This window comes from Papilio machaon, chromosome 2 (genome assembly GCF_912999745.1).
Source record: "Papilio machaon chromosome 2, ilPapMach1.1, whole genome shotgun sequence".
In the NCBI taxonomy this organism is placed as follows: domain Eukaryota; kingdom Metazoa; phylum Arthropoda; class Insecta; order Lepidoptera; family Papilionidae; genus Papilio; species Papilio machaon.
The window spans coordinates 6994251-7066339 of NC_059987.1; the positions used below are offsets into that span (position 1 = coordinate 6994251).

The 72089-nt window shown below is 33.8% G+C and overlaps 2 protein-coding genes across 2 annotated transcripts in view; one reads left to right on the forward strand and one right to left on the reverse strand.

Annotated features, from left to right (window-relative positions):
• Positions 1 to 934: 934 nt before the first annotated feature.
• Positions 935 to 59439, reverse strand: LOC106714414 (leucine-rich repeat-containing protein 4B). The gene is made up of 3 exons (XM_014507458.2): positions 59165 to 59439; positions 18963 to 19037; positions 935 to 2879 (listed from the first exon to the last, which is right to left on the reverse strand). Exon 3 carries the CDS (start codon positions 2849 to 2851, stop codon positions 1121 to 1123), a length of 1731 nt encoding a protein of 576 aa, XP_014362944.2. The 5' UTR covers positions 2852 to 2879; positions 18963 to 19037; positions 59165 to 59439; the 3' UTR covers positions 935 to 1120.
• Positions 59440 to 67302: 7863 nt separating this feature from the next.
• Positions 67303 to 72089, forward strand: part of LOC106714413 (adenylyl cyclase X E) — a 10721-nt gene continuing 5934 nt past the window's right edge. The window contains exons 1-7 of the mRNA XM_014507457.2: positions 67303 to 67409; positions 68603 to 68785; positions 69186 to 69332; positions 69896 to 70061; positions 70341 to 70543; positions 70747 to 70896; positions 71746 to 71864. Of these exons, the coding sequence (XP_014362943.2) occupies positions 67407 to 67409; positions 68603 to 68785; positions 69186 to 69332; positions 69896 to 70061; positions 70341 to 70543; positions 70747 to 70896; positions 71746 to 71864 (971 nt within the window). The 5' untranslated portion in view covers positions 67303 to 67406. The remainder of the gene's footprint in view (positions 67410 to 68602; positions 68786 to 69185; positions 69333 to 69895; positions 70062 to 70340; positions 70544 to 70746; positions 70897 to 71745; positions 71865 to 72089) is intronic.

Below are 72089 nucleotides of genomic sequence, written 5' to 3' on the forward strand. Positions count from 1 at the left end.
TAAAAATAGCTGATAAATAATATTATATTATATCATTTGTACCCCTTCCCATCAGAGCAGCTGGATAACCTTTTATGTATACATGTACAGTGCTATATACTGTCTATCATTCTAATCCAATAGCACGTATTGATTGTACGAGTACGTATTAGCCACTACGTACATAAGGCAACGTAAATCTTTGAAACTAAAAATGTATTCTTATGTCGCGAGTGTACTGTTGCGCACGCTCCGTACATACGACGTTGATTTATAGACAAGAGTTGTCTATTTGGTTTGTACAGGTATAGCAACTATATGTTAAATGTATAGATTACATACAGGCTGCGAGCGATTGGCTTTGGCGATAAAAGAAAAAAATTTCAACGACGCTTGCCTGTGTACTAATGTGTACGTCATTGTATTGCGTAAGTAGCTTAGCGACTAAAATCACCGGGTTTTGAAGATTTACGTTGCTTTGTATATGAAGGTCTCTAGTATCGTCAGGTTTGATGCTAAATATCTTTAACTGCTATAACAACGCTTCAAATAAAACTAACATATTTCAATTTATTTTCTATATTGCTCATATTTGTACAATGTTTTCGTATTGGTGTTATATTTAAAAGTTTATAGATATTTAACTATTATGTAATTACATGAGTATTATCTCGTTACATTAAATTTATTTTAAAGATTAATATGTAATTTACATTATTGGAATACCCATACTATTTGAGGAACTATAAAATAAACAATATGAAAATCAATCTACATAATTTACAATGCAAAGGTTTAGGATCGTCTAAAGTGAAGCTATCATCCGCAGCGTTATACAATATCTACGAACAACAAAACATATAATTAATAATGGACCTTCAATATTACATGATAAAAGTATAAATACAGTTAACAACTACAACAAGATGAAATTTATACATAGGTTAAAAGTAAAATTATGCATAAATGTTATGTCTTTATCTGCAAAAATTATGTACAAATCTATGTACAAAGCTATCACATATTACAAATTTAATCGTATCACTATATACATTATTGCATTATTACGTCCGTCTATAGATTACTATCAAAGAACGAAGCCAATATATCGTTGCAATTGTCTTTTGTTTTAAAACCTTTGTTAAACGTACACTATGTGTGGCTTCTCTGGAGTTCGGTGGTGTGGTATAGTTTCGTAAGCAAATTGTTGATAAATATGTTCCTCGCTATCCTCCTGGTAATAAGGATTTTTATCAACACTGTGCCAGGGAGGATTCAGCGAATGGAAGTTATTCGTTACGGATGACCCAATCATCAAATATCGATCAACTTCTCTTTTATTCTCCTGTTCTCTACTTCGTGTCGAATAACCTAATCCGTTGCCCAATTTTGATACATCACTATTTAACATTACACTCGTCATCACCTGTTTAGATTTATCACCTTTACATTTCTTTAAAGGTCCCATAAAATATAATCCACCACCAACAAGACTGATTATTATACTCACAGTCATCACAACGACTGCTACTATGACCCAACCATTCGAACATCCGAATTCTGATTCAGGAATTGGCACTAGTAAAATGTCTTTTAAATGCTCCGGTGCAGCACATTTTACTTCTTCGTAGTCTATTTTTAGTATAGTGCTTGCGTTATCAGATCTCTTTATATTCATTTCACATTCTCTTCCCAATTTCCACAGCCACAGTAAGGAGCAATTGCATACGAATGGATTACCGGATATTTCTAGTTCTTGCAATCTATCAATAGGAAAATGTGCAGCTTCTAACGTTTCCAATGCGTTATTTTTCATATAAATATGGGTCAGTTTTGGATTTCCATGGAATAATCTAGGTGGCACTTCTCTCACTTTAATGTTTTCATTCATCCAAATCTTTTGCAAATTGATATTGTCGACGAAAGCTCTGGAATCAATCTTTTCAAGTTCGAAGAGTCGACTCAAATGCAAATGTCTTAAATGGAATAAACTTTGAAAAGACAGTGCCGTCACGTTTTGAAAAAAGTTTCCACTTAAGTATAAATGAGATAAGTTTGATAGTTTCGAAAGAGCAAACGTGGGAATTGAAGTCATGTTATTGTCACTGAGATCTAAGTGGCGCAGCGAAGGCAGGTTTTGAAACCCTAGTTGATCTATACTCTCAATGATATTATTATTAAGATCTATGTGTTTGAGTTCTTTTAAGTATGGGACGCCTTGTTTCGAAACTTGTTGAATCAAATTCTCAGATAGATCTAAAAATTCCAGGTTAATTAGGTACATAAGATTAGATGACGGTATATCCAGAATAGAATTATTTTTCAGTGATAGTATTTTCAAGGATGACAAAGGCTCGAACGTTTCGACTTCAAAACTTACTAATTTGTTGCTTGACAGATCGAGTCTTTCTAAAACTGCTAAGTCTTTAAAACTCTGCACATGGATGTCTGTTATCTGATTGTTAGATAAATCTAAATCAACAAGCCTTTTTAGTCCAACGAATGTGCCGACGTCCAATCGTTTCAGGAAATTATGACTCAAATTAAGGTGAGTCATTTCGATGTTATTTTCAAAATTCTTACTACCTAAATCTTGAATCTTGTTGTAAGAGATATCGAGAACTGTCAATTGCGTGTAAAATGGGAAGGTGTAGAGGAGATTGCTGATTGAATTCTGTGTAAGGTTGATGTGAGTGGCTTCCGGATTGAGCTGGATGGGCACTATTTCGAGGCCGGCATTGGCACAGGAGGCAGCGCGCAGAGCGTCGTCGCAGGAACAACGGGCCGGGCAGAGCGTCCGCGCCTCCGCGCCACACCACCATGCCGCCACTACAAGCCACCAGCGCCATTTTGCTACGCTTTGTGAACCCATACCATCTCATGTATACGCCAACAGTGATCTGCAAAAAGAAAAAATGAACATAGATTTTTTTTGAAGGAATAATCTAAAAAAACATTTCTAAATGCATATGTGCTCATGCACATTTGGCACATAAACTTTCTAGCAAGACGTTTACTATTAACGGCAAGATAAAATCTTATTACTGCAGATAGAATTTAGTTTGTTTTACTGGTAATTTATTTTTGCAATAAAGTGCCGACGCTCCCTGTGGCTACGCCCTATTCTACGATAGCAGAAAACAAAAATATACAACATTATCACGACAAGATCTTAATATAATTTCCACCGAAAACTGCAGATAACAAATGAGCCCTCCGTAATTCGTGGGGTGCGAGACGGAGAACGGAATTGTACGATTCAAATTAACCTGATAAGCAAAGCAGCGTGATATTAAGGTAGCATCAACGAAAAATAATTTATGTTTTATCAATAAATCTTACTAATATTATAAATGCGAATGTTTGGATGGATGGATGAATGTTTGTTTGAAGGTATCTTCGGAACGGCTCAACGGATCTCGATGAAATTTGGTATAGGTGTAGATCACAGACTGGAAGATCACATAGGCTTCTTATTATTATTATTATTAATTCCGCGCGGACGGAGTCGCAGGCGATAGCTAGTAAATAATAAATTGTAATTTAATACTGAGAAAAAAACATGGTATCAACTCGAGAAGTTCACATCGTGTATTACATTTTTCAACGTAAAATTTCTTCTTAGATAGCCAAATTTCGCAGACGGCAGCCACTTCGCATTTTTCTAATCCTTTGATTCTCGGGGGACTTAACCGTTTAACAAAGGCGCCGTCGGTACTTTAAATTAAATGTTGGGCTTAACAATTCGACGGAATGTATAATGAATGGCACCGTAACATCTGTTAACGAAGGCGAATGATCTCGAAAGTTTTCACGCGCGGGAATAACTAATTGCGAAGGTTCGGAATTCAATTTATGGCTTCTAGTACGCCTCCTGGGATATCACGTTATGCTAAAGTATTAATAATGCAAAACAGTGTCACGAAAAGTTTTTGATTCCGAATGTAAATTGAATTAGAAAACGAAGTCGTCTGTTGTCTTTGTCCCTACCTTACATAGCAAGATATTACCATATTGTTAAACAGTTTACAATAATTTTGTTGTTGACTTAATAGAATTATGGTGAGTAAAAAGTACATTAAGAAGGATACATGTTTCGTAACAATATTTGAATGTCGTGAGAAGTATTTCGTGTTTCCGTCTCAGACACGAGAAGTCGGGGCGCGCCTCCCCCGGCAATTCGATATCACCCTACACGAATGGATTACACAAGCCCGCCTGAATTACGGAAACCATACGTACACGCACATTCGATACTCATTAGATATACCCGTATTAAACTGGATTAATGCTGATATACTCCAAATGTATCCTAGATCACGTAAATTGTATCAAAATCTTATAAGACGTTTTAAACTGAATATTAATATTCAAGATAAGCGATACATATACGTCATAATTGTCATGTAAGTAGATTACGCCTTTGAAACTTAAACTTGTACATATTTTTAGGTCTGATAAAATTTAAGAAGTCGATTGTAGCTACAGTTTCTGGTAGCTCTAGTTCTGTTTGTAAGGCTGTGGCTTTTAAGACTATATTTGAAGTAGCCATATGTAAAATTAATTAGAATTTCAGAGTTTCATAAGAATACAATCATTAATTAGCGTAAGTTAACATAGAGTGGAGTTGGCCGCGGCATCGCGTCTGCAATGAAAATAAGCGAAAGGGGCGCGCCCTCCGTTTCCGAGCCTAAACTGCTCGGGCCGGCACTCTTTTGTCTTTTAATTTCCTGTCCGCCAGAGCGCGCTGCTATCGTGAATTTCGCTTTCGTGAGCTTCGTTAACTTGTATCGGCCTTTGTTGTTGCCTATTGAACTTTTCCATTACCGACTTCATCGATTGAAACCGCTAAATTTGTTGGAAAATTAATGTCGTCGAAATCGACTTGGCCTCACTCTCCAAATTAAGCATTGGATCTTATTTTAATTCTCTCGTTCAATCTTTATTTATACTAAGACTTTAAGTTATAGAATAAAAATTCATCTACACAAATAATGTTAGAATCCTAAGAATAATACTTAAATTTTATTGATAAAAACTTCCGTACCCCATTTCTTCGTCGAATGTTGATTGTTTTATTTTAGAAGCACATATTTTGTAGCATAAAAGTGTACGTTTATAATTATTTAACTTCTTCGACAATCAATTTAATGTACCGTTTAAACTCCCTCTAGGGTGTTTAACAATAATTTACTGTTCCAAAGTTTCGAAACGCATTTAGCCAATTTAATTTCAAAGAGCTAATAGCCATATTATTAATAACGGCAAGCAAGATCGGACCATTTAAATTATCGAAACTATCCGCTCAGATCGGTTTAATTGCGGCCGTCGAAGTAATCAGGCGCGGGCCGAACAGTTCCCACTAAAGTTATCACGGTGTTAATACAACTTAAGACATTACTAACACAAAGGGAGCTTTACGAGGGTCCTCGGGACAATAAAACTAGTGTCAATGTCGGGCAACCGCTCTATATCTGCCTCTTCGAGTCGCTATTGCATTTAAATCTTGTGCCTACGATCTCATTTGGTCTGGATATAGCATACGCTTTGCTATTCAATTAAAATACAAATGTACTACTGTTCATTTTCTACATAAACTCTGGGTATAATTGCCAGCCTAAGATAATTTACTATTAATAATGATGATATGTACTAGTACGAAGATAATAAGAATTATGTTACTCATATTAAACTGGGTTATTATAAATATGCGTAAACAGTTTCGGAATTTGAGGTTTTATGGCGATTTCTTGGCTTATTTTCAACGAGCAGTTTACCGTGAATTCCTCCGTGCGAGAAAATTTAGTAATAAATATAGCCTCTGTCGCCTTTGTATCGGTTCTGTAGTTTCGGGGCCTATTCAATGTAAACAAACAATCAATCAAATTGTTCCTCTTCATGATATTAATGTGGATAAACCGCAGCATCTAATGGCGGATATTTTTACTTAAAATTTGACATATAATATACATTTTCCTCTTCGCTAGCATGAAACTTCGTCAAGGTCCTCAAACACGCTAATGTGTTTAACTTATAAAGGAAGCACGTGAAGTAACTCGGCGTCCGTCAAAGTGCGTACGTGCTTCATGGTTTGACGATCGCAAGTAATAGTTTGAATGGCGTCGGGCACTAACGGGCGTAATGAGAAAACTTGGCCGGCAAGCGGAGGAGGCTTCAATGGTCGTGGGGCGAGGCTCATGTTGATCTAACTGCACTTCTAAACTCCCCTTAACTTTTAATTTCGTAGATTACGTTTTATCATCCTCAATAAGATTTGCATAACATTCTTGAAAATACTTTAGATAAAGATTGTATCAAAGAGTCCGTCTTAAAGACAACTTTGTATTATTTGAAGACACGTTGATCGTAAAACAGACGGCCTTTGTGACTAAAAAGATTCGGAATATCCGGCCAATAGACTAAGTACAGATTAAAAAAGAACTCGTTTAAATCGACTAAATTTCTGTCATATCAAATAAACATTTACAATTTTGAATTATAATCGAATCTATTAAGACAACCAATGTAGTACAAAATTAGATAAAACTTGCTCTCTGCTAGATTAATACGGGTCATAGCTTTAATAATAATTCAATAAACGTTGTGACATTTTAATTCCTCGTAGGCCATTTACAGATATATTTTAATAATGGATCAGATTTAAATGGAATAAACGATGATAAAGTGTCCGCACCCTAATCCAAGGTGGCCGACAAATTTTAATATAACGGCAGCGCACCTGCTGATAGTTACGCGCGGCTGCTATTGATTTTGCAATCAATGCCAGATTAGAGAACTCCACCGTCTAACGCTATTATTGCGAATAGATTTATTAATTTCTAAAGTGAAATCTGCTTTAGTTAAGTATGCTTCACAAAACTTTGACAACGACCAAATTCAACGAAGAAAGATGATTGAATGTAACACAATTGAACATATTTTATTAACTAAAACAAGTTGTAATAAGCAGAACGCTTTAGGTACCTGTAATACATAATTTATGATATTTAAAAAATCATCATGAAATATCCTCAAATCCGTAACCAAATTGAGATTAAAAGCTTAGATTTAGATAATGAGCAAACAAACAAAATGAAAACACCTAAACATAGTTGCTTAATTGAAATGGTCTGTAACAACGAAAAGAAAATTAAATTCTTAACAGAGAACCTTGTACAAAGTATCTTCAGTTACCACCCCACAACACGAGCTCGAAGCTTTAAGAATAAAAAGAACTTTATGGCGAACAAACCGTCTACACAATTCCATTTTCTCTTTCATGGTAACGGAGCGAGTCTTAGTGAATCAGCTCGCTCTATGGGCGCCTTTATAAACGCAATAATGAGGAGTGGCAAGCCGGCATTCAACCGTGTGCCCTAACGAGTGCCGTCGTTGAATCGACCATGAAACGGCCGCAAAACTTGACACGCGTTTCGATTATAGGGGTCCGAATACGCATTTTTCACCAAGTTTATTTTCATCCGTCGAATAAAAATTCAAACCTAAGTTACTTATTTAACTAATATAATGGTTTAAAAATGTGAAAACATGCAACTATTCTAAGTACAATAAATTCAATGAAGTAAGAAACTAATAGTATCTTTTTAATTAAATTTAACCTTATAAAATTATAAAATTGTAAGAAATAATAATAAACAATGTTCCAATTAAAATATACATACCGAAAAGTATAGTTAACCGTAAAATACCCCTTCAGGGCGAAGCCATAACGCCAAGGGGCTTTCAATGTACACAAACTTGTTTTCGCTTTGACTTTCATCACGGCCGTGGATTAGGCTTACCTCACCTCGATTGAATACGGCCTATGGGTGAATAGTCAATGAACGAATCTAGACTAAACGTACGATGCATTTCAAAAGCTTGCAAAATCTATTTATAAAGCTTTCTACTCGTGAATGCTTCGTTTTGATCGGTATGAATAACAGTTGTTACTGTTAAAGATCACAGTTTTTAGATTGTGCTTTTTATTTGCATTTTTTTTTTATTTGCTGTTCGAATCGAAATAAATGTTTACTCATATCTCACATGTAAACCCTTTTACCTTCTTTTTTGTTTAGGAATAAAATTGGTTATTCGATAACATTCCCTTTGTGATAAGTTTTAATTTGCACTAAAAAGTGGCCTATATATTACTTGTTTATTTTACTACGTGTTTTATATTTATGAAAGATAATAATACTAAATGAAATTTCTTTTCCTTGTTCAGTCGGCATCAGAGTAACTTTTGCAACAAGTTTACGTTACACATTTTCGATCTTACTTTTCCATCGTTGCGAACTTAGTTCATTACTCGAGCGTAACAACAACTGCCATGAATTATTTTTCAGTTATTAAGTATGCTGTTCATCGTAATGAAATCTGTAATAAAATCAAAAGTTATCGTTCGCATTATCATAAGTCATCAGCATTATTACGCAGTAAGAGGCCGACCTATTTAAAGGTGTCGTCTCAGGTAAGTTGAAACGACTCGCTTGCGTAGCCGATATCGAGCGAATCTCGCACTAAGCCCGCGAAATGGTCTCGGGGCCAAATGAAGACGCCGCGTAACGCCCATCTTACGGTATACTGCAAAATTAGTCAATCCTATCGCGAATATCTCGAACGAATTCGTCTGGGCAGAATAATGAAATAGCTCATTGAGTCGCGCTCTATCGGGTGGTGCCGCGATCGAACCCTAGCGAAAATCCCAAGGATTCCATGTGAGATATTGAGCTCCTTTGGGTATATTAAATGGAGTGGTTTTAGGCAAATGGGCTAAAGCAGTTCTTTAAGGGCGAAAATCCGTGTTTTTCGATAAATAAAGTACACCCATAAAATAAATTAGCTCCGTGTTCTATCTTCATTGTAGTTAGGTACCGTTCATTCGAACGCTTTACTGATAGAAATCAGCAAGCGGACTATTGGAGAGAAAAGATTTCTAAGAAATATTTCTCGTAAGTTATTGGAAGTTTAGGATTTGATTTTAAATTAAAGCAAAAGTAACGAATTTTTAAAAAGTTTTCTTTATTAATTTTAAAAACTTTTCTAAGTTTTTTTTTTATTAAATGTAATTAGGTTAATTGAGACCTATGAATTTTATTAAAAAATATTTTGACGTTAAGTAAAAGAGATAGCATCGTGCATAGCTACTTAGCGTAATGAAAGTAAAATATAATTTTTCATTTTACTTAAAAGCAATGGCAACTACTGCACTAGTAAAATGTCTCGCGTAGTTGAAAAAGGAAAAGCTTTTATACAGTACGTATGCGCTACGAATTAGACACCGGAAGCGAAACATTTCTGCACCTGTTATTTCTAATTTTCATTTTCAACGCTGCCGGTTTAATAGCAAAATTTTCAATTATAACTTTTTCGTCGTGTTAACAAATACATATATTCTTCTTGTTATGTATAATAAACTATTTTCTATTATGTTTTATAAAATTGTAAGATTACCAATTTAAACATGTTCCTTAAGAAAGCAAAGTTTTACGACTGCAATACTGGTCAACTAATTAAGTTAAAACATGCCCATAAAATATAAATCGATATATTATATAATTCCCTGACGATGACAACGATGTACATTGCGGTAATTTAACGTAATATTTTTTTAATAGAGATTTTCAGTATTAAATGCTATCTGCAATATCAAATAAAATTGCCTGATAATACATTTTCTTTCAATTTAAGTTTAGAGGTTCACGAATCGTCCGATACCCGGCGGCGCAAAGCTCACACGCCCACCTGAGGCTTAGTTCACTACCTACTCTGTAAGCGTAACTTGCAACAAAATCCGACGTTTACGTTTCTATTCCATATTGCAGCATACGAGAGATTGCCCGTAACGTATTCCGAGTTTGCATCCGAGACGTGGGGTTGTAGGGACGCAGTGGCGACAGTAATGCCTTTTATGAATGAATGAACGAATGAATGGATGGATTTCAATTCAAACTAACCATGGGTCTCAGCAAAAGTGCAACTCGGCGTGCCGTAATTCTATGAGATTTCGCGCAGACTTTTTAAAACGAAAAAGGGTTTGGTTTACCGACGATAAATTTAGACTAGCAGTTTGCTCATTTGGTGTTCTTATTGCTAAATACAAATTGCTCTTACTTGAAAAGTTCTGTTGTAAGTTTATTAACTGAATTGTTTTCACCGAGTTTTACGATTTAAAAATAGCTTAGATGAGTTAAAACTAAATAGTCCGTTATCATTTCTACTCGTGACTTAGTATTAATTTTATTGTAAATACATACGAACGCTTTCTTTTAATGAAATAAGGAACCTTATTTGTTACGTATGTTCCAGTCCCAAGCAATATGTTTTCATGCAGTAAATTCGAACGTTGTAACCTTCGACAATTGAAGAATAAGTATTCCACGTTCTAAGTAATTTCATTGACTACCATTACTTCAAGAAAAGGATCACGAAATTACGTATTGAAATAGGTTAAACGAAAGTCACATTAATGGAAATTATTTTTACAAAGACATTAACATGTAATTTAATATTTTAAAGGTGCTCACCCGGAAACCAAACTGGTGGAATATTTTATTGATACTTAATAAAAACAATTCAATTATTAATTATTTATTTGATACCAGTTCGTAATGATCGTTAAGATCACTTGCACATAGTAACATAGATTTTTTGGACGTTAAATCAAAAAATGAATTAGGTGTATATTAATTTAATTGATTTCAGTTTCAGAATCGTGAATTATTAAATTCTAACTGTAATTGACTAAATGAAATAACTTTATAACTAATAGTTACCATTCACTTTTAATAAAGAGTTTCTTAATTGTCAATTACGATCTGTATTGTACGTCACGAGCTATCCAATTTCGCGGCGAACGATTAATATTTTAAGCCCATTACGATAATTAAATAGTCTCTTATTCTGAACTCAAACAGTCCGCAATACCTATGGGAGTTTTTCTAATCATTCAATTTGCGAAGAGCCACAGACCTTCGCAAGGTATTTATTAATCAATATGTCTCCAAATTGTTGACAGCGCTCAAAGGCCATATCGAGCTGATTAATTCGATTTACCCTTTGGACGCTGATTGCGATATCAAGACCCCAAACAGCTTTCCACTTACATAACGTGTTAATCAAAACGTTTGCTATCACCTTGGGAAAAGAAAATACGGTGTGAAGATCGAATACCTTCTATTTTTGTGTATTTTTAGCTAGAGGAAAGTTAATTGCTAAATGGTATAAGGCCAGTCCAGTCAGAAAAGCTATGAACACGTTATTATTTCCTTTAATGTAAAGAAATAATTGTTTAAAGCATGAATCATAATTTGAATCTTACTAATTTTATAAATGTTTAGATGGATGGATGTTTGTTTGAAGGTATCTCCCGAACAGCTCAATGGATCTTGATGAAATTTGGCGCAGATGTAGAACTTAGTCTGGAAGAACGCACAGGCTATTTACAAAGATTATTTTTTAATTCCGCGCAAATGGTGTCGCGGGCAAAAGTTTATAGTTCAATAAAATAAATTAAAACACAATTTCAAGCCCTATAAGTGAAATCCCTGACCTTTACCTCGTTAAGTACGGATATCTCCATTTGTTGAATTTAAACTTTACTTCATTAATCACAAAGTCGAATACTTACCACTAAGCAATCAACAAAGGTTTAGATCAAGACGAATATGTTGGTATTTTAATTATGACGTAAACATTTATCATTATATTGACATCACAATAAACGAGCGTATACATAAAAGGCAATGGAAATGTACAAAGTTCAATTCACGCAACTCGTATCACTGGAACGATGTAAAGCAAAAATAAATAAAAAAAGAAAACTGTAACAAGTCTTTGAAATTCTATAGCGGGTACGCATCCTGCCTTCCATTGCCCATTGGAGTAGAAACGATTGTAAAAACGTGAATGCGTCGTAAGTACCGTAACCAAGTCGCTTGCGCTTGCATGCAACCTGTCTTCGAAGCACATCAGCTGCTTCCTTTCATAGGCACCATCGGCCAATAAATACAATGCAAGCTGTGATTTCATACGGCTTTTTAATCCACTTTTAACGTCTGCATTTAAATATTGACTTAATATCAACATTTAAAAAAAAATACAGAAATTTAAAATTTTTTGAAACCTTTTTATGCAATTGTTTGCTTTCATTTCAAAAGAATCGAAAAATGTTCAAATGCATTATGTACACAGTTTATTAAATTTACTAAGACAAGGACGTTCACCCCATTGTAAATATATCGAGGATTTCAGAAGAAACGACCTTTAAACTAAAAATGAAAAATAATTTTTCGCAAAACATTCATCTTTATTAGTATTTAATTTAATTAGTATGGTTCGAATGGTTATTGAGTGACTGTATTATAAAATAGAAGGAGTGGCATAAAGACAATTTAAATACGATAAATTTTATGAAGCGTATCCAAAGATGTCCCACGAGGCTTTCCCAGCTACCACAACAACAGCAGCCCCGTTATCCGATGATGATACTATGTTATACGAGTCGACAACCCTGTATCGAATGTCAGACGACGCTTGGTTTGCCTCGTTTGATATAAAAAGTCGACGCTTTAATACTAAATCGTTGAATACTCTGTTCGTGGGAACTTGGTACATAAATATGTAATGTGTTATTTTGTATAAAATCAAATTGTATTTTTTCAAGTAATAATAAGCAATAAGTAAATAAATAATCACTCTACTTTAAAGATAGAACAAAGTTTTGTTGACATACCACTTTAACACACCACTGCCGCTATCAAGCACTCGAACGTTCGTATGAATGTTAGCAGACCATTTTACACATAATCCAATTCCTAAATTCATTCGTAATCTAAGCGTAATTTTTCAACGTAATAAAAACAAAACTAAGATTACGAAAATCGACTAGAAAAAATGTGGTGTGTAAAGTGGTTAAAAAACCACCGAGAGATCCGTTCGGATCAAATGTAGATTAAACGAAATCTATAACGTTCCCACCGTTTCGCTTCACCGCTCGTGAATATAACATTACAAAACTTCCACAATAATCTATCTCAACAACTAATACAACAATTATAACATTCGTCACGACCTCTCCATCGAATCAGTCCAGTAAAGTAACATGCGGCGATATTATTCCAAACATTGTTACGAATTGGATTCACAATCTTAAATGAATCAAAATAAAAACATTTGATTTCTAGTTACGTAATATTATAAACACCCAACAATACAAACTCTGTATTAGTAGAAGATTAAAAAAAATAATAAATAACGTCTGAATTCTACTAAAGCAAATTAATTATCAAGATTTAACTTGAAAACTTTTGTATTTTTTTATAATGAGAGCTGTATCTAACTTCCGCAAGATTCTTAGGAACGCCATTGTCACGATCTACCGTACCTTTTGTTTGTTTCTCATTTATAAATTCAAAGAACAGGATACAGCGTACGTAGTGGGTACATTTTCCCGGGCTGTGTTCTCTTTAGACTAACATATTCTGACGTACTTTATGCGGTACCGCTATACCGCTAGGTGAACAGTGTATTTACAAAACATTATTCGTTCGGAGCTCAACAACGCAAAACATTCTCATACCACGTTCGAGTAGACCCTATAATCGAGTTCAGCGGCGCAAATGTTCGCCGCGAGTTCGTATCTACACATGATGTAACGATATAACAAAGAAACTATATCGTACGCGAGACCAAGGTACAAATAGTCCGCCCCATTCGAATTCACGACGAGTCAACGTATTTGTAATTCAACACGGAGTCCCCGTGCGGCTACGTATTGTTTCATCTACGACCGCTTAAGGGGAAGCTCTTTGTTCTTCGAAACATTTATAAGTCGCAAATCATTTATTAGTATCGCGTGGCGCTAAAAATTAGTAGACCGCGATATTGCACGACATTATTCCACGTTCACCCTTCGCCCTTCTTGAACAGGTATTTTGGTGTTAACATTTTCGTGCTCACATTGCGCAGGCGCATTTGACATCACGGCTCATATGTATGCAACGCTCGCCTCAGACTAGTTAAAGTGAATGCACGTTATTTGCATTCCAACAATCGCGAAACAAAGACGAATAATGAGAATAAAACTGGAAGTATCACCGATCGCCGTTTAACTTTAAATTGAAGTCCTAAGCGTAGTCTAGACGCGAACACAATTCTGCATCAAATGTGCTCAATTTGTTACTCTTTTATTTTCTTTAGCTGTCGACTACACATAACGTGTTGTTGGATAATCCAATAAAGCTAATTAGAAAATGGTAAAGTTGTAAACGTTCAAGTGCTAGTGTTTATTTGGGATATTAAATAAATAATTAACTTAGGTTGCAATATTGTAAAAGTAGTTTTTACTTTGTCCTTAGGCAGAGTTTTTTTTTATATTGAAAAAGTTAGCGCTTGACAACGATCGCAACCAATGAGGTGATGATGTGGTCTAAAGATGGTACGCGCTAGCTTTGTAGATGCCTATTCAGTCTACTCTTGAAGGCCCCCACATCGTACTTCGTACCCACACAGTATGTCGTATACGTAAACCAATTTATGGAGGAGTGTAATTCCAAGCAGTACGGGACGGTAAACCGCTGTTAAGATGACGTACGTGGGCTATGGACGAGGAGATGCTCTTCATTAGGGCACCGGGGTGGCGGTGCGGCGGTGTGAGGCGGGCGAGGCTGAGCGATGGCTTTATGGGACAATTTGCATTTACACGAGCCGAAGCACAGATTACGCCCGCACTTATCCGCCTGCCGAAATGACGCGCTCACCTCCCCGCAGCGAATGCGACCGAACAAGCCTTTGTTTATATTTCCGACGAATTTTTCACCCGCCATTTATTTTGACGGGCCATTTCTAAAACATGATGGCTCTTAAAACAGAAACACTGTGGTGTTTTATTTTATATTCGCTTGATAATTTTATCTGACCGGTTGCCTTATATCGTAGAGGTTTGGCTTGATTTACTGCTACCAATTTATTGGAAACTAGTTGTTTCGTGAAATGAGTTCTTTAGTGATATTTACACTACAATGCAAAATTAAAGCTATTAAAGAAAACATCACAGTTTCAGTAAATGTAAAATGAATAATCCTGTTTTATTTAGTGTATATGTTTGTCAGCAAAATTAAAAAAAAATCATATACATTATTATCATACTTTGAAATAAATGTCGCACAAAATAAAACACCTTATTCAATTCGACAAAAATAGATGAAAGGGTTGAATGAAGTAATATACAGGCGAGTTAGCCACGTATAACTGAATGGGCCATTTATAAATCCCTGCTGACCCACTTTTAGATAACCACCTTTGAATCGCTGTGACAAAAGCATGTCGATCGAGGAACATAATGTCTGACCGGCCATCGGAGCCTCAATTTAGAGCCCGCATGAGCCTATCGAAATCAGAACATAAAACAACGAAAGAATCTTGATATGACTGATTTTTCGTTTTTTTATAAAGAGTTTATTAACAAGTACAAATTAATAATTTAAAAAAAGATTCTGTGACCCCTTTACCTATCATTTTTCAGTTAATATGTACAAAATCCCTGTAAAAATTATCATATGCCATGAATCAACTCGTAATATTTACATGATAATAGTATTAGTTGTTATTATTTGTTTCATGCCAAATTCTTCTATGAAATCAAACCATTAATTTGTTAAGTTAAAGAAAAGAGAAAAAAAATATGCCATATCCGATATTTCGTGATGTCATGTATAAATTCATTGTCGAGTACAGGATCGGCTATTTGCCGCGCTGTCGCCACTGAATATAGGTGCACGACACGATATTCTTAATCAGGGGAACTGCTACGTGATACAAACAAAATTAAATTTGTATTTTAATAAACGTGAGATCCATTTATGTAAACTACTATGCAGTAAAATATAATGTAACGGATTTAAAAAGTAATAGCACACTATAGGCAATCTTAATGTAATTTCTTTATAGGATTTAAGTACAGAAAAATTAAAATTCATCTCAATGCTCATGCGCAGTTAAACAATGAAAGAATGATGTAACAGATATGTTAATAGTACTATAATGTTTTGAATTAATTACAAACATGTTGTAACGATGTTATTGAACATGTTACACATCTGCCGCATTACATTATATTTAAAAGCGAATGTAATTAAAAATAAACAAGCGTAAGAGATGAAGAATGAATTTATTTTTGAAAAAACATAACGACTAAAAAAAAGACGCAGGCACGTTGCTCTCAACATTGTTAAACACACATCGTTCAAATATGTCCCTTTAAATTATACGAAGGGGAGATGCTGTGAGGAATGATCGGTCATATATCGTCTTTAAAACGAGTTGACAATACGAGCGATGTAGCAAGAACAATCAAACGAGATCCATCTTAAATGGGGGCTATTTATTTCCTTAAAACCATTAATAAATTACGTTTAACATTCATCGATCACAATAATAGTTTTGTTAACAAAAAGATAAGTTTTTGTATACGGTACTTGGATTTATTTGAATTCAACTAAATATTATATTGAGTTTTAGGACATAAGTTTACGAACGCACGCCTTAAGTTTTATTGTATGCGAGGATACGGCTATTTGAAGAGGTGATTTACAATGTGAGAGACCGTGAAATACGACCTAACAAAGAATCATCAATGTAAGATACAAAACATCTTCTATGGACTACTTTAATATTTATAAATACAAGTAAGCTTTAGTACAGTCATAAACATCTCAGTGCGCATTCAGACTGTAACCACTTAAGCAAACTGTTAGTTAATATTCGTACTAAATCTACACTAATCATCAGTCTTATCAGGCAATTATGAACCGTAAATATAGTAAAAGTTGTTGAAACCATAACACAAACTTTTACATTAAAACATAGAAATTATACGAACCCTAGAAGATTTGTTACCCTACTAAATTCGAAATTTACAAAAACAATAAAATCCAAATTATTAATTACATTTTAATTTACAAAAGCTACACCCATTTCAAGTCTGTATTAGAAGTGTGACACCACATTTTTATCTTAGGGGGCGTAAAATATGTCAAAGTTAATACCAGACCGCTCAAAATGTACACGCGTAACAAATTCGACGAAGTGGATTTACAGAGGGCAATATAAACATAGCTGCACAAAAGAAATAATTAAATATTTTGTACATTGTCACAGTTCTTGTGAAAAGCTTAAGAGTAAATGAATTCGAGAAATGTTTTCACATGTGTCGAATGCAATAAATAAAGACGCTATTAGCGTCAAAGACATCAAAGACTTGTACATTCAATATACTGCGCGTAGCATTTAACCTTAATTTGATTCATTATCAAAACTCGTTTTATAATTTATTTTAAATTTACTTTCGCCCGCGACTCTCGCGAATAATTTTTTAATTCGACGTTCTTTCAGACTATGATCTACATCTGTGTCAAATTTCATCGAGATCCATTGAGCCGTTCCGGAGATACCTTCAAACAAACATCCATCCATTCATCCAAACATTCGCATTTATAATATTAGTAAGATAACTGTTAATTTTATTATTATAAACCTAAAAAAATATAATCTCTAGTGTAAATATTACAACGTTAGAAAGAGTAGTATCTCAATAACTTTTACAATTTATTCGATTGTTTTGTTTTATACTTTATATTCACACAAGTGTCAGACGGTTACAAATCGACAAAAAATGCAACTGTTAAACTGTAAGCAACCTGCAACTGTCAACCGTAATTACGTTGAAGGTATTGACGCCTAGAGAATGCAGTCGCGCAATCTACCAAGATTGGTTACGCTTACCATCTCAGTCTATACCAGCACCGTATCCTTTACAAATCGGATTCATGTAATGAGTGTTAACCAAGCCTAATGTATAACAAGTTGTTATATATAATACCTAAGTTCAATTATCGATTAAATGTTAAATAACATTATAGTAATTAGGGCGCAGTTTTATTAATCGATAACGCAGTAGTTGTACAGAATGCCTAGTGAGTGACATTTCTTGTTTTCACATACGAGAACCATTTTCATTGCTCGTTAGCGGCCGCATGCGTTGGGCGATAGTCCTTAGTTTTCCTTACCGCGCATTGTACTCGCCCACCTAGTCCCCCCACGATGCTTGTATTACATGGAGCAATCATTCCCATTAGTCGTTAGCCCGTATTCGGGGACTTCCCATATGCTGCATAACGACCAAGTTATCAAGTAATGTAATTGCGCCCTTATAAAATCTGGTCTAGGCGTGTTTTTGTTGAGTTGTCCGTCTTTCTCAGTTTTATGATTGATTTATTTAATAAAAACAACACGTAAATAAACAAAAGGAAATAATTGTGTACACAATAACAAAGGTGGCAAAAAAAAATGTAGAGAAAGCGTGCAACCAAATAGTTGGTAGTTGTTGCGCGGAACAGTTTTTCAATCTGGCAACAAATGGCTGTACGTTTACGGAGGTTACGGCGCACAGAACATTGTACAAATGACTGGAGCGCAGGTGTTGCTTTATTGAAAAAACAGATACAAATTACCACTTCTTCTACCACCTTAGATAGATGCTCATTTATATTAGACGATAAAATAACAAGGCAGCATAGTACTTGAGTATTAAATGGTTGTTTGGATTAAGGACCCTAATTCATACAGCATTTTTAAAGTAAAATATTAAAATATTGTGAGAGATTAATTAATTTAATAGATAATAATATTGATATAATATCATATTTGTAAAAAGGATACAGATTAAGTACAATATTAAGAAAAATGAATCATTTCTGAATATTTAAACTGTTTACTATTGTATTTTTGTATTCAATATATTTTTACATGTATTCCGTACTTCTAAGTCTAACCTAAAACTAGATTGTATATTTCTAGAGAACGGTCAGTGTGTGTCGTACAAATATTGGCATCGGCTTTGAACCAATTTCGGTACAGGGGTCCTATGAGCCGGGGATAGTACCCACACTGCGGGCGTTATATGCAAACTTAATTTCACTCACCTAAGATGTGGCCAGTTATTCGATGTTATAACATTCCGTTACGTAATGTCATAGGTGTTACACAGCTTTCATATCCTGGAACAAATAAAAACGAATTAAGGAAAGTCTTACATTTAAGAGACCTGTTATTATATTAAGCAATGTGATATTAATAAAATTTGTAACTGCGTAAAAGTACTATGCTTTATTTGTAATGGACTTAACCCATCTTTATTACCTCTTTGGATAACCGTTACCACCATTATTTAGTGCCGATAAAGACAATCTACACTTAAAGACCTATAAAGTAGACCTTAATAAACAAGCAAAATCTCTTTTATACATCAAAGGAATTTACTTCATCATTGTATAAAAAATTAAACGCGAGAATGAATTCCCGTTAGACAATTCTCGTAATATCAAATATTTCAAAATGAAAACTGGATGCACCAGTTGTGCGGAAGGAAATAAAATATTTTATATTAAAACAAAATTGCGATTTCAGTGAGGTAAAGTCAAACGGCGCCCGCATCGCACGAATGTTGCACGATAAAACTTCGGCGACGGATCACGTCGAATCATGAAACAAAGAGCTGAGGGAAATCGAAGTGAGGCGAAGCAAAGGCTGCACAGGTGTGCCGGCCGATTCGCGCCTCCTCTAATCAACCGGAAATGTTTGCTCGGACGACCCGACGGTTCTAACACATACTCCTAACAACACAGACCGGTCCACACGCCGACACCCATCCATTCAACCGAATGTCACCCGCGACGGAATTTAAACGACCTCGCAACCGGTCAATACCAACTGTACTACGACAGACCTGTCTATTTAACCGCTTGACTCCCCACACAAAAGGCTTTCCATCTGGACGTTGGCTTTAGCTCTTTTACATTGTCGAAGCTCGCCTCGTCTCACGATAAGACAAAAAAGAAACAACGGGCCGCGATAAAACGAGAATGAGTAAGTACTCCCTCATTCAATTTAACAATCTCCGAAGTTACATCACGGGCTCGAGTTAATGTAGTCGGTCAAACAAAGCGTCGGGTCTTTAAGCTTATCTAGGAGAGAGCGAGTCGTGTTGCGTGCGACGCGGCGTCGGCGGCGTCGGCGGCGGCGGGCGAGGTGCAAAACACGCGCCGATGTGCAGATAGCGCGCTCAGCATTCTTTTGTTTCACCGAGGGATGAGCGCCGCTCGTTAGTTCTCAGATCTGTGTAAACCTTTTGACACCTCGCTAAAGGGTTCATTTCGTCTGATTAATGTTGTAATTCCTTCAGTTGCGCGAACAAAAAAGACACTCGGAGCATTTATACTGTGACGGCTCGTGAGCGGAAGAAAAATGAGAAGAATTTATCTTAGCTGTTTATCGTAACCGAGCGGACGACGAGTTGCTGTTAGTATAAAGGAAACGTAGTTAAAGTTGAGAATAAATGTGGACTAGAGTAATCCTCAAATTCCACATTTATATTTTTCCACTCGTTCGAACGAAAGCAACACGTTTTAGTGAGATAACATATATTACTTATCACTGTTCGTAGCTGATGGAGATAGGTAACACGAAAGATCGCGTGAAGCGTTGCCACGGGAGGATGCTTAATGCAAAACCCGACAGACAACAACACGCTTTCTCATTAAAAGATAATAAAATTTTCCAACTATTGTTATATAGGTTTCTTAATTCAACAACAACAGATTGTATAATATAATAAAAATAATATTAAAACTACAAAAAACAAAGTTGGCAAATCGACAACATCTAAGCACTTCATAGCTTTGATTCTAGGAAAATTACCGAAGAAAAATTAATACTGTATTAATTTCTGGTATTTTTACTGTCCTGTTTTAACATAACAAAATGTAAAAATTTTGTAATGTAACACCTAACATTTGTTATATAAAAATATATGTAAAAAAATATCTTTCTGAATAATTAAACTTGTTATACGTCAAGTAACCACTCGGGAGTGTGTTTCAAGTGGGTATACTTGTTAAAATTTTTATTTAATATTAATGAAAATTACTGAGACACTTGCCACAAAAGCGGCCGTCATCGAGCTAACAATCTGGCTCATTACTGAGAATGCCTTTGCGTAATTAGAAAAAAAAATATTTAATTCCCGGTATGACTAAGTAAATGCGTTAACGAGGTAACTCTCCAGATGAATATAACAAAGTTATAAGCAACTAGTTTAGGTAAAGCGCTTTCGAGCGGTGCCGTCTCCGGGTTCTTAATTTTCTTTGCAAGCTCTTTTAAATTTTCCATCGCTTTTAAGATTTGCTACTTCAAAACGCTTCGCCCGTAACGAATTATGTAGTTGCTATGCAGTTTTCTTTGTAGCTAGCTCTCTATCACTTAATGAAAGAAATTTATTAAATGAATGACATACATTTTAAAGATAAAGTAAATATACTTTGTGAGAAGATTATGGTGCATGACCTAGTATGTAGTAACCTAGATATATAGTTTGAAGATATACAAATGCTTTATGGTATCAATTTATATAAAAAAAGATTGCTAATATTATAAATGCGAACGTTTGGATGGATGAATGGATGGATGTTTGTTTGAAGGTATCTCCAGAACGGCTCAGCTGGAAGAACACATAGGCTACTTATTATGTTTTTTTTTAATTCCACGCGGACGGAGTCGCGGGCGATAGCTAGTTTACTATATATATTCATAGTATCATTCATATACTGTATTAAGCGGCTTTACTTAGAGATCAGATAATAACAAAATATGATGGTAATAATGTTTAAAATCCTTATAAAATTTAACTACAATAGGCCATTGAAATGATTATCGCTTCGGTCTGTTTATGTTAATATTTGTATCGGTCTTGTGGTAAACTTTTATAGCACTATATTTTCAACGATTTGTCCTTACTAAAATTATAGCTATAGTGTGAGACGTAGGCCGGCAACTAAACGTAGGCGGTTTTATTTACAAAGGTAAATATCCAATGCACTTGTAAAGAAACTGGTTTCAGTGTATCGATCGGAGCGTTTCAAAGATATATAAATAGTTTAGCCGTCGTGTTCTTTAGTGAATCGGCAGGTTAATATGTAAATGAGATAAGCTCATTCGTATCTATCAATTCATTTCACGTTTGTATCGCAGTCATTCGCAACGGATTCGATATCATTATCTCTTATGCTTTATGACTTAGCTGTGGACAATTAATCATTAGTAATGTGAGATAAAACCGACATTTCCTGAATCATTATGTCCGCATGACTTGTAACATAATGATGTAATTTCCCTGTTAAGTTGTTCAATTAAGTGTCTAATAGTTGATACACGTTCAGACATCTCGGTTCCAACTATGTATTGCTATCAGTGATGTGTCTAATTTTCTACATAAATCATTGCGGAGATAAAACAGATGTACTTTCGACGAACTCGTTGCGTGTCTATTTAATTACGTGTCCATTCGATTTATCTAACTTAACTTAGTTAGAACTTTAATTAATATAGTAAAATTTCGTTTATTAGTATAGGAAATTATTAAAAAATCGTTCATAACACGTTAACTCGCTTACATCTCAATCAGAGAGGATTTTGTAAGATTTCATCTGCAACACGATCTAAATTCAGAAGTGTATATATTTTTTTAGTAATTTTACATTCAATATGCACCGTTGAAGTAATAGAATACTTAAAAGCTATTAGTATCTTATTTCTTATTAGAGGGATAAAGTGTAAAGACCTTTTTCAATTATTTTTAATATATAATAGGCATAACGATGTTTTCCACTTAACACTGTCATTGTATTATCCTCGTCAAATACAACGGCATTCTATTTTATTAAAAAAAAAGTGGAGATATACTTTCAGAATAAGTCAAACTGTCAAAACATCAGAATTAATTCTAAGAAAACGCTCGTACAAGCCGCCTCAGAGCACTCGACGTCTGCCATGTTAATAACTACTTGTGAAACATCAACGCAATATAATTATATAGGTGCGTTCTTAATAAAAAGAACTGCGGACCTCAGTCACATACATTTAATAAAACAAATTTCAACAATCTTTCTATAATTATTAGGATGTGCTGTTTACTGAAATATTTTGACATTGATGAAAATTCATTAAGAAACGAGAATAGAAACATTATCAATTACATTTTCTGTAACGATTTCTACTTTCACAATTGTCCAGTATTATTTTCACAACATAAAGGTAAATTGTGAATAAGTGAAGTTACAAACGCTTATCTCTTGACGCACAATATGCACAGTAGAGCAGTAATAACGATGTAATGTGATGTAGACAAGTGATATAGCTCGACGCGACGCGGCCGGCCCACCCCGCGTCGACACGCGAGGGGTGACGTTCTGTAATGGCGAGTAGACAAGTTCTAGCATATTCTGAGAATTATATTTCAAAAGTGACCGTAAAATTAAAATTCACTGTTCAAAGTAGTTGAACAAAAACTTTATTAAAAATACAGACGAATTGATAATCTTCTTCTTTTTAAAATCGTGTGAAAAGACTGAGTTACTGCACTTAAAAACAATCTCTTCGATAAATTTAAAAACGTAGTAAACTAATATAATGTTACTAAGTCTGATACATAGTAATTCTTATCAGACATTCACTTAATACGATTTTCCAAATTTTGTTTTCCTTCTTTACATACATCATTATGTATTCGATATCACCCAAATGGTCGTACAAATATTATATTATTAATTATAACAGCCGGGCGACGGCATGCGATGTGAACTGCGGGTGAAAAAATGCAAAATACACATTTAATTTCAACCCCTGTGTGCAGGGGCGGGGGAGCCCTACTAATTAATTAGATAGCCACCTGCTCGGTAACACCCTATTCTGGTCTGGTTGTTAAAAAAAACTTGTTATAATTTGCGAACATAACAGGGTTATAGGGGCGTATTGTGATCAATGAAAACTTAACCAAACGAGTTATAAATGTTCATTTCATTTTAATTTTAGGGTTATACTTTTTACAATTACAGACAATGACTTTAATTGTACTATTAATAATTTAAGCGGGTAAACTAAGTGGCAATATTCAATTGTATAGGTACATTGTATTTCTTCTCTACAAGAGTATCTACAATTCGAATTGGTATACTTTTTTTTACTTAGGTTCACAAAGGTGCAAATGAAAATAATTTACGACTGCTTCTTTAAAGAGCTTAGACTAACCTTATTGAGTCAATGAATGGTACACGACAATAGTTGAATACGGAATCAAAGAAACGAGCTTTTAAATGATAATGGAAATTTCCTATTTCAATTATTAGATTGTATTTAAATTACCGAATAAAAGTTAGATGTCGCAAGTTCGCAATAAAGCTTATTTGCGCCGAAGCATCCACTTCGCTGCTCTCGAGGTTTATTTCCAAGAAAAATTACCGCAGCGCCACCGCGCCGTCAGCCGGCGAATTTGTAAGTAATATTTATGAGAGCGCGAGCCCGAATAATGATATGTATATTATTTGGGTCTCGGATCTGGGAAGTGGAGTGCCCCGGGAGCTGAGTGTGGCGTTTGTCAATGCCCAAGCAAGTGGGCGGCCGATTCAATACTATTATTAGTTTACTTTTTTATTTGAATATTTAGTGTGTTTGGAATTTAGTGGCCAGTGTAACGCATTCATTCGGATAATTTTATTATTATTATCCGTTTGTTTTGTAAACATTGCGTGAATTTGTATATTGTTTTGGTTCTATATCTTCTTTTCAGAAGAAGTGATAGAAAGTTTTCTTACTGCATGTAGTCTCAGGTTATTACCCAATCTCCCTTCTTTGTTACAATAAAATTTGAAAAAACTGTTTCAGCTATTGCAAAAGTTTCAAAAGAACACTACCCCTTACTACTACGAATTTGGATAAAGTAAAACTGCTACATAATATCAAGAACAAATGAGTCAATAAACACGTAAAATATTATCCGCATGACAATATTAAAAGCATTGCATCTGTTTCATAATCCCCGGCAGTCATTGACCGGATCATAACCTAAAATCTTCAGTAAGTCAGAGCAACGCCAAGTGAAAAACGACCTCCATTAAGGAAGTGAATACATTTAAAATAATCGGCTTAGTCGTCCGACGTTGACGTATATTCGTACTTATCTCACGGAGATACCGGCACAGATATCCACCGACTAATCCCTAACACAAACATCTGAAAAAGACCCGGCGCGCCTCGTAAGGTCCGTTCGAGTAATTGAATGGGCGGCGAGCATCGCCGCGTATTGAACAAAAGTATCTAATAATTTATGCCTATAATCTGACGCCGACGCCCTCAGTCCACCTTTATTCGTTTTTTGGAATCGGTACAAACATTCCCCCTTTGTTGGATACAGATATTAACTTGACAATAGCGGCGACAGTCACAATAACCATGCGAGTTCTTTACACAATTCTTTATTCGCTGTTGAGGCCGCGAGCGATATTTGTACAGTGCTGGATTAACGTGCCACATAAACCGGAATGCTTTAGACACTCAAAATGTAAAGTTATGAAGATTAAATCGTAAACTTGTCTCGGGATATAAAAATAGGCGCATAGTGACATATACAGCCGTAGCGGTGTCGGTGAATGTACCTAATCAGGAAGTTCTCATTAATTTTTTTAAGGGCTAACTTTGAAGCGAGGCATCGCCGTGTTTACTTTAACAACAGAGACAACTTTTAATGGATTTACAATTCGATGAGCATAAAAATAAAACATGAAATGTTGTTGGCTGAGGATCGGTTTTAGAGCTTAGATAAGATGAACTTTTAATTAAAGGATGCCTTCATTAATGGTAAAAATAAACTGGGTTATCTGAAAAGAGGCTTTATATCTTCGTATAATCTTAACTAATGGAAAGTTCATTGGTTTTGATTATGTACTATATCTCTTTGACATAATAATAGAAAGGAAGACATTATATCGTAGTGAAATTTATAAATTGTCACAAATCCTAAAGTAAGGAAAGACATTTATGAATTTAACATGTACACTTTATATGTAATATTTATTTTGATAATTTTGGTACACATAATTATGGTACCAAAGACAATTCTTCAAAATCAACGTCTATAGAGAATAATTGCTATAATGTATCGCTTGGTCTCCTTAATACAAAAGTTACCTCAAAAGCATATTGTTGCTTATTCTCCACGTAATTTACTTCCTTATTCTTCCCACACGACCCTCAAGGGGCAGACTAGGGTGATGGAGTTATTACACTCTTACCATATAATACAAAATACGTAAAAATACTCAGTGGTAAAGTAATTATTAATCAGTAAATGTGTTGAAAAAAAGAACTGAAGTGTATTTTATGGTATTCAATAATAATAATAATGTTTATTTGATTCAGATTACAAAGATTCATATTTTTATACTAGGGTTAATAAGGGCTTAAAAAATCAATGTTAATAAACAATTCATGACCGGAGATATTTAAATGACTATATAAAACAAAGATTTCAGAAGAATAATAGATGTGAATGAGCCTTTAATTACATTCACAATTAGATGACAATCTCTCAAACTAACTTTAAATTTGTGATACAACTCTCACTTTGACCACCATATGTACTGACAGTATTTAAACATTCAAACAGATGTTTCGACGTTCCATAATAATTTACCACGTTAAGCTAATAAAGTGGTAGATTTAATCAACATTGTTTAATTACGAATGTATTATAGATCTACCTTTAACATCGGTAATAAATCTACTGGAATAAAAAAGGTTCGCGTTAATTCTAAGCCCTTTAATTAACAACACCGTTAACACTCTGGAATTTCTGGAATACCAACACGGCGTACTGAATTGAGGATTCGCTGAGTATTTCCTAGTTGTTTAATCAAACAAGACTTATTGATAGAGAGTACGTTGAAAATTTAAACTGAACTAAAACAATTAACACCCATAACTTTTTTTAATTATAAGGTTGTTGGGTTATTAAAATAATGTAAAGGTGAGCTCTGGTGACACTTACAAGCATAGAGTGGCTTCAACATGGAAGCACTGCGCTATGAATTATTATGGGAGAAACAGTAAGTAAATTTGAAGTAGCGCTTTAAAGCGTTGGACGCTGAGAGCGTTAAAGATAGAAGTGCTCAGATAAATACAATGACGTTACTCAAGATGATGACAAGCATTCGTGGGAATTAAAATATTACCAGGAGTTTTAAGCGGAAACTTGTTTACTCATCGTAACCTTTGTTTTTCTAACTTCGCGTTCTTCAAGTTCAAGTGAGAGTAAGGTTAGAATTTTACATTTCGTATAATCATGACATATGGAAGTAAATGTTAACGTTAATTTTAATAAAATTGAGATAATTTTCTATATTTTTTTTTTTTGTAGTTTTTTGAATGTTACTTAAAGTTAAAGGATGCCATTAACATGGAAAAGGGATTAAAATATTATAAGGAGAATCGAAGACGTTATGTTTTTAAAAATCCTTCGTTTAAAATACAACTCATCGGTATTCTTAGGTCATAGTTAATTTGGAAACGACAGCTTAGTGACATTCCCGCGCATTAACCGTTACGTTTGGTCGGCGTGTGCACATGCAGCGGCGTTTAAAGCCCTCTTCCGCGCCGACTCTGACGAATTAAGTTATTAACGCTTTAGAACAGCTGTTTGACACAAATCAAAGTATCACCGAGCACTCAGAAAACACGCTCCCCGCGACTCATTTACTGCCGTTTTATGAGTCCCTTTCATATTCAACTCAACTCACTTTCGAGCTTTTCGGAACGATTGTTACTAGTTTACAAAATAAATTAATGCAGGCGACTCGTAAACGTGTTTATTTTACGCCGCCGAGTCCTGGCCGTGTCCACGGTTATTGCTCTTTGATGCGAGGAAACGTTATGGTTTTACGAACCTTTGATGTATCCTCGTCCTTAAGCAGTGACGCGTTATGAATGCATTTATTTAATTGCCCGCTTAAACTAAAATTATTTCATTAAGTGCTTCCTTAAATTGTTTTTTTTTTTTCTTGAAGTCCTCAATATTACATATTTTAAATAAGCTGAAATTAGTGGTGGGAGATTATATAGGTACATGATAATTTTAGTTGAATAGTGAGTTATCAACCACAACCTTATCTTTGGAAGACCACATACTAATTAAGCTATTGACGCTTGAATCGATAATAATAGCTCGATTGCCACAATCTGGTATTTATCAGTTATCAGGAAGCGTATCACCGTATCACATAAACGTATAGCTTATTTACTTAAAATATAACAATATATTTATCACTCACGTGCTGTTTTTATTTTTCGTGTAATACTAGGAATAAGCCTACCTTAGGGATGACTAGGCTATAGTCAACCACGCTGGCCCAGTGCGGGTTGGTTGACTTCACACATATTTTTGAATTTATTTTTAGATATGTGTGCAGGTTGCATCACGCAGATTTCGTTCACAGTAAGAACGTCGGATTAATGTACATATGTAAATTGAAAATCGAAAAGCACATTGGTACATGGCGAGATTCGAACTCAGGACCTGCAGATTGCAAGTCAAGTGCTTAACCCCTGAGCCACCGACGCTCTGCACTCACCCCTAACTTGGTGTAGGCTCCGAGCCCCTCAGTAGGGACATATAGTGAGCTGATGATGATGAATAGGAACAAGGAAGGTCTTTGTTATCGGATGCAACATGCCTGTACTGTGAAGTTTCAAAAAGTGTTGTTAATTTTAAATGCTAAACACTTTCTTTATGTACAACAATGATCCCACTGAGCGGTTTAATTCGGCAAGTAATATCATTTGCCTACGACCCTGCGGCCCGACCGACTTGTCATCGCGAAGTGTTACACACAGTTAAGCGGACGGTTATAAATTATTTACAGTTAGCACGTGAACGCCGAGTATTTGTCACCCGAGGACCAAGGTGGGGTATTAAGATATTGCTGCGTATTCCTGCGGGTCTCATTACAGGGCGGGGCCAGCACCCGATTCCTGTAATATTTCATCTTAACCTTGGAGTAAGAACCCACTTTACGAAATAAGTTTGCAAAACATAGACTCAATGCTTCTTTCTTTTTTTAATTCCTGTAAGCTTTTTAGCAAACTCATCAAGGATTAATGTTTTTGCTTTTAATTTCATTAGAAGTAACGCACCGTGGGAAAGTCTCGAGGAGTCATTCGCTAAAAAGGTTGTTTTGATGGTACTTACATTAAGGTAATTGGTGTACGGCTGCGAAACATTTTTATGGCCCATCGGGTCGGCCGTTTGAGGCTGCTCTAGGCCAATCATCGTCAGTCTTAGCCGCGGCCCGAAATTAATATGGGTTGTTGTTAATGGAACGAATCTTACTACCCACGAGTAAAATTGTTCCGAAAATTTACGATACAAAAATACGTTGTACCTACATATATTTCTAAACTTATTCTTTTTACTTCCACGATATAAAATTTTATGTTGATTGTATATGTTCGGTTAAATTAAAATAACTTATTGTATATCAAATAACTACTAGATTATATCAGGTTGCGGAGCATTTATAATCCAAACTTAATACAGTTCAATGGATGCCCAAATACATATATTATTCATCTAAGTTACTTTTTACGTAAACGTATATATTTTTAACTGATAGAGATCCTTTTAATACTTCGTGTAAAAATAACATTCGCATTTTAAAATGTGCCAATGGCGCCATATCATACATTAATGAACTTTTTATGAGATATTACAGTTAATAATAATTATTAACGTCGCTCGCTTTAACTATCAAACTAACTTTAGCGTGTAACAAAAATCTGAATAGTCATCGTACCCCCGCGCGCAGCGTTCGCGCCCGCACCCGACGTAGAGCAGTTCAATTTATTCTCACAATGCTTTTTAATATAATAAAGTCATCACAGCCTACTGGATGGGGGTAATAATTTTCATTATAAAAGTATTAAAGAGATTCTGTTGATGCTATCTCGAGCATGAGTCGCGAGTGCGAGAGGAAATGGAGACGCGACATTATTAAAAAAGCACATGTGGCCCGAGATGGGTATCGCAGCGTGCGTTAATTACTTTTGACACGCAGCATATGATTCAATTATCGTATGATTTATACGGAGCGATGGGCCTGACAGGGAGGCTGTAGTCTCGACGGTTTATTTAAGCGTTAACTAGCGCATTAATTTCAACGCCGGTTTGCTTTACCGGCATGTGGCAGGCAAATTCTCACAGAGACGGTTGTCCAAAGTTTCATCCGAATGTCTTTTACGTCAGCAATATGTGTGGTCCCGGCACTTATTTTGTAACATTTCAAAAGAACAGAATGACTCATATCGCTTCTAATAATTACATCCTAATAAGTAGCGTAGTAAAAGCTTATACCATACTTACTTCAAGTAAAAAAACGCTGCCTCACTCAAAAGAACAATAGCAATAAGTTTGCCTCAAGACTTACGAATATATTCTATGAGGTTATCGTACTTCACCATTCAAACTGGGGCATAATCTTGTCGGCCATTGTCTATTATCCTTTTGATTACACCAATGTACAAAATTTATTGAGTCATAAAAACCGCCGTCCTTTGAACTCTATTTTCGTAGAAATATTAAACCATAAATTTGTACTCTATCGCTAACCGCATCTAAGAAGCCGGCATTATTTACATAGAAAAAGAAAAACATTTTTAATTGCTCAAGTCGACCATCCTGAAGTAACATAATTCACGAGTCCGCTTTCACACTAACTCCGACCTGTTTCATATTCCTCGGGTGCGGAGAACTAGTTGGTAATAAATATCAATTACAAGTAAAATTGTAATGATAACATCGCGACAAAAATTCTATCCATTAAGAAGCTGCTACGATGAGCGTCGCCGCTTACATTTAAAAACAGTCTTTACCATACACGGTAAATCTTCTGTGACGCGCAACGCTCTTAAAGGTTTATTTATCGTCGCTCGTTTCGAGTGAACCGTTTAATAAATATTATCACACTTTAAGTCGTCAACAAACGTGAGAAGATAGCCGTTGACCCGGTTCGTGATATTTGTCTCATTTTGGGGATTAAAAGTTATTGATGTCGACGTCGATGTCTTCTGTTTGTTGAATCTGTGCTTATTGTAAATAGGGAGGTCGACTCAATGATCTCTCGCTTTACACGCCACGCCATCTTATGATAATTAAATCGCTCCTTGCTCCGCGCCGACTTCGAGTATACTCGTACGACAATGGAGGTTTTAATGCCCGCGTAAAATGGATCACAAATATTCTTTATATGTGTAAGTAGTATTAACGATTTACAATTCCAAAAAGTGAAGGTTTATGTAGCACCAACACTTTTTCGATCTCATTTTTATTTTTCTCACAATTTTCTTACTACTTACAGGGTTTTTATAGGTGTTTAATTAATTAATTAGGTGTTTACTAAGTATGTATATATTTAAACATAAATATACAAATATACTCGTATTGAACCAGACATATTGGATTTCTTTTTAAACTACATACTACTTTTACTACACGAAACCTCGTATAATTTGAAGTCTCTGGTCATTATATGGTTAAAGAAGTTTAATATTTTTTAGTTGAACCTTTTAAATGAACCTGGTAACATTAATGTAGGTACTTAGCATTTATTCCATTTTATTTTTTTCCTACATTCCGTAATACGAGATAGGAATCGTGCTCTCATAAAAGCCAAGCTTTATAAAGAGATTTAAATGGAATACGAACATTGTAGCTACACAACAATGAACTAACAAAGTCATTTGGTATAGAGCAACGTCTTGGCGGGGTTCCCACATTTGCCACCACATGGCTTGCATTTGAACACATCTATACAGTAGTATACTTTCAATAAATCCGGATTACTTCGTCACTGATATATCATGTAAGGATAGAAAAATAGAAACATGATTTTTAAATTCAAATATATTCTTTAATTTAATTTAAATAGGGTATAAAGTCGTGTGGAGTGTGTTTGCGATAGGATAATACTGTTCATAAGCTTGGAGGAAGTGCGTGTTGTTGCAGCTTATATTTCGACGTAGCCCGCTGCGACATTCGAGGCACCCGTCCGCTTTTTTGTGATAGACCAAGCGAGTGCCATAAATAATAGCTAGGGGTGCCTGAACTATGCGAGCATTGTAATAAATTCGATGCTCTTTCTCGTACGAAAGAATCGGGCCATCCTCGATTGAATTATGGGGATGCATTAAGCCACCGAACGCGATCGGAATCCAAATTTTTTTGGCCGTTACAGTAAGTTTGCTCTACGAAATTCTATACAACGTAGTCTAAATAGAAATTAATTGTAGGGAAAAAATACAAATAGGTACTTTAAAGTTGATCGCAACTCATTGTTAGCTCGATTTCTAATAAATCCGTCAATTTTTGAAATATACAAATTAAATGCTTAAGTGAATCAAATTTATTTGGAACTAGTATTCGCGCGCGACTCCGTCTGCGCGGAATTAAAGAAAAATGTTATAAGTAGCCTACGTTCTTCCAGATCAATCCAAATTTCATCAAGATCCATTCAGCCGTTCCGGATATACCTTCAAACAAACATCCATCCAACCATCCATTTAAACATTCACATTTATAATATTAGTAAGATTAAATTAAAAGTGTACTGAAAGAGCCGTCAACTATCATTGAACCAACATGATATTACGTTCTAAATAAAATGAACAAACAAGCAAACGATTTATTGCAACACTCATTTCCTGAGAGGATTTATTATTTAAACATTACTATTAAAATTTGTATACAAAACAATTAATTCCATTTCCTCGTTACAAACGTTCATCCTGCACAGAGTAGCGTATCATGTTACACAGTGCATTCCCTCCATTCGTCAGAGATAACATGCAGATGGTACATCCGTATTGCTTTTCTCTTAAAACAGACTACTTTTAAACCAAAAAAGAACGTCGATATTTCCTTCCTTTGTTAAACAAAAGAGTCTATCCTGTTAGGTTCTGTTGGAAAGCTGAAGTAAGATCGATTAGCGGCCGCTGTGGACGACGCGCCAGAAACGAGTTTGCGTACAACGTTAAAAAGACATTCTTTTTGAGAACAATAACGTAGACTCATTCAACAGATAATATTACTGTACTACAATAAAGACAGATACAGCATAATAATAAATAGAAAACCAATTTTACCTAACCCCTTGTAAACTAAACTGCTTGGCCGTTTATGAAGTGCATAATGTCATCCGATTTATATTCTTCTCCTAAGTGGATGGGTTGTTTCATTTAATAAAGCTTGTAATTACACATGTGTAGAAAATAATAATATTATAATAAACAATAATTTCATACCACAGACACATATTGTCCGAACAGGAACTAACTCTTGTTTTTTGGAACATTAATTCTGTACAGAATTTCTAAATCAAGAAAACAAGTTTCGTGGAAAGATTAAAGGTCCTTTATTTTCCCACCTGTCACCGTCCGGCACCGCACAGCAAGGAGTATAAGGTTACCTTTGGAGACGACGCGGAGCTGCCTTGCTGCAGAGCGGCCGTTCGCGTCATGAGTACCTCTCAAATTACCCCCGGATAAGTCAATCATTGGACACGTCCACGTTTGCCCGAAATAAACCACTGTTCGAATGTTGCGTGTGGCGCTCCCGACATAATGCGTTGCGACAGCCGACATGTTTTGTGCGAGAAAATAAAATTGATGGCACACACAGGGACCGCTTCAGACTTAAATAGCTCACTATTCCTTGTTGCAGCTAAACGCTTATGTCTATTTTATAACTGGCATCACTCCCCACAAGAGCGCCTCTTTTGTTTTCGTTTCAGTTTTAGTCGTAACGTATTAGTTTTTGCGACGGGAATTCATGTCAGTCGGAAAGAGCCCTGTCACAAACGGGCGACGTTTAAACGGTTGCCCTTTATTAAAAGGATTGTCGCTTCGAATTGTTTAACAGTTAAACTGTCGAAAAGGAAGTAATTGGACAAGTGTTGGCGCAGTCGAAACCGGCGGCGGGCTCCAATTTCCTGCTCCGACTACGGTCTTCGACGAGCAAATAGCTCTTTGCAAATCAAACAAGGGACCGTCTGGCGAGTCCACATATCAACTTCGTATTGTTTCCCTCTCATCATTTGAAGCTAACCAGAGGCGTTTTCGATTATCCGACCTCCGTAGAACAAAGCCTGTGACCGCAGAACCGAGTCAATTACATAGTTCAACAACTCAGACCTTATAACTTTCATGAGCCGCAACTGGAATACAGAGAAGGGTATTCGTTTTCAATACAGTGCGAGTGCGATACGAAATACTAATCCCGCGGGAGCAAACAAAAAGAGAGGCTTCGGACGCGTGTGTTTACTCGGTCGAGTGCACTCGCGCATGTTCATTAGCTGCTGTAGCTAGCGGGGCGCGGACAGAGAACGCTTGCTCAGCTCTCATGTGGCCATTTCGAACAAGGGGTTAATAGTTGAACTATCTGGAACTACTTGACACATTTCCTTTCCTGTCTCGCCATGATTAAATACTCTGTTTTATGCGTTGTATCTGTGAAATACTGAATCTGTTTTCTTATAAAATATTCCAAAAAATATCACCAAATGTACCTCATGTATTACGTACTTATTTACAATATTTAAATGACTTTTGTACGTTTTCAATTGAACACCCTGTACTTACATGGGAGTTTACAAAAGCTCATGTTTAATTAATTAAACTAACAATGAAACTCCCGGAGCATAAAATCCGGAAACATTCGTAGGCGAACGTTATTGTTGAAGCATATTAGATAAGGGCAGTTTATCTAAACATCGGAATAAGAATGCGTCGGACAGGGCAGAGTGAACGTAGCAGAATTGAGGGGGACGCACCCGAGCATGACTATTTCGACTGATGGCTTTATGCCGAAGCTTTTTTCTATGTCAGATACAAACAATCCACCCTTTCGGACCGAATGAATTGCTTAATTTTTCTACGTTACGCACAGACACACGACCGGGAAATGAAATATATTAATCGTTGAAATGAATACATTTGGCTAGATTATGACTTTTATTTTACGAATTATATAAGCAATTATAGATTAGAAAATTATTCAATTGTATTAGAATTATTTTAAGTTCATATTTAATGAACGTTAAATACAATTAAAAAAAATCTTAACACAATCATAAAAATCCTGTTAGCGTCGTTATAAAACTGTATCTTTCCATTTAAGAATAGAACCATTTAAGTGTGTTAATGGATGTCGGAATAGTTTCGTATTTTATTTATTACTTTCGATATTTGAAGCATTTATTATATGTGATAATAGTTGAATGTAATTAAATAACATTTTCAATTAAAATAAAAAAGGTACTTTGTAAAGCTAACATTTTAAACAAAGACGCTGGGAAGCTATGAAATATCAAGCCTCTGATGTCACCAATCTTCAGCAAAACTAATTAAATCCACTTCTGTTTATTACATCTAATCAAGCACACTACACTGACACACTAATATTCCTAGAATTCAAACATGACATTTTCTTTTTCGGTTCTCATTTTTCACATACTTAATTTATGCACATATTACACAACTAAAACAAGATCCAAATACAAATAAAAAATAGTAATAGTTTATTCTAAATTTAATATACGATACATCGATTAAAAACCGATATCAGAGCCGGAGCGGTGTTGTCCGTTTGTTCGTACTTTAGAAATAAACACATTAAATTTTATTAAAGCGGATATTGCCATTCAAAATGACTCCGGCAACATTTTATTCGTACGTAAAAGCATTCCCTTTCGCTCTACTGATTATTAATGAGATGAAATTGTTATTAACGACTATAGATGCAGAGAATAAAAATACCTATTAGGAATGTTAAACTGCCGTAACCGATTGAAACCCGGTGCGGATTCGGGCCTTCTATTGTGCATCTAATAATAAAAGTGTTTGTTTGGGTTGAGGATTTTTTTTCCACCATTGTAGAGAAATATAATAATTTAACGTTTACCTGCGCGAATCATCCATCATGCGTCATAACGAGAAATTATTATTCTCCTTTATTACTACTCGTAGAATAGCTCTCCCAATATAAAATAGAGGCTGACGTCTTTATTTGCAAACATTGTGAGCATTGAATTAATGGTAGTCATAAATAGAGATGATTTTAACTGTCGAAATCACAAAAGGCACGTCCGAACCTTAATACATTTTTCTAAATGCTAAGAACTTAATAATCAAACTATAAAATACATCTCAAAGTTATACAGAATTCTACTTTTGAGTTCAATAGGAATAAATTCACAGCTGTCAACTTTTTTTTATTTCAGAAAACGAGCAGAATGTATCATCGTAAACAATTTAATTCTAAAAAGATTAAATTAAGATAATAAATGTTAATTTTCAATTTAGTACGAATTTGTTTCATTGGCTGGAGAAAATAAATTTTTATTGAATAGTAAAATTAAAGGTAAGTATTAATTTAAATCTTTGTTATATCGTGTATGATGTTCGTTCTTAATGATATACAGATTTGGCATTGTAATATTGTAGATTGCGTAGTGCGGCACGACAAAGTAAATGCACGTAGTGGCGGAGACATCGGAAATATATATTTTGCATTAAAACAATACATATTGTTTTCTTGCGAATATTAAGTAGGAATCATTGTGTAAAGAAAAAGTAGAAATAACATTTATTCTTAAAATAAATTTACATACAACTATGATAATAATAACCATACGTTACAACTGTGACATAAAGTAAAACACTTTACACGTAATTTTAAACAAGAAAAATAAACAAAGCTTGTTGTGTACTACTTAAAACAATAACATAACTCACGCCCGTAACCTAAAGGGGTAGGCAGAGACCACGGACCTCCACTTAGAGCGATCCTAATACACCTTTCTCGCTTCTTCTACATTGATAAATCTACTTATACATGAACGTCGGTTTCTGGTGCTCTTAATACCAAAATAAATTACAAAATTCTCTTTTATAATAAAATAAAGCGTTATAATAAAAATGTATTTACCTATATTAAGCTAAAGAAAATGCTAAAGTTCCGTAGCTTTCATGAAAAATTTAGACGATACAATCTTCAAGAGTAGAAACACGAGCCACGTAGGCAATGCGCCAAGATACATTATAATTTAGGTAAAGTTTCGTTCTCTGATAATTTAAATTATTCAATTCGATGCACACATGTACGTAGATTAGTGTAGTCGATGCATCAGTATTGAAACAAATGTGCATATCATTAGCCTCACAAAAGGGGCCAGGCGAGCGGGTGTGTGGTCCCAATCCGATTCAACGGATATTTCTCTTTTTTTTTTTTCATCCAACACAAACACTTTTTATTCGTAATAATTAATGACTTACAATCCAAATGCTTGTAAAACGTTTAAGCCATTTAGATCATTAGTGGAGTCCTCAAGTTTTGTAACGAAGCACATAATTAATTTTAAACTATTAACTAAATTACAGTCAATTGCTTATACGTCTACATCATTATTAGAATACATAACGCACGTGTGGTAGGATTATAATAAATAACGTACTAAATAAAGCCATAACGCATTGAATTTAGTAAAGCATCCGATCCGATGAATTTGATAAAAATTTCTTAAAACAAAACGTTCCTGCAAAAAAAAAAAAACAGATTTATGGAAATGTGCCTAGTATTAGTAAGGCTAGGCCTAAGAGAGTTTATTTTTATATTAAGATAGAAAATGTACTCATATGAATAACTTCATCATTGTTACAAAATGAACAATAGAAAGGCTGTTCGTATAAAATGCCCATTGTTTGTTCATTCATACAATACATACAAGTATTTGATATAAAGTAACATGGTCATTATCATAATAATGGTTAGTATTTAGTATAGTAAGCCTTGTCATTTTTATAATGTGATGATAAAGGAAAATTTAAATTCAATGTATACCTAATTAGATGATTAAAAAACCAACTTAATGCTTGACTGCGTTATGATCAAATATTATAAACAAATATTAATATATGACTATATCCCCTGCTCTGTTTATCGCATGATTCCAGAGTTCATTATATAAATGAGCACACCTCTTCCGGTCTTTCCTAGAACTACAAAATATATAGAATAATATAGGACATATTCTTTTGAAATTTGAACTAAATAAACTTGCAACTATGTAATCATAAGAATTACTGTGGTCCATTTTACAAGTACAACAGTAAAAAATTACTATTGACTTAATATAGAAATCGAACATTTTATCTATATACCTATATATAAAAGAAAGTTGTGTTAGTTACACCATTTATAACTCAAGAACGGCTGAATCGATTTGACTGAAAATTGGTGGGCAGGTAGCTTAGAACCAGGAAACGGACATAGGATAATTTTTACCCCGTTTTCTATTTTTTTTATTCCGCGCGGACGGAGTCGCGGGAAAAAGCTAGTACGTAATAAAATATGTAGGTATTTTACTATGTTTTATTTCAGAACATTTCAAATACTACACGCTAATGTCTTATTGAATAGTATTCCACTAACGTATACACGTAACGACCTTTTAAAATGTACTCATTATGCAAAACCATCAACCAAACTATTGGAAAGTTTACAACGTTGGAGCGCACACGACTGGAAACATAAGGTATCTTTAAACAACTCAACAACGGACTTACCATTACAAGCAACAAAGTATGCTAATGCTAGTATAATGGACGAAGAAACAATACACTCAGTGATAGGTAATAGAATTCATAAGTAATATTATGCGGGGCACATCAATCAAGCGAGACATAGACTATGATCGTATCTGAAATGAAACTCATCATTTATAGATCTGTGTCTGAAGCCGAATATTATTAATAGATTTCTATCTGATCATCAAGTGAATCTGTTAACGGTATCGTCAGTCGTTTTGTAAGTCCGACCGTATCGGTAGCTCGACAAATTATATCTTTTGATGTACCAATGATACATGTTGAGCAAGAAATACCTTTAGCTCCAATTGGAAAAAAGTATATTACGACATAGACCTTCTGCAGTCAATTAATCTTGTACAGATCGAAATCGTTTAGAATATTTTTTTATAAAACATTTTGAAGTGAATGATGATTTTACTAAACCAATTTCCTTTTACCCCTTTTTGGATCAATTACTGATAAACATTTAAATTCAAAAACTCGCTTCAAACTGCTTCGAATTTAAACGGGCTAATTAGTCGTAATAAATGAATTGAATGGAAATTTCTTAGTTAAACTTAATTGCTTTCCAATAATGACTTAAAGATTTCGACATAATTAATTCACAGTAGCTTCTGAATCGCCATTTAAAATGAGAAACATGAGTGCGAAAATCTAAAGACAGAATTTGCGAATAAATTCGCCTTAAATTTGAAGTTATAACTTGAAAGTACATTAACAATTAATTATTTCTAACTTTTTAATAAACTACCAAACATTAAAACAAATGAATTTACTGTAATATCAAAATCTAATTTCTATCAAAACTTGTAATTAATCGTAATTACAAGTTTTGATAGAAATTTTTTAAATTTGTTTAAATATCCGAAATATTCTCATATTTTGACATCCAATTTAATACGACAACCCTGGTAACATGAGCTACCTGAATGGTATAAATTTCAAAAACACTCAAACTTTAACGTCTCATTAACGGCTAATAATTTCTTGAGTGACGACTTCGAAATATCAATTCTCTGTACATTTCTACATACATTCTAGTAGATATAAGATTAGTACTGACAACGACGATAACTTAAAAACTTTTTTCTTGTGGAGCGATAATCGTACTGGCGAGTGGACGACCGACAGATACGATCCGGCGATAATAAAAACCTAGCCAGCATCATTATAGTAATACCGACCTGAGTTACTCTTACTTAACAAGATTGTGGGCTTCATTGCTAGATAATGATTGTATTTTATTACGGGTGTATGTCGAACAAAAATGTTTCGTGTTTCTTATTCTGTCGAGCAAACGGCCTCTACCAATACACACAACGAAATCTTTGTCGATTTAACGGCGTGAAGCGAAAGCTTTGTTAATTGTGTTTAGTCATTATTTGCTATTGTGTAACAACAAATATTAATTTTACGAGCATTGTCGTAATTAATGAACCCTCGAATAAACTTAGCGAATATCGTGAATAAGTTATTATTTTACATCAGATGTTTACATCTACTTAACTTCTTTACTTAATTACTTAGTCAGAAAACGTTGTACGAGTATAAGTGATTACATAATAAGAAGACTGTTAAAATTGGGTACTTATTCAGTTAAACCGGAATAATCAAACCTTTTCTGTGTACTCAAAATAAACTATTTTATATTTAGTCGAATTTCGCATTTATACGAGTTTAGATATACTGACAGAAAAGTTAGTCGATCCGTATTGCAGCTGGGGAACGGGCAAGAACTCATGTGTCTCTCGAGAATGCTCAGGTCATGCGTGTCATGTTTAACTTTTCTTAACTTGGCTCGGGCGCGCAATCGTCAATACAACTGGGACTTGTGTTAGTAAACGTACTGTTCCATTTGTAATTCAACGTTTTTAAAAAGTTTCGGATAAAATTGAAGTCGCATCTAAATTTTATAAGTAAAATCTTTTGGAAATACTGGACGTATATGATTGAAAAATAGATGGACAATCAGAAAATACTCTTTATTAAGTTGAAATTATCTTCAAACAATGCCATGCAGTCATATCATTTTCCTGAATTCAAAGAAGTATAGTATTACTTACTATATCATCATCTCCTTGGCCTTATCCCACTCACGTTATTTAGTATACGTAGCACCACTATTTTATTATCGATGCTGCCAATACATGTGTTACTAAAACACGTTGCGGATTTATCAATTCTAGTGGTCGCTATTTGGTCGAAATTCGACCATAATTCATAATCAAAGTATTTATTTATTATAATAGCTTTATGTATTTCTCCACATTAACTCAAATAGAATCGTAAATGAGTTGAATGTTTTCGCTTCACGTATTAATATATTAATATGATGATAAATTATTATAGGTCGCATGACCAATTGCTCTAGGCAAATAATTTCATTCGGTAAGCTGGTACTCACGATATGTTTTAAGTAACTAGAGAGGGAGTAAAACGAATACCAGAGTAGATGAACAAACCTCAACAACGCAAACAAAGGGGACTTTATATTTGCCTCTTGTAACGAACCCTACAGTGAATAATTCGGATATCCCAATTCGTTGTAAAGTAAGTTTGAAAATTAAATTAAAATCTATATTGACTAATAAAATCCTACATAAACACGTGAGGAAAGTATGTTTACGGTACAGCCCTTTTTTAATCCCGACTTAACTGAGAAGTAACTCTTTTAAGGCGTGCTCAAATAACGTATGTTTAATCAGTGATTAACATAACACCTCGGCCCATCATTCAGGTGCGTTCATATTAATAGGTTTACATAGTCAAGTGCTCTTAGCTGAGCGTTCTCAAACAAGTCTGGTGGACGCGTACACAAATATATTCAGCAGGTGTCCCAACTATTTACATACAATTTCCAGAGGCATACACGATAACTCCCGCTTTAGTATTAGTATCCGGTGTGATTGCTTTCATAAACACTCTCTATACAAACCGAGCGGTGTTAATGTTAAATTTATTTAAATTCAATACTATATTTAAATATGATTTAAAGACGTTCTAAAGTTTAATCGTTTCTTAATAACTAATTTATAATACATTATTTTGAAATAAAGCGGACCGTTCATTAAACATTTTACGGTATATTTTACATAAAAACAAGTTTTTTTTTTAATTTGACATTAAATAGGTGTAGATATAAAAACAACCATTTGTTTTTAAATTAACATGATTTAAAACTTACATACAACATATCGAATTATACAAAAATAATGAAATGTTCAGTTTGTTTAACAGGTATTTGTTTCGAATTATTACTTTCCTTCGGGGTTTTCGAAGCTTCTTTCCTAGTATTGATTTTCGATATTACGTAGTACAATTCCTAAATTTTCTCTTAAAGAAGATTCTTATAAGCACTAGACTTAAGACATCTTAAACCGGAAAAGCTACAAGGCGCTTGAACTGGCCACTTCGTAATTTATGTACAATTTTGATATTTGCACTGTGGTATTAACCTTTCAAAGTGGACTTCGCTAAACAGGAAATGTTGTGCAAACAAAGCGCATTAGTGAATTGTAGGCCACCCTCAGGCCGCGGGGCTGTGACGCCCACACTCGTGACGAACACTGCTTACTGCATCGTCAGGGTTATGATATAGTGCATGCGGAAGAGGTAGCGGAAGCGAGTTTCTAAATTGAAAAGAAAAACAATGATCGCTATTATGTATTTTATCTATCAACAAATAAAATAATTGAATTAATTAGAGACACATTTTAATCCAAGTTTTATTGTGGGTATGATAGCGATTACCATCTAGATGTTGTGATTCTCATCTGATCATTGTAACTATTTCCACAGTATTTTAATACTATTCAGAATCTAAAGTTTGTTTTTAATGTTAGCATTAAATAAAAACCAAATAATTATTATCTACAAAATTAGAAAAGTCGTTAGACGATAAATAAAATTTGCAAACGCGTTATTTATAAGCGTATCCTTTAATACTATGTTCACAGGCTATGTACTTAATTTCATAGCCGCCGATACCTCGCGATGCGCTGAGAATGTCAATGGAAGGCCGAATGACAAATGAAATTTATAGGCAATAAAGGCGAAGCTATTTTTTTCTTTGAGATTTTTCTAATAATTTACGTTATTCGCGAATGAACTATGCAGTATATCAAAAATTCTTTTATTAATGAAATATTTATGTAGGATAAAAAAGCTTAACAAATATTTAACTTGACTGAGATAAAAAATTATTAATTAAATATTAGTTTATATTAAATATTATTTACGTGTATTTATATGAAACTAAATTTTCCCGCGACTCCGTCCACGAGGAATTAAAAATACGTAATATGTAGACAAGGTTTCATCAAGATCCGTAGAGCTGTTTCGCGAATACATCCATCCATCCATCTATCTAATCATTCGCATATATAATATTAGGAAGATTACACATTTAAAGTGCTTTTGTAGTTAAAAAATTAAAATACTTGATTAATGTTCACTTACACTGTTTATTGCATTTTTCAATAAATTTTTATTTGTATAACACATTTTTATACTCATTCTTCGTTGTTGTAACTTATCAGAACAGAGATTAATTTCAAATTCAAGCTCATATTTATCGGCGATGCAATTACACAAACAAATCTCCGTACATTCCGTATGTATCGTTACTTAGTGCTTTTATACGGCTTAATCGTGATTTACGAGTTTGCTTTGTACTTATCTAAGATAAATTGGCATCGCAGAGATACTAGAATATCTGGAATTACCAGTACATGTCTTGTTTATAGGATATTGATAATTGAATTGCAAAGGCGTTAATATACAATGATTTATGTTTTTACATTATGTACCTAACCATGATGATGTGGCTTTGTTTTAACTCATTTGTTTTTACATTCGAATATAATTGTTTCGGCTGCGTGAAGCCAGGTAGCACCTTGAATGGCACTACCCGCCGCCGCCTGGGACAAGCTCCCAATTGGGTGACCGGTGCGATTAAACAAAGCGAGAATCTCGTATTGCACCTCGCGGCACGCAACTCGATCCTCACCTTGCGCCGGTAACACCGGTCCAGGATCCGCAGAGAAGTAGCAAAAGCGACTACTACGGACCAACAAACGGCAAACGTCGCCAGAGAAAAACACTTTAGTAAAAGCGAAATTCCTCGGGGTGAGTTAAGCGCGTGTGGTCTCGACAGAGGCTGAGTTGCGACTGAGAGATATCGCCGTAAGGCGCCATATTTATAGCCCGCTAAAGCCGAGGAAGGGGCTCTCGGTTAGCGCTCGGACCACAACGTTCTTAGACTAACCCTTTGGTTAATATTTATTCAATTCATATAAATAATATGCATACACAGTTACAGGAAAATACAATAAGTACATATCAATACATAATAGACACACAGAAGGATAAAATACAATAACAAACTACAAACATATAAAATTATCCTTATTTTAAACACATCTAGATTACATAACTAATATCATTAAATCTAGACGTATGGGAGAGCATGAATAATAGTATTACACTGATACATATAAGGGCAAGTGACAAGCATACATAAAATTAATACGGTACGACAACTTACATTATTTCCTTATCAACATTTTAACCTATCCAAAAACACAAATACACATTATCAATAATATATAGGTTAACCATGCAACATTCAAAACTGACTCGATACATAATTAACATTGAAGTTACCATTACAACATACTCACATCTAAGAGTAGACAACTGGCGATACATTCGTACACAGATTGCGTTACACACACGATATACTAGCGCGGGTACTGTGACGACCATTTTACATTACAGGACACTTTGGCTTTATACGACACATATTCACATATTAATTTCACTATATTACGCATTATAATATTTATCAAAACATCTGGTCCCGTGTTTCTTGCACATTGCAAGCCATTATAAAATTAGTGCCATAAACTTTATTCTTTTATGGCTTCCACGGCGCGGCTGTTACTTTGCTCTATTGTTCAATTTCGAGAAACGAAGAATTCGTTTCCATAACATTTTAAAACCAAAAAATTAACTATCGGAAAGCCGGCAATAAAATAGATGATGTTGCCTGCACTTTCGTCTTTCAAATATTCGTTTCGATTGTTCATTTCGAACTATCCAATAATAAAAATTCGTTTTTGGTAATCCTTTAAAAATGAGCCCAATAATGTTCTTTATGCAACTTGCCGCCTCGATTCTTAAAATAGCGAAATTACTTTTTCGTCGCCAACAATAATGTAGACTAAAAGAATTTTTAATTAGTTAGAGAATTCTCAAATTACATCGTTCAAACAGCATCTCAGTGTATGTACTTACGATAACAGCGGGCAATTTACCTGTCGGCAAAAAATAGCAAATTAATTATCATACACAAGTGAACGACACAAAATTTATTTTTCCTTATTCAAATAAAAGATAGACCATTTCGTAATGTTATCACAACGCTGTCAAAAGATTTCATTACCGAGTTATAAGGTGTATTTGTTAAGGGAACGACTTTTATTGTGCTGTAAATATTTTAGACGGCGATAAGCAGCCCTTCACAGATAAAGCAAATTGATCGGGACGTAGAGAGTGGAGTTCAGAAAGGTTTATGCGTTACGTGGGTGGGTTTAATTGAAACCGCTAGATTGCGACACCGATCGTGTATTAATATTTAAAAAGTCATAGTCAAGTCAGATAAGAGATCATAAATCATTTCACGCGTATCCAAATGTTCGAAGCTCCATTATAAATATTAACTTTCACTGTAATATGATCTTATATGATGGATTTATATTGGATCTACGTAAGGAATAATTTAGTATCTGTGTCAGTTACCGTACAATATAGTGCTTTGTTTATATTAAACATACAGCTAATAGAAGTTAACTGATATTTGTTTTTTATGACAGCAAATTCCAAGCTTGTACAGCTTCAAATTTATTTGTTATCACTTTGTTTCTTTGAACCTAATTTATCTATGTAACATATACTCGTACAATCAGTAAAAAATATTTGCTTATTTTCTTATGTGTGTTATTATTAATTTAATTATTTATATTTACAACGTATAATATCAAAGACAGACTATGATAACGTACCGTATTATGACACAACGCTCTCATTAATATGTAGATGTAGCGATACTCGTACAATATGTATGTTGACATATGATCCGTCTAAACATCTAAGAACAAACAGCGTCAAGTATGTAATATTGTATTTAACATATTACACAAGCGTAAAGCTGCAATATCAATATAATTACATTCGAGTAAGTGAAACGGAACGTAATTTCGTTGGATTTCAGTCGCCGTCAGTCTTATTGGAACGTAGCCGAAAGCTATGCCTTCTAAATACTCGTAAGATCGTGCATATACCGGCTTTTGTATTAATCCGTGTAATCAAAGTAGGGACATTTAACATTTAAAAGCAATTTGCTACAGAACAATTCAATGAGGAAGAGACTACGCCTTCAAATATTATTAAAGTCAGAATATAAAACACACATACAAAAATATATAATATAAACGGAACGAATGGTTTTTGTAAATTGACGTAACGATTCTTTTCGAGTCTAGATTTGGCATGGATTACCTAACTTACGTTTTAAAAGCTTAAAAAAGTTTTTCATAAATTTAATATTACACAAATATGTACCATAAAATCATATTATATTCGTTTGATTATAGAATGTAATAAAAGATAAACATTATGAATTCCCCTTTTCATAATCGAGTAGGGTTGTGCTTTAGACGTCTTTTTATTAGGATTTAATTAAGTGTTTGTCGGAAGCTCGGAGCATTAGGCGCTCGTGCACAAGGGGGTTAAGTAATCGCGGGAACTTGCACGTATCGTTCCGTCATAGAAGACCGTATTAAATGCGCCTTAACCCTAATAGTACAATATCGAGCATCTTATGTTTTATTCAGTTCTAAGATTAACAATGGGCTCCTAACACGTGCTGGGACTTTTTGGTAAATTAATGGTAAATAACAAGAAAATCAGTTCATCAATCATATTTCAAAAGTATAATATGTGTAAAATGAAAACGAATACATACTAGTTTCCTGAATGGACTTCCTCTTACCATAGGTACTAAACTTCTTCATTGAAAACGCCATAAAACAAGAATAGAAAACAAATGCAAATCCAAGAAATAACATGAACATCGTTAACTAAAATGTAAGTGTGAACAAAACTTTACTTAAACTTTTTTGTAAGATAAAGGGTGCAAATTAGCAGCGGGAACACCGAGGTGATGATCGACACCCATGGACATCTGCAATACCAGAGGAACTGCAGTTTCGTAGCCGGTCTTTGAGGAGGAACTTAGTGAAATGAGAATTTATTTTAAACGTAAACTTTTAGTATTAAGATACCTTATCAAGTATAACACCAACATAAACAGATGGCACCCCTAACTAAGAGTAGGCTCCGCGTTTCTCATTAGGATGCAGGTATAGTGATTTGATGATGATGAAAATGATCAAGTAAAGTATATTTGTAATATTTTGTATTTTATTATAATAAATATGTAATCAAATGTTTATTAATTGTAAAATAATAAGTAACAAAATTATTAAAAAGCATATTTTTTCACTTCAAAAACTAATTAGGTTACGCTTTAAGAATCAAGATATCATTAAGTTTATTTTTAATATTCAAACTTGATAACTATTATTACGAGTACAATTTTCTAATATCTTTTCCCTATACGCAGCGCAGCCGAGCACGAATTAAAAATAATGACTGTCGGTTAACATTTTTCTGGAAGCGGGCTTTACAAAAAGGCGAGTGTGAGTGGTGCGGTGGGCACGAATCGATGGCCGTTTGACGGGCAGCTGCAGAATAAAGTTATGAGCATTTTTATTCCACGACTCTACGGCCCCGATCGGCCGAGTGCACCTGCCCTCACCGGCCACAGCGATTGACACCTTTCCCATTATGAAACAAACCTTCGTGGATATGCTGCACAAAAAATACAACAATGGAATGCAAGCAGCCCTTATTATTGGCCCTTTTACAATATGAACCTTTCATCTTAACATCTTTATACAATCTCTGCCATTAGCCAAGGCGTGTGGGCAGTGGGCTCGAAGCTAAATAAAACTATTGTTAGACTTAACAAAACATCCAAGTGAACATCTTCATGAAATGACATCTCAGTCCCGGACCCATTGTTATGTGCCTCGTGTACTTCGCCGGAACAATATTTCCGAACGAAATTTATTGCCAATTCCACATAATGTTTACCGAAAAGTGAGCGAATGGTAGGCGAGTGAATCACTTATTGTAATAATATAAAGGAGGCCAGATTGAAAGCGTCCGATGAAAGCCGACTTGGCTAGAAGCAGCACCGTTTGATGGTAATGATTTATGATAACGGAACGATGTAATTTTAGCGCGTTAATGTTAGAAAGATAAATGCGAGGGTCGTTTTTGTCAATTGTGCAAAACAAAAAATAACGGTTTTTTAAACAACATAAACAGTGGCAATCTAAATATTTCTTGATTGACCAGAAATAATAAGGTTTGAAAAAAAAGTTGCGTGCGTTTCCAGTTCCATAACTGGTGTTGACCGCAGGCGCGAATAAAAACCGTCAACCGCAGAAATACCGAGCGAACCGCACGCCCGTCGGAGATGCAGTCATCTCGCTACATTTTATTCTATATTTAGTCAAACAAAACTGGATTAGCAATCGTGCAAGGTGCAAGTAGTCCATCGCCGAGCCACGCGCCTGCGACACTTTACACTACTTATTGGAACTATAAAAAGTTGAACAATGTTTGAGCGACTTCGCCGTAAAATTGTTGCAAATATATTCAAAAAATTCGTGTTATTTGTATTTTAAACGATTTACGCTTACTATTGACTCGTTAATAGAAAGACCGTTATTAAATGTAGCCACCGAATCTTATTCTGCTAACGACAGAGCATTAATGATAGCCGGCTAATTCGCTATATTCGGAGGCGAAACTGAGCCTTCCCGTTATGAGATTTGTCTTGAAAACCTACTTCGTTAACCGCCGCTCCTGTAATGACTCGCTTAATTCGAGATAATTACGCTCCCAGCGAAAGCAAACGTAGGCCACAGGAATTTATCGGATCTCGCCAAGCGAAACATTCTAAAACATGCTAAAGCTTTTTGAACCGTCTTCTTTCTCGAAAGTTACAAAGTGTATACGATTACATTTAATAAGTTGTGGGTAAATAAATTTGAAGCCATAAATACAGGCATTTCATTCGTATTTAAATGTATGCCCTAATTTGTATGCGGCGTGTGTGCGGTCCCTTCCCATCACGAACTTTCAATATCCGTCCGAATTAATAAATAACAACTTTATTATACTGTATCACGTGCGCATCATTCGTCCTATCTAAAATCGTTTAGTTTTAAAAAAGAATGAGTCAAGTTAATATTCGCGATCCCCGATTCGGTCCGACTTTAGAAACATTCTCAGAGCCATTTTAATATTCAACGGCAAACAAAGGCCACTTTTTTTCGGAACTTCCTCTTCAGATGCTTACTTATTGTCGTTTCGGAGTGTCGCTTAGACATTCTGTCAGTTGGTTTGAAATAATTCAAATTAAATATACCTCCCGCACGGCGCGGCTGTGGCTTCGTGAATGTTAAGAGGCGCCCGACGCTGCACACTCCCTCGCCGGAATTGGAAATGAGTGCGGTTGATGTTTTGTTTTAATAAACCCACATATTTGCCTTCAAAGTAAAAGCTTTTTATTTGATTTGTACCCGGGCAAGCGAGTTCCCTTTAAGCGACCATTAGGGTTGCGACTTTGATACGTCTAGGGAAATCTCGACAATATTCCATGAACATAAAGAATATGTCCTATTCTTTGACATTTTTGTACGTGAAAATTCATAACTAACACAGTTACGTAAATTCTGCTTTGAACTTCCACATTACCTAGTCCTGATACAAAGAAACAGTAAACTTTATTCAATTGTATAGTGCGTAGAATTGATTTTCCTGCACAATGAAGAAGGAATAATGCTTTATTCGATTAAATAATCTAGAAAAAAGAAATACTTGTCATCATACACATCTATACGTAATAGTAGTTTTAAAGACTGATGTATAGACAGATATGTCAAGTCTACCATAACTCCTTGTAGCAAAGGCAGCTAATAAAACATAATTAACCTACACAATATATTACACACGCAAACACGCGACAATCAGATAATACACGGCACAGGCATTGAAAATTATGTACATTGTCTGTTACTATTATAGTACCTGTTAGAATTATTACGTCTAGACGAGCAGGAACGTCGCAAGAACAAAACGAAAGCAAAGCTCTACGGATGCCACTGAGCTCGCAGTCCAGCCTATTGTTAGAGATACATGTCACAATAAAGTAAACGCTTGCTGTGACTATTTGACGTACGAAAGTGGTAAAGTAAACCTGATACGTTTTTAGCACATTCAGTGCGACCAAATTGCCCTTCAAGTTCAATTTAACACGTGAAAATCGCAGTGACTCCTAACGAAAATATATTAGGAAGTTATCATTCATCCTTTTTTAAGAATAACAAAATTTAAAGCTTCAATTGCTTGCAAAGCGCTCTGATATTATTTTTATGTATACTAGGATTAATTTGAGGACGATATTTTTAAAAATTCATAAGCTTGATCGTATCAACTTTAAAGTCTATAATTTGTACATAAGCATATCGCTTTAAATATTATTTTATCAAAGTTTAAAATTGCAAGTATCACGGTGTCGACCACGCTTGTTCGTGACAGAAGAGAATTATTTTTTGCTACAACCGCACAATCACACGCTTTGCAAGCGGAAAATCCACAGTCGCCTCTTTGCTAACATTTATTTTAATCTAATACACTTTCCCGACATTAGATAAAACAATACTTAAAGCTATGATAATTGCTCTATAACGATGCCTCCAATGCCTCCTTTAAATTGAAATCATATTAATTTTGATTGGATTTAGTTAAATGGTTTATCTCTTATTTAACTATTTTTTTAGTTACATACTGTTGTTAATTGTCAGTGAGCAAAAAAAAGTATTTTATAATTATTTAAATGCAATAATCATACTATTGCTCTTTCGGTAATACGTTAACTTAATTTAATGTACAATTTATATTAGGTTTGATCGTTTATTACTCATTAAGAAACAAAGGCCAACGATTTTCAATATCAGTTGTGTATCCTGAGGTGTGGCCCCAATATTGATCAAACGTCTTGCGGCGAGGTTCGTAATTAAATAATTATATGGAATTTATGCCGCTATGTGTCTGACGGAGAGGGGTTTTAATTAAGACGTATTGTTCAACGAGCCGTAGCGTGACTTCTAAAAACTTCGCCTTCACCGTTTCGAATCCTTCCATTACGGATGTAGATTGAAGATCCTGTTTAAATCGTGCGGCAAGATTTTCATAAAAAAAAAAAACTAGTTAGTCACTTTTGTAGACTATTTAAAACTCTTTCATCGGTTCCTTTCATTTTAATACCTAAATAAGAAAGAAACGATAAAAATAAATAAGATTAAAAGACAAATTATCTCGAAATTTATGTTGTAATTGGGTTATTTTTAATTTAAAATGAAATGGTATATCTCATGGCAAAACCAGAAAGCTATCATTGAATTGTCATAAACTATTGAATTGGAATAACAAAACCCAAAATAAACTCGTAAGTAAACGAGCCACGTCTCAAGACGTCACACTAGACAGAAAAATAAACTCAGCAAGTATTATTAACAGAATACTTTTACAACCTCGTGAAAAATCAAACTCTTTAAAAAAAAATGTCATGGGAAAAAGTTAAAAACACACCTGCCCGAACACAAAGCTGGGATATTGTTTTAAATATCCCTCGCGGGTGATTACAGCTAACCCAGACTTCAAATTCCGATACGTTTTTGCGTTGATAAAAACTGATATTCCATTCGGCCGCGCTCCGTATATTGAGTTAATGTCGGTCGTGATTGTGCTTCTATCTCTTTCACTTGCTAGTGTTAGAATGAGATAGAGTTGTGCTCGGGGTAGGTTGGAATCGCATTTTATGGTAAGTCGGGTCGGCAGGTGCAGCGCGCACCTGCGTCTCGGTCGGACACCGCGAGATGCGAGGCGGGATTGTCAGGACAACGAACCTGTACCGCAACCACTATCTAGGAATAATATTACAACTATCACGATACACAGTAAAGCAATTGAATTTCAAGATACACACGGACTGGAAGAATGAAAAACCTAGCCATTGATAAACAAAATAAGATATCATAAAAATTAGATTTAACTCTAGAAACACTCCCGCCTGTATTCGAAATATAAAAAAAATATTGTCTCCACTCCCCTTATGAATGCTTAGATTATTTTTTCATTATTCCGAAAATAAATAAAAACGAGAAATATATATTCGTATCGAAATTTTAAATATATTCAATCAATATAGATAAACAAACAATTGAATGACACATTTTCCAAATGACGATCCATTACCAGGAGAAAATTGCAAGCTTACATCTCATTAAAATTGAAATTAAATTTTCATATTAATGAATCAATCAAGGACACAATCCCTTTAAATCCATCAGTTAAATGGATTAAGTAGCAATTCGCTTTGGTTATAGTGTGAGAGCCATCAGTAACCTTACTTTAATTTACAAAACCTATTCACAGTACAGCTACTAATTATGTAGTAAAATATCAATTACTTGTAGTGATGAGATTCACTTCGATATTAGAATTTACTTAGTCTGCTTGATTCTCAGCAGTCTTAGACCCTTTTTCCACTAGCGACACTACTAGCGCATTTGCTATATTTCTATCATTTAAGCTACAGCTGTTAAAACTATCCCTATGTACAATTTCCACCAGAGCAGCTAAGACTATGATAGAAATGGAAGTTGTGCAGATAGTCACTTAGTGAAAAACGGGTCTTAATAGAGACAGCGCATCAACGTATGTTATGTTCCAAATGCAAGATAAATTAGCTAATGATGTGTGCGGTGGAGTGCTGGAGAAGCAGTTTGTCTTAACTGTTACTAGTTCTGGAACGTTGATCGAAGTAATGAAATCACAGTGCTCAAGCTAGTGCTCACTTAGCAAACTAACACTTGAATTTTGTAACTGATTGCTAAGTGCTAAAGCATACATTATATTATTTATAATTTACATTATATGGCGTCGAATTTAATTTAATTTGAATCAAGTTACTTTCTTAATAGGATTGAAAATTAAAAACGGTAATTCTGCAATTCAGTTGTTAATTTCGTAATAAAAAATGACATAAAAAGTAAAAAACAGAAGTAAAAATTGCCAAAGACGTTACTTTTATTATGAACATACAAAATATTTTTTTAAAACATTTAATTTATAATTTATCATATCACCTACGATATATTTTGCGATCAAGACATACTCTTACGTCATTTTCAATACGTTATACACATTCTATCGGTAAGGCAGCATTCCATATCAGGCATCTAGCAATTGAGGGTCAAAGGGATTGTTTAAATACCCGGAGCCTCATTGAACTGGTTTTCTCATAGATACGGCTATTAAATACGCTATGTAACTTACAAAGGGTGATTACTGTATTGGTATATTATATTTACAAAATCTCAAATGTCTATGTACGTGCTACTAAATACGTAAGTACGTGCTTTAATATGTGTCAGTAATATACACCTTGCATTGAGTCACTTGTGAACATCATTATTGAAGGTAAAGCGAAATTTGAGCACCGATTTCTAACGTCATAAAAAATAGCTTAACTCTTTTTACAAATAAAAATTCAGTTTGTAGAGTTAGCAAGTGCAATTACTTAGTAATTAAATTAATTTAAACAAACAATTGTTGTAATTTAGTATTTGAGGTTACGTAAACAACCATTGGCACACTCCGCGCATGTAATTTATTTAGGTTCGTGTTAAATGCTCCAGTAAATCTTTGTTTAAAGCGGATTTAAGTGCCATATACGTAGTCTTCCGGTCGTTAAGCAAATACTTTAAATTTATTACAATTATATAATAATTAATAAATAACACGGACGAATCCGGATCATGAAATAGTCTATCTGGAATATCCGGCGATCGGAAGAGGCGAATTCTGTTCGGATATTGAATATTGATCGCACACCCTTAACCCTGATGTATCGGCGGTCGTTACCGGCTTTCTAGGGACGATAAAGGGACGTTTGCCGATTATTCAATTGTTCTCGCCTAAAACACACCACCGCTGCGTCAGAAAAAATCTGAAGAACTGACACTAGATTTGAATTGTCTCTTATGTGTGTCCGCTCATGTTATCGACATCGTATTATTTTTGACGACAAAATTACGGGTAACTTTTCGGTATGAGCAACATTCTGAACGTGGCATGTAAAGACTTCTCTGAAATTTCGGCATACATATTTCAAAGCTGCGAGTAATTAAGATTATTTAGTGTATGATATCGTTGTCAGTTGTTATGCTCAGACGAAGGTGTATCTTAAAATAAACACGGTTTTACAACTATATTATGAACAAAGTTTCCTTTGATTCAACGCTAATGAGCTTTAAATATACTTACGTTGTACGTGCTAAATTTTCATTGTGTAGTGATAAGTTGGATACTTAATAGCTCTTATGTATACGGGAATAAATATTATTCCTTAAGTGGTATTTAACTTTTAAGTAGCTTATATACTGGTAAATTATAATAGTTTTTATGTAAGTACATATGTAAGCTTTATATAATTTAAATTTTGAAAATTAATTTATGTAAACAGATTAATTCTACTGTAAACTTAATAAACATATTAACCTGTAATAAATAAAACATTTTTAAAATTAGAAACCGCACAAGAGATTAAAAAGATGAAATGTTATTTGCTTAAGCTAATTTTATGGCATTGTTACGTGGGCCCGTTCTTTTTAAAAATGCTACATTTCAAGTGAATCATTTAATACAATTCAGTGCGCTGTTAACGAATAATAAATGCACGTAGTTAACATCGATTAAAGTGCAGTGAACTAATTCGTTAACGTTCTGTGTAAAGATCAGTGGAAAAAATCTAATTTTTACCGTGGGAACTTTTGTTGTGAGCACCAGCAACGCTTTGTGTGGTTTGGACGCAGACTAAATTATTATAACACGTATAGACAGCTTACAGCTCCGAAGCCCGTGAAGCGAATAGACCTGAGATAGGGTCACCATCAGATCTTCGTATTCAATATAGAAACTGATGGTCTACATGTTTCCATTTCTACTGTTTCATTTTACGTTTAGACAAATTAGTTGACTCATTCAAGATATAATCGTCTTTATGAGTATAGAAACCTACTCAGTAATTTAAGTTTAGCTCTTTTTGACAAATCTAATCTTCATAATAACGACTAGTTAAGTAGAGTTTTGGTTGCATAAAAATAGTTTTGTGCAAGTCAAACGTTACAAAAACGTATTAATATATTATGTGCAACTAATATTAAAATTTAGAATAAATAATAAATTTTGCATTATCATATTTGTGAAATATGCCATACATATGGGAACAAATAAAAATAATTAATATTAAACGCTAAATGATATTTGTAAAAGTAACAATAGCAGCCCTAATGCGACGGTGGGTGCAAATAACTTATTCATACGATCCGTACCCACGTCCGTATGAACGCACATTCATTATATGCCAATATAATAGACGTACTAAGTTTTTCTTTCACCCTATATATTTACAACGAGCGGTAGCAGTATTTATAATTCAATTCTCAATTTCAGTGGCTACTAATTTCATTCTTCTTTACATGTTCTGTGTAGCGAAAAATTATAGTCTTATTATGCTAAATATGGTTGAAGTGGGTGACTCATTTGCTTTGGTTTTTTACAAAGATAATTTCCGAGTATAATAGTAGACTGTATACTGTTTATTTGTTTACAGTGGATTCACTTTGGTATAATTATTTCTTGATTAACATAAGTAATACTTAGTTGAACCCAGCCTCAGTATTGGAATAGCGAATCCCTCTATGCTTTGTGTTCCGAAATCTATCAAAATAACATTTAAATATATCTAAGTAAGTATGATTCTGAGTAAAGAACGACCCCAACTAAATTATTCCAATACTTTGTATATACGAATTAAAAAAGAAGCAGCATCACCCAGCTTACGAGTGCGACTGACGTCTATAAAAAAATACACCGGTCGTGTATCTTAACGTCCAGTTAATGTGCTGCAAATGTGATTATTTACAGTAGAAATAACCTCAAAATAAATTTAATCCGTCTTTATCAAATCTGATAAAACCAAAATTAATTTGTTTTTTGGCATTTAAGATTAGTAATATTCTAGATGTATTTTCAGTTTATTTTAACAATAACTTTTTCATAATTTGGTTATTAAATATAATAAACTATTTTTACGTAAGTTTATTGAAAAAACGTAGTGGTTGGTTACAGAATATCAATTTAACAACTATACATCTACAGTTAGCTTGGGCATGGTGTGATTTTTCTGTATTTTTTACGTTATACTATAGATGTCTCGAAGTCGATATGTCTAAAATCTAGTTTCTCTATACTGACGCTTAGAATCCCTGCAATCGTCTACTCTTACATCAACAAAAACTGTCAAATATTTTACAAGTTATTACTGTCTTTGATTGTATCGATATGAAATATAAATTTTAATTCGATCGTATTTTGATCGTAACACTTTTAGTGGACATAAACATAAAATATAATATTGAAGCGTCAAGAGGCAACTGGCTATTAAATTTTAATTTCCTCACTAATTATATGAAAAAGACCTTTTCGTGTTCTTTTAGTGGTTACAAAATATCTGTTCGTTTATAAAAAGCGATATTATTTTAAAATATCGATATCATCGACTGCTTTCTAGTGCCGTATAATGTTACAAAATACACAATTAATTGGTAAGCAATTAGAAACTCTTTAGTGAATATTCATTTTAATACCAACCAAATAATAGGTAATACCAACTTGACAATAATTGTCAATTTTTCTCCAATGAGATAACTTTTAGCAACATCTCCATAAATAGCACGGAATACGTTCAATAACTTTAAAATGGAATATTTGTATAATATAAAATAAAAATAAAAAGTTTTGAGTTGAGCGGTGAACTTCTAACGCCTTTTGTCGAATGAGGATTACACGGGAACTGCGTTAGGTCAGCTGCTGGCAGCTACCGATAATGGAATAAAATCGTGATTCTTTCTTCATCTCGAACATTATAAGGTATTACTTTTGCCAATAAGCTTTTAACTGTCCTCGTTTTTAAGAAAATCTTGACTTTTAGATTGTAAGGTTAACTCCTATTCATAAAATCCTTTTAAATATTCCATAACAGTTACAATTTGGAAAAAATAATCATGCTTAGTGTTTTTTTTTTTTAAAAACATGAGCCTGCAGCAGCCGAATGTCAAAAGATAGTCAAATGACGGATTGGTACCCACGACCTCATATTTCGCGATCCTTACCTTTAACCATAGAGTTACAGCGATACATTTTTTTTATAAAATTAAAATGTCCCTAGACTTACGTAAAAAATTTACATATTAAATTAATGACAAGTACTCGTTAATCCTCTTTGAGTTAGGAAAAATATACAACATCATGTTCGCAAATTATTTTGCTAATAACTTAAAACATTAAAACTCCCAATATTGTTGTACTAATTTAATTACGCATTAAGTACATTTTATTAAATTATTTAAAAAATCATTTAATAATATTAAATTGTCAACATGATCTGTATCTATTAATTAATAGTAAATAAACTTTGACGATCTAAGATATTACGAACGGTCACACAAATCAATCTAGATGCGGTCAGATCAGATCGTACTCGGGTCTCGGGGCGGTCCGGTTGGATCAATTTTCTGTTTACAGCCGCTGGCTATCAAAGAACACCGCTCTGAATCAACTAATTGGTGGTAATAGTAGACCGGACCAACTACAACCAACTATTAAATTTAAAGCGAAATAGTCTACAAAATTTCTATAACCGATTGTTTGTTTCAAAAGTGTACAGACCGTGAGAAACGTTAAGCTCTGTATCAAGGTTCGAAACATTTTTTGTCTGTTTTTTTAGCCAAAATATATCTTTAAAAGTTATTTTTCAATCATGTCTGTAAAAGTACTTATAAGCTTAAAAATAATGTGATTAAAAAGTCCACAGGTCTTCAGTAATATTTAGTACCTATATTAATTATTCAATTTTACAAGAATACAAAATTAATTTTCTTACTAATTAATCACAAAAATTGTACATTCAATACTATAACATAAAATAGAACAAGTGTCTAAAGTATTAAATAGGGCACGTGTTCGTAAAAAAGAGATAATACGGAGCACTTCTAACGATTTTTTGCTCGAAAAACTCTTATGAAAGAAACTCGACACAGTAATTTATAAAACAAGACGTCGCCCGGAGTACGAGATGATTGTTCCAACACGGTTCAATGGACGCGTTACTCGTTAACGTATAACGAAAAATGATATACTGAAAATAAATGACGTACTAAGTTTTTCATAAGACTTTCGAGAACTTTACTTCAGAGCTAACTCTAATTTTACACCACTTTCATTCAATGAATGCGACCAAATTTTTTGTATAATTTAATTAAGTCAACTGTCATTTTTTATATTGTTCTAATTCGGAACTGAAACAAATATGAACTTTGAAATCTTAAAGTGTAAAACACTTATACATAACATTATTATATTAAAATATAAAGATACATTACATAACATTTTCATTACAATTAATTACATAAATCGCAAAATGCATCAAAAATAAATAACATATAACATGAAAAAATTTCACTTTAAGATAAAGCAACACAGAATTACTATTACAGTGTAGCTTATTGCCGAGTCGTTAGCATAATTAAATAATGTTCAAATAGAAACAAATTCCAATGCGTTTTTGTTTTCAACATAGAATTCCAGCGCATAGGATATTGCGGTCCAGATTGCTGTCTTCAAAGTTCCTTAATGTTGTATCGTCATATAAAGACGAATTCTCATGCCGAGTAATATCCGTAAAGTGGAAATTCCATACGCTACACTTCACTGGACACGCTCACTGACCGGGAATCTAATGTTTCAACGTAAAAACGATATACCAATAAACATTTCACCCGTCAAACAACCCGTATGTTGGGCTCAATAATGTCAGATAAATCAAACGCCTCGCATCTAACATTTTCTATTTGAATAATAATATCCAAGCTTTCCCGATATCGGATGTCGTGGCATCTATACTAATTTATGAATAAACGGACTGAATTCTTAAACAGTCGGAAACGGCAGTACGTAAAGTTTTCCCTCGAACTCCGTTACAAACGGCAAAGACAAATACCACTTAGCGACAACCAGGAAAGTGACTTGTGAAGTTAAATAAAAAAACTCAAAGTTTTTCTGTCATACTTTAAAATTCATGAACAACAATCGTTTAAATGTTTAATGTATTGTAATTGTTTATTTTCGAACACGTGAACACTTTATCGAAGGAAGCGGGCAACGATAACATTACTAAATTGACCTTTACCACACAAACAAAAGATAGTAGTCTTAGTGTCTACGTACTACATGACGGATTTGTTTCATTCTAGTGATGTATTTTATTTATCCCACTACGTACCTTTTAAGCTCGTAGAAATAACGGCAGTTTTCTAAAGTCCATCAACTTAAATTAAAAGTAAATATATTGTAAATTGTAATTAGCCAGTGACATAAAACTGGCGATTAGTTTAAAATATTAAGTCCACACTGCAGCACAGGCACAGTCAGATCCAGTTCATAGCACTCAACACGCGTGTAGTTCCGTATTAATTATTTTCTATTTATGATAATCACGGTATCGGACGTAAGATACGATCCGGGACGGGGCGACGGGACACATGCGCTCCGCTCGCGCTCCAGGCGTATACTGACGATCTCCGGCGTTAAGCTTTTCTAAATATACACCCCCCAACATTTTCCCGCGCACCCTTCGAGCGCAACGCGTGTTCCATGCAATTTTCTATAAATTTTCGCATAAGCTCCAAAGCCATCCTGTCAAAAGCTGTTTTTGCCTGAGCTCATTCGGGAGCTGCTTTGGGTGCATTGTTGTTATTGAATTAAGCGACCTTAACCGAAACTCGTTAAACTTTTTGCTAGCACAAATAATAGTATTTTGATAATATTATGAAAGCTTTTTCCCTTTTATTTAATTTGATTTAATATTATTTTCTTTTCATATATGTTTTGACAAGCCAAAATAAAGAAAACCTTATTTTCTGCAGAAATAGTTCTTAATAACATTCGTTTATTAAAATAATTGTATTAAAAGAAATATTATTGTAATATAAGAATTAATGAATAATTGTTTTTTAATTATTATTTATGTTCATAATTAATCACTTTGTCTCTGCGGACTTATTTGTTACCCAATTTGATGATCGTTTCCTACAATCATATACGGCAACTAAAAAGATTGCAGCTGCTTATATCCTTTCCCTAAAAAAGAATAAAGAACGTGATAGACATTGGTTGGCTTCCGGTTATCTTTCAACAAGGGTAATGCCGAACAAAATACTTTGCCTGACAGCTCCTTCTTTTCGTTACACCAAAGTTTGCGATTTATAATCGTTAAGTCAAATGTAAGGGTCTATTTTACAATGTTCAAATAAAGTGCTGGATAACTGACTAATAAATAAAATAACTTACACATTATACTTTGTGTCAAAATAGTTTGCGTTTCATACATTATTTGGAGATGGTGAAATGCCAACGACAACTTTGCTTGACAAGCTGCAGTTTATTCAGGACTTAGGTACTTTTACATTGTGAAACAGGCTCTAAATAATAACACATTATTGACATTTTATTTAACGTTATAACTATATACATATCTCCCAATACAAAATAGTTGATGACAATCACAGAGTTTTCCGAACAATACGGACAGTGATTTAGTATTTGACAGAGGCAATTTATTGTAAAACATTTGCCTGTTGCCTCACTTCAAGTTTACACACCTGGTGTCAGCCGGGCGCATAAATAACTCTTCTAAACTGTATTACAACTAGCATAAATGTTAGTTTCCTTCGTACCCAATTAATTTTTTTTTCGAAAGTACATAGACTTTATTGTAAATCAAATTATATAGCACAAAATTTCAGTACTTTCAGAATTTAAAAATTCTCTCATAATTATTAAAAATATATGATTGTTAATTGACATTTTTTGCGCTTCATCGTGATAAACTAGTCGAACTTTTGTCGCTAGCAATACCTTTACCTCCATATTAGAATTTAAAAGGAACTTACTGTTGTTATCAGCAAAGGGTATACTTGCCTTAAACATAAAGTTAATGAGTAAGAATTAACATAATTAGAACTAGAAAAAAAAAACCAAACTTATGAATTAATCAACACTTACACAAAAAAATCTTTAATAAAAATTAACCTTTATGTCGAACAACGACATTTTTATCATAGTGAGTATAAAATCCCGTGACACAATGAACTTATAATAGTCAGTATTCATAATAAAATCCCGATTCGGGCCATCGGCAGTCAATATAACGTATTTCCGCAGATATCGAGTGGGCTACAATAAATTACCTGGCGGTCACGGTAAATCAGGAATGGTAGACGATACGAGATTTCTTAGCTTACGCCGTACCCACATAAATAAAAAAACGAACACCACGCCGCAACTACTTAGGGCTTTTTACTACAATCATTTTATTTATGTAAGGACATAAATAAAATATCCCTTTGCATTGTTATCGTTTTTGGGTTAGATTTATTATTAATTCTCAAGTCTCTGTTCTTTTTAAGAAAATAGAGAAATGTATAAATATTTCAGCGACTAAATGTAACTCTTTGTTTCAATCTTGTGTTGTCAATCTCGTATACGCTTAAATGGCGGAACGTTCGAATGTAAATAAACCTTATTTCATCGATCACCTGCCAAACCGCGCAATATATGGCCCAATATTTTATCCACGGCGCGGACACTTTGAGCAACTGACAAACTGTAACACTTTGCAATAACTATGCAAATTTAATCTACGTACTTGCTTCAGCATAATAGTGACACTCATTCTAACAACCTCGGAGGTAAATTCTCTCTACAGATACTTCATTTGATACTGTAATAAATTTTCTTCAAAATTGGTTCAGAAAAAGCGTGATATCATTGTTTATTATAAAAAATGAAATAACTATGGTCATAACATCTTTTTACATCTTTTTAATTCTTTGGGCTCTGTTACTGACAATCTCTCTTTCTTCCTCTTACTCTTGCATTCTTTCCCTTTTTTACTCCCAGAATTATATATCCCTTTGTTGAAAAATACATACATAGACAATGAGTATTTAAATATATTAGTTATGGTCGTAAACCTTAAATTTCCTAATTTAATAGGCAACCTATAGTCTAAAGCAATAACTTCGTTACAATATTAGGGTGCACCCACACAAAATCCGACAATAAGGACCTAGCGCAGCGAAGTTTCACCGGGAATGGTAAAGACATCTTTGTTGTTCCAGGTGTGCTGTCACAATCAAGTTTGATGTTCGTAAGCTTACGCTTCGGATAAAGCATTGTAGAACTTATTTAAAGGTAATAAGGTATATATTATAACAAATATTCAATCATAACATTCGAATTAAAAAATCCCAACATACAACCAGGAGTAAGAACATTTCTTATTAATTAAAAAAGACTTCGTTAATGAGTTATAATAATATTTAATTATTAGTTAATCTTCTTCTTCTATATCATAAACCTGCTTGCTTATTTATCTTTGTTATAGTACCTTCGTCTATTTAATACAAAGTCAAACGTAATATACACATCAAAAAAGTCTAAGCAACACATATAAAGAACAATGGCAGCCGCCCATACATCAAAATAGTTGAGGCTAAATGATAGCGTCTAAGCATGAAAAATATCTTAAAACGATAAGAATTAGTTGCGGAGCAAATATCTGAAAGAATTTCGGCCCGAGGAAGCCGCAAAAAATAGATATTTTGATTTTAATTTTTCGTTTTTTAAGGTTACGTCATAATGACAGCTAGAGAAAATTCGCAATGAAGGTTGTTATTTAAGTAAATATCTAGTACGTGATTTTATTTTGTATATTAAATCAGAACTGTATCATTATAAATCAGGCAGATGGTGGTTACGAGTAGTTATGTGGCTGATTTCGAAAAATATAAGAGTACCACTAGCTGTCACGCGGCATGTTGGTACTCTTTGCTACGAGCGCCACACGAACTTAACCGACACAAGGCGGAGTATTTGTGACGTGCGTGACATTTTAAATGTTGCCATAACCATAAAAGCGAATAGTTACAACATAGTGCGGTTTGCAGTCATTTAAAAATGCCTGAAGACCAAAGAACTATCTTTTTTCACTAAGTATACACCTAATATAAATAATAAGTATCTATTTGAAAGTAAGTCTTGGAATATCATGCATAGTAATAATTTCTAATTCGTACACTTTGCTAAATATAATTCCGAAAATACGGCATTCTTTAAATGGTGGAAACACTTTAATGGGTGATAATCCAATTAGTCAATATACATTCTTTAAATTATTATAATGTTTCTGTGTCTTCAACAAAAATAGAATTATTTACGTAAATTATTAAAAAAATATGTAAATTAATTGTATCTATATGACATTTCTAGACGCTAATTTTTTTTTCAACTATTTTTCTGCCATTGTTCTTTCAATTTTACAATGTGTTTTCGCATTAAATCCTTAGTATTTTCGTACTTTTATTATTTATTTATGCTTTTTTAATATTAAACAACAATTTTTTTTTTTATTTACTTTTTAATAATCTTAATAACCAATAATTACGAGTAAGGAATGTTTGTACGTAGAACAAAGTAGGGTGCCTAATCAACTAAACTTAAAGTAATATTAAATGGTTGTACAAAAATTGCATAAATTAATACAAAGTGTGGTCTCCTCTGTTATGGAGAACTTGCTGGCACCGATTATTCATAAAATCGATGAGACTGTTAATGTGATCCTACGGTAATTGCTCCCAATGAAATTTTAGTAAGTCCATCAGTTGTTGGGTTGTTGTCACTCCATCCAAGTCATTTAAAACACGTCTCTGGAGCATGTCCCGTGCATGCTCGATGGGGTTGAGGTCTGGCGATTGTGCAGGCCAAGGCAATACCAGAAAGTTTTCCCTTGCCAAGTACTCCCGTGTGTGCAAAGCTGTATGCGAACGCGCATTGTCATGCATCAAGGTGAAATCGAAGCCAAGCGCTTGTGCGAATGGATGGACATAAAGTCTTAGAACATCCTCAACGTAATTTACAGCGTTCATGTTACCATTTACAAAAACGAGCTCTGTTCGTATGTTCTTCATAATACCCGCCCATACCATAACTGTTAAGTCGTTGTATGGATGCACTTCCTGAAGCCACCTCAGTCTTTCAGTATTTCCAGGACAACGGTACACTCTTACCCTTCTAGTATCAGGCTAGAACCCAAATCGAGACTCATCGCAAAATAAAATTTTATCCCATTATTTCCGGGTCCATATAATGTGTTGACTAAACCATTCATTTCGACGAGCGCGATTCCCGTGACGTATCGGTGGGCACCTAATTGGCCGTCGTGCTCGTAGGCCATACTCATGCAATCGATTTCACACAGTTTGGCAGCTAACAACAACAGTACTTGAATTTTGTAGCCTCAAACCTATCTCTCGGGCGGTTAACATCGGCTGGCGTCTTTCAGTCAGTTGTATGTATCGATCTTTCCGTGTTGTTGTACACCTTCCTCGACCTGGGTGCTGCTCAGCAGGATCTCCCGTGTTAGTTTAATGCTGATGAAGACGGCAAATAACGCTTCTGTTGAACCAAAATACCGAGATACCTGAGATTGAGTTCTTCCATCTCTACAGCTCTCTGCATTTCATCTGCGTTCAAATGACGTCGCTCCATAACGTAAAAAATGTCTCAAAATTCATTTTTTTTCAAAACTTTTTTTAATTATTGTTTGAATCTTAAAATTGATACCGAATACTAAATTTTAATAAGCAAAGAAAACGCTGTAAAATTCGAACAAATGCATTCGCTTTTAAATTTGTGAAAAAAAAACAAATGATACTCGATTTTTTTTCACAACCAGCCAGTATGTCCTAAACATCAAAAAAGTTTACATAAGTATTACCTACTTGGTAAAAAATGATAAAATAATTGATTAATAACTTGAAATAGTATGTGTTGCTTAGACTTTTTTGATGCGTGTATGTGGGACTTGTCTAATATTATATATAAAATTCTCGTGTCACAATGTTCGTTCCCGTACTCTTTCGAAACGGCTTGACCGATTCTCATGAAATTTTCTGAGCATATTGAGTAGGTCTGAGAATCGGCCAACATCTTCATACCCCTATTAAGTTTTTTTTTAACTGCGCGCGGACGGAGTCGTGGGCCGGAATAGCTGATGGCGTGGCGTGGAATAGCTTGCGGTCGACCTCACCAATAATTGTAATATAAATAATATTTTTACACAACTTTCACATATATACTTTGGAGAAGAAAGCTTAATAAATAACACCTCATACGAAATCGTCTAAATATAAAAAGTTTCACACATACAAACGAATAGCATACACTGTTGTCATTCGGATAAGATTATTTTTAATAGGGATGGAGGGGGCAAACGAGCAGCGGATCACCTAATATTAATTGATTCGCCCATGGACAAGTATGTAAGTGTGTTGAGTACAACATCAGAGGAACCGCAGATGGCCTTTAAGGTAGTTGTACGCTCTTTTCTTGAAAGCCCTAAGTCGTTATTGTTTGGAAATACAGCTCAGGACAGAGTATTACAAAGTTATAAAAGCACTTTGAGAAATTAAATTTGTATTTCCCGTACAGTGGGATAACAGCAACAAAGTGCGAGTACGGCAGCTTTAGTATGTGAGTCTCGCGCCGTGTAACTAGAGAGCGTTATTGAGTTGGTACTTCTGCGACAGTACCGGTGCAGGAATGTCTTCGGGAATTCCACTAGAGACATGCTATTGCACTAACAATGATAACAGAATTAACTGGTTGTTGTATTTGAACAACTTTATTTACTTTATTTCTTTCCTAGCTGCACTCGACATACATCGCAATGGTATTAGGAAAATAACATTATAAGGTTATGTAATCAAAATAATGCATACTCTCCTCAGAACATCCCACCAAAGTTAAAGCAAAATCTAGTACAATAGTTTAAGATCGCGTAGAGAACTGTCATTTAAACAATACAATCAGATTTATTGATACACTTGTACTTTTTTTTTCTATATTCAAACATTAAATCGTTTTGACCACATTGGTTTAAAATTACAAAATGAGAAAGAAAAAAAAACATGTGACGACAAACCTGTTAATATCGTACTTTTTCCAACTATGTACATACAACATTTTTTTTTGATATGACAAAATATTTAAATGCGCTTTCTATTGATAAAATATAGTATCTATTACTAGTCATTGTAGTCACCTATGAATTGTAGTACAATAGTTATCGACTAGATGGCGCTTAAAAATAAAAACGAAAGCTTCAAAACTAGCCCCAATTAACACAATTTTACTTCACAAATTGGCCATTAGATAGTTACGAATTATCTTTTTATTGCCAGCCGTGTAAATGAATTTGGAAACCAATTAGTAAAAGTTCTATAATTTTGAAGTGTTAAAGTAGCAAGAAGCAATTATAAAGGTACCAAAGCATACTTTTATTATCTCTCTTCTTCACTTTATACAGATATAGATAACAATGTTATTGTACAAGATTTTCGGAATAAGAAACACGTGGTAATAAACTATGTACTACAATAAATTAGATTTTAGATGAATATTTCGCTATAAAATATACTATCAGCATTTATAAATATTGCATAGTACTTACTACCTAAAAAAAACTTACATTTCACTATAAAATTCTTGAATTAATAAATTCATCTAACAACAGTGACACTCATGACATAGTAAAGATTGTTTTCAAGGTGTCGTTTAAGAAAATGTAGTGAAGAAGTTTTTAAATAAATCATCATCCTGATGAATAATAAAAAAATAATAATAATTCATAGATTAATAATAATTAATAAATTAGTAATAATTAATAAATTAATATTTTTTTACTTGATCTTATATTTAGAATAATAATAGTTAAGATAGATCAGATATTAAATTCTCGTAACATTTGGTAAAAATGATTAAACCTTTATTGAATTTTTAATAAACTTCATTATAAATTATTAGGCTAGTGTTGTAAGAACTATTAGACCATAGAATAAGCCTTAAATGTATCTAGAGTTATCCATATTCCATTTTAAATGAGGACATTTCATAATAAAAAATATGTGCGAATGACTCAGAATCAAGAAATTTCGATACAAAAATGACATATAAGAAAACATACTTGGAAATTAGTCTACGACATTTTCTATTTATTTTCCTTTGCCTTAACGTGGATTACCAATGATGAAACATCTGTACAAAAGACATTGTTATGTCTGTTGACAAAGAAAATCTTAAGAATGACAATCTATTTTGTGCGAGTTGAAGCTCTGGGTTCCTCTACGAGTAATCACTGTACTATTAAACTTTCTATAACATTAGAGCCGGTATTAGTATAAAATTCATCAAATCATTTGATAGAAGCACATTTTAAATAATTATCACTATCATAATCTGCTCAAATATCGATGTCCAGTGAGTGGCCTTTATCAGTTTTAATCGCTGGGCAAGAAGTACAGTTCTCCTTCAGTTATAATTGATTGGCGCTCTAGTGTAGTCGATATTGTGTTTATGTGCATAGTATTTCAAGTTTCAGTTATGTTTGTATATATCTGATAAACATGGTATGTAATATATAGACACATGTGTACATAAAAGATTCGATTCCTCGAAATTAATTTCGATTGTGTAATAAGATTTCAATTTACTAATCATTTTTAATACAAATACGCAAGTGGCGTGCTTTTATTTTCTTTCTAATGTGTAATAAATCAATGTTTGACAATTTCTCCCTAAATTTATCTTTAAAGTATAACTGAAATTCGTGATTATTTTTTTAATCACGAAAATATCGTAGTAATATTTTTAAATATGAGTCATCGCACTGTTTTGCTTTATCATGTGTAAATCATTTGGAATCTGTTCACAAAACAAAATATAAGGATAATCAAGAGGTTTATTTGTTGAAACTGGATATTTTGATTTATTTTCGTCATGTCATTAAAATACAATTTTCAAATAGAAACTACGCTAGAACCTAAAACTAAAAACCTTAAAAATATAATATAAAAATTAAAATATACCATTAAAAAGAGTCCCTTTAGGCAAGGTTCCGAAGATACTGGCAGCGTTTCCCCTTTGAATAACTAGACTAATTCTTTGTCCGAGATAGCTGCTAGCTCTTCGAATGTTAATTAAATTGCGTCTTAGCATTGTAAAATGATACAATTTAATACATAATCCAAAATCCATAAAGCTACTTGAATTACATGTCTCAAAATGTTGACTTTTTTTATAAATAAATAAAACAAGTACTGATTTGTTATCAGCGAAATATTTTTACATGTAATCATTAGAATAATTGGCAGTAGATATATTCGCCATGTTCACACAACGATTTATCAATGAGATAGTATTTTTCAACATTTCCTTGCCAGCTATTATATGACATTTAATAGTAATTTTGCGTCAGTCTGAGTCTCTTTTAACTAGAGTGTTGAACGGATTTTTTGGCAGCAGATCCTACTGTGAAATATATTTTATGTAAGGCATTAACAACTTAATTTTGAGTTGTTTAGAGGTCATAAGATAGACTGTTCATTAACACCGTGTACGAATCCTAAGAACGCATGTTTTAAACATCGTTGGTTTCCATTGCCTAAACACTTTTACAAAAACCCTTTATATGGCTTGCAATTATAATTCCCAGTTCAGGGACAACAACACAACGTGCTCCTGTAACTTAAACGGTTTTACAGTCTTTCGATTATTTTTCTTGCTGTATCAAAGAGCTTTAGCCAAGAACTTTCTTTAATAGGATGACCGGACACTTTCGCGGACCACAGGGTCCGTGGTACTTCAAGTGGGTGCTCTGGAGCTATTGGCCAGATACTCCATGAACTCGAACAGGGCGACGAGCATGCTTTCTTCGTTGCATGAATTCAGAACTCAAGAAGTGGAACAATCCGGAGGCAAACAGTGGAATTGGAAGTATTTAAGGGTAACAACTATTTGATAGCATTTTAAATCAATTAGTATCGGTATAAAATTTAAATAAATACAGTTTTTTAAATTATTGTAAAGAAGAACCCAAGTAGATAAGTCTTCCTCACATGAAGATAACATTTGAAATTTGGACTTATATATTAATTTACCGAATTATTACAAAAAAATCTTGTCTTTTAGTAGTTCTCTAGTTTAGTTCGGTCTGAAATTTTGATTTAAGTAATATTATCTAAAAATTATCTGACTGCGCAGCAGTAAACCTGCTGAGATGAACATGGCTGAAACATCCTTTTCTAAGTGTCTAAGAACACTCGCCGCCCTAATTTTTTCATAAAAGAAAATTAAGTGAAGTAAATTATTATTACTCTATAACAATAATGTATACCAATTTACAGGATCAATTCTTTCAAAAAGATTTGGAAGGTCTTTACCGCAAATATGATGACAAACTACGGGAATCCTTAATTTACATTTACGTTACTCTGCTTACTCTCTTCTCAACGGCCCACATAGTTCTAGTTATTATTAGTACATATAATGAGGTTAGTAATTAATAAATCACATACACTCTATCTTCAATTAATATCGACTTCACAATTTCTTCCTTATCAATTTGAATCTCATGAAAATGATTTAAAGAAATTTATATTTATTTCCAATTACTAGTTTAAGATTAAGTCATTGATTGTCTTATACATGATATTCATGTTTGACACGATAGATAACAAGCTTGATAACGAAAAAGTCCCCAACTCATTGTTAGGGATAAAGCAGTTAGTTGTTATTGATCAGAAGTATTTTATAGTGCGCAATTAAATCAGTCTCGCTACTACTCACAGTTCTTTTCTTTCCTTTCTTTCTTTGTGTTCTGGTATAAGGTAGAAAACCAAGAGGATGAACCAAAAGAAAGAACAAAAGAAAGAAAAAGGAGATGAAAGTATGAACTAAGAAATATTAGTACATTTCCAAGTTTCATTTAGAAACGTTAGGGCCAATTCACATAAATATACCATGTGATCGTGATACTGTGATACTCCTAAATTCCAAATATTGTTATATGTTGTTTTACCTCGACTAACGTATTCGTATGATCCTTTTGCCGTAGCAAATACAGTGGAAGTCGACATACTTATCAATGGGTATGTACATACTAAGAATAACGGTTCCTGTCCTATCGTTATGGAAATGTTTTTACCACCCTTTGAAGAGGAAATGGTTTTGGATGCCAATTTTCATCACATTCATAATAACCGCAGATCTTGTTGCTTCTGGTTTGTATTTTTTCTATAGTTTTGTACATTAGCATATTTATTAAAAGAAAATTACATAATTACTCTTTATTCTACTGAATCATTCAATTTGTAATCAAGTATTTTTTAAATGTTTCTTTAAACTTTTGAGGAAAATCAATCGGATTCTGCAACATTTTTGTAACATTAATACATTAAATTTTAAACATTGTTACCTCATTAAATGATTAAATAACGGAAGCGATTACAGCTAAATTTACTAGACATATAATAATCCGAACATTAATTTTATTGTTCCAGATATATCAGTAGCAATATACAGTTATCACGAAGGTATATCGCTAAGACCGGCATATGATTCAATGGCACTTCTATCGATTTACATATTTCTACCGATGAGGAATAATATTTTAGTCATAATGCTCGGTCTAATAGTTAGTGTTATCTATGTTCTCATCTTCACTTTCTTCACGTATTATGGCGATACGCATATTGAAGTTGTGGTAAGTTGTAGTAACCCAGATTCCTATGCAGAAACACATCTACAAAAACAACTAATTATAACTAGTTTACAGTGAAAGTTACATAGAAAAGATATAAAGTGTTATATAAAAGTGTTTTTGTGTTTTGTTTTTTTGTTCTTCGGCAGTGTATGTGTTTATATAGTGAAAATCAATTTTATTATTATTGCAATTTTTTATTTAAGGTGGCGTCAGACACAATTTTTCTGATAGGAGTAAATTTAATGGGGATATACTTTAGACTGATGAACGAAATAGTAACGCGAAGGTCCTTCTTGGACAGGAGAGCTTGCGTTGAAAGTACACTGCGACTAAAATTTGTGAAAGATCAAGAGGTAACGTAAAATGTTCATTTTATTATTAAATAAAAATAGGTCAAAAAGCACGTTATGCTTAGTACATAATAAAAATATAAAGTAGACACATATAAAGTTATATAAATCAGTGCTTAAACGAAAAATGATTGATAATAGTTCTCGATCCAAGTTGATTTCAATACTTTCTGAATGTCGATTGTTTTATCGTGAATTTTCACTGCCTTTATGAACAAAAACATCTGACAATAACAGTTAACAATATGTTTAAAAAATTATGTATGTTTTAAATTAACTTTCTATTTAAGTCTTACTGAATTAATAGATAACATTTTGTTAAAACTTTCGACTTTTGTATATCCATCAATATTTTTGACTAGAGATCTAGATAATCGTAATTGATAAGCCTTCATTGATTTTATCTGTTCATAAACATGTGTTACCTTCATGTTACATATTTAGTTTGGACAATTTATTGTGTTAGGGCAAATAAATTGATTAAGTAACAATATTAAAACAATAATTACATATCTAATCATTGATTTCTGAGACCAAAATCCTTGTGTAAAACTTATCGCCATCCCTCTCATTATCTTTGACAAGAAAAAGATAGCAATATTTTTTATTCAGGGATTTGGTCTCGGAAGCCAATAAATTATGCTTTTATAGATTGCTTTTTAGTATTTTATATAAAAAACACAAAGACGATCTCAACAATTAAGTTTTGAAATTTAAATAAAGCAATGAACAGAGTTTTCGAATCCGAACTTTTTTGCACTGTATTCTATAGAACTTCTGAAAGAATAATGTTTTATTTTATTTATATTTCTTTGTAATATGTCATAAAATTGTAAAATTTGTTCTTTACAGGAACGTCTTATGTTAAGTATATTACCGGAGCACATCGTATCCAAAGTTCGACAAGATATACGGACAATGTTTTTAGACATACAATCTCACAGCCACACACACAACATGAAATCATTCAAGTACGTCATAATTAATAATTATTTATGTCCATTTTCACATAAAACATATTTATCAGATATAGACAGTTTAATCCTCCACTCATCGATCATTGTTTTTTTTGTATTTTCTATTATCTAATATTCTAAATGCTGCCATATTAATACCACGTTGACTTCTTATAACATTTTAAGTTTTGTGAAAACATCATTATCTTAGTCTCATCATCAGCTCACTATACGTCCCCA

Coding starts and splice junctions, on each gene's coding strand:
- LOC106714414 (XM_014507458.2), bottom strand. CDS start 2,851: ATGGGTTCACAAAGCGTAGCAAAATGGCGCTGGTGGCTTGTAGTGGCG.